This window comes from Bubalus bubalis, chromosome 21 (genome assembly GCF_019923935.1).
Source record: "Bubalus bubalis isolate 160015118507 breed Murrah chromosome 21, NDDB_SH_1, whole genome shotgun sequence".
NCBI lineage: Eukaryota > Metazoa > Chordata > Mammalia > Artiodactyla > Bovidae > Bubalus > Bubalus bubalis.
In genome coordinates this window covers 60,562,442-60,624,307 of record NC_059177.1, presented here as the reverse complement: position 1 = coordinate 60,624,307, position 61,866 = coordinate 60,562,442, and the positions used below count along the sequence as shown (strand labels likewise).

Genomic DNA, 61,866 nt, shown 5'->3' with positions numbered 1-61,866 from the left:
ACATAGCATTGACATCCATGTGCCAAACAGGGAGTCCTTGTTGATTCCGAACCAAAGCCGACATTTGCTGCATCATCAGAGACTCTGTCAGAATCCTTCCCAGAGGTTAGGGAGGAGTTTCCTGGAAAACACTCAGCCCACCCCCTGTTGCCAGAGGAAGAGTATTTATATACGGGTGTTAGTTTTGGGAGAATTGCTGAACTGGACCAGCTCGTACAGAGATGGAAGCAGCTTGTCACCATCAACATTGTCACCGTCCCCCAGTAGGTTCAGCCTCCCCCGAATGCGCCCTGAGTCCTGACCACTCTCTCAGCCCCCAGCGCCTCCTCCAGCAGGGCTGGGGCCCGCAGGAGCCAGACGGACTGACCACTCATCCCCTCCTCCCCCTACTCATAGGCCTGCATGAGCCAGCTTCCTGCTCTGGCTGAAGGAGGAAGAAGACCCAGCAGCAGCCCCAGAAGAAGCGCAGAGGTAACCCTCCATTCCCAGGAGTGCGGGCTCATCGTGCAGGGCCGAGGGGACACGAGGGTGGGAGAAGCCTCAGCGCTGGACACTGGGGGAGCTTGTCTGCTGAACAGACTCAGGGACTGTCTGTTGGCCATGGGATCTGAGGAACAGGAGAGATTTGGATGGACTGGGGCTAGCTGGGAGGGTTTGCCATGGTCTAAAGCACAGGCTGTGTCTCTCTGGGCTGAAAATATTAACCACTGAGCACTAGCTCCCACCAAAAGAGGGTATTGGTTAGAGGTGTCCTGAGATGTAAGAGCTTCTTAGGGAGACAAGAGGAGATACTAGGAGGATGTGAAATGCCTTGTAGAGCCTGAACCACATGCCCAGCCTTCTGACCCCAGTTTTGGGAGGTAGCAGTTTCTTATGCATGTCCCTGGTGGCTCAGATGGTAAAGAATACACCTGTAATGTAGGAGACCTGGGTTCGATCTCTGAGTCCATAAGATCCCCTGGAGAAGGAAATGACAACCCACTCCAGTATTCTTACCTGGAAAATCCCATGGACAAAGGAGCCTGGTGGGCTACAGTCCATGGGGTCAGCAGGACATGATTGAGAGACTAACACCCTTTCAGGTGAGGGCAGCTGGTTTGCTTGGGCCTGATCAGGGAGGGGCACAGGTGAGTGCTGCTTCTGAGGAGTGAAAGAGGCTTTGGGCCTAGAAAAGGAAACAGCAGTCTCAAAGGCCCTTGCTGAATCTTCTAACTTCGGGGAAAACAAAACCAAACTTCAGGTCCCACCCTGATGCTCCAGGCTGGCTGCATCTACCTGGGACTTATCACCCCTTGTCCAGAGGATTTACCACCCCCTGTCCAGCTACAAATGCCATCTCAACTAAAAATACCCCAAACATCCCGCCTGACAAACGTTTCCCTTATCGCTTCCACAAACCTCCCTTTAAATATGAAGCCTCCCTGATCCCTCTCAGGCTCAGCCTGGTCATTAGGCCGACTGCTGCCCCTCCTTGCCTGAATAAAGGTCACCTACTTCCGTTGAGGTCAGTCTCTCCTTTTCTGCCTCAGCCCAATCTATACCTTACAACCAGCACTGTCTGAGAGAAGAGGGCAAACAGGTGCCCCCCAGGAGTCAAGACCCAGGCTGCTTAGTCAGCAAGACAGCTGTGAGGGGTGGAGTGGGCACCCTGCAGGGCCTCTCCCGCTGTCCCCGGGTGCCCTGCAGTTCCAAGCTTTGGCCTGAACCGTCCATAGAGAAGGATCCTTTGTATTCTACCTATTACGAGTTAACCACTAAAGGAATGTTGCCTATAAGCTTGTACATAAAGTCCCATCTCTGGGAGCCCTGCATCCCAGGTAATGAGCACCAAGCTAAAATAATAACTTTGTTTATCTCATAGGAAACTTCCTGCCCAGACTCAACTGTGAATCACTGGCAGGGAGGCAGACATTAACACATCCCCTCTGGAGCCTGATCAGAATGAGGAAATATTTGACTTTCCTACCCCACCACCTTTGAGAATTAATATAAAGGAAGCCTGAATTCTAACTCAGGCAAGATGGGTCCTGGGATAAGAGTCCTGGGTTTCTGAATAAAGTCACCATTCCTTGCCCCAAGAACTCATCTCTCAATTTATTGGCCTGTCGTGAGGTGAGCAGGACAAGCTTGGACTCAGTTACAGAAGAGCTGACAGTCTTGCTCTTTTTGGGGAAGATTTCCATTTTCATTCATTTAGTCATTCATCATGTATTTGAGTCCTGCTCATAGCCAGGCCCTGCCGAACTCACCCTTGGAGACCCGGCTCAGACCTCACCAGGGTCCACGACACCTTTCTTGATCCCATGCTCTGCCCGCACCATTTTCTGCCTCACCCAGGACCCCTCAAGTCTTTAAGCACACTGCGATGAGCTCTCCAGCTTGTGAGCCCTGTGAGGACCTCGAACAGATGCAGAACAGGGCTCAGAAAATGTGAAGATGACCAATAATCAAATCAATGAGCTGGTCAAACACAAACCAGGCTTAGGTCACATTCACCAAAGGTCATCTTCTTCTCCCTCCTTCCAGAGCCAGAGTTTCAGGGGGACCTTTACCAGGAGCCCAAGGATCTTCTCTGACACTAACCTCATCCAAAAGTTAATAGTCTGGGTGGATTTTATTTTCAATTTTATTTCTTTTTACACTTGAAGTCAGTTCGTGACTATTCCACTGAATACTGAGTAACTTAATGATCACTTCTGTTGTGTCTGGGCCAAGAAAGCCCAATACGTGGGTAGGATACTGAGGAGGAGAAGGTCAGGGGAAGTGGGTGGGGGTGGTTGGGTGTTAAACAGAAGAGGCAGGCGGCCCCACCCCGTCCTCACTGCCCCGCCCCACCCCCTTTGTACTTAACCAACCTGACTGTGATTACCGGGGTCCAGATGTCTCCTTGCTGATGTTCTGTCCTTTAGAGCCAGCTGTAGAGGTCACAGTACAAATCTAAGTTCTGGGGCCCCTGAGTGATCCAGGAGCAGTCATCTGTGCCTTCAGAGGGTCAGTTTCTGACCCACAGTGATGCTCTCCCAGAGTTGGGCGTGAGTTGGTGGCCAGCCCTGCTCACCGTGAGATGCTGCAGCTCTTGCCCTGCCCTGAAACCCCTCCCTGCAGCCTGGCTGTGTTCAGGAAACACCTGGCTGGACAAAACAGGCATGAGCGAGTAGGAGAGAGTGGGCGCTTCAGGTGCAGAAGAGATACAGAGAAACTGGATTTCACTCTGGCCACTTCCAACTGGTCCCAGCCTAATGCCACTTGTCATACACCCTGAGTGGACACGATCTCCTGGGAGCTCAGAGGACTCTCCTGAGAGCTGGGATGTGGAGCTCGTGGAGGATGGGGCTGGGAAGCCCTCCACATGAGGCTGGGGCTCTGGGGCTCTGAAGCTGGCCTGGGGAGTGGAGCTGGGCCTGGCGGGTTTGCAGTGTAGACTGTCAGGTGTCTGGCTGAAGCTGCTGACATCTGTGGTCACAGCTCCCTCAGCCATCTGACCGTTTCTGGTCCCAGCAGTTGATCAGGGCTGGTCTGGCAGGCATGCAACTGAGACAGGAGCTCAGCGTGGGCGGCTCCTCCACCCGCCTCTGCTCTCCTCTCTCCTGGTCTCTCTCCTTCTCCACCTCTGCCCGCCCCCGCCCCATGTAGTTCTCTTCTTAGGCCACTGTGGGGAGGCCTGCATGGAGTCCGGGTCGGGTGGGATGGTCCAGAGGGTCCCGAGAAGGGTGTCATGGCTGGGCTGGTTGCTCTGTGCTCGCCGGTGGCTCAGGGTCAATGAGGCAAAGAGGCTCCCTGCACAAAGACGGTTCCTAGTGAAGTGGACTGAGCAACAATGGTAATTTTATCTGCTGTGAGTTTTTCACAATTAAAAAGAAAAGAACTCATGTGTGTGTGTGTGTGTGTGTGTTATAATGGCCTAGAAAGGAAAATTTTCAAGTCAGAGGAATGAATCGTGTGCTAAACCATAGATGAGTCTCAAAGACATAGCACCACGTGTAAGAAACCAGCATACGTGGCCACAGTTGTACAAATCCATGTACTTTAAATATGCAGAATAGGCAAATCATTAGGGTCAAAAAGCACACAGACAATTGCCAAAAGCTGGGGGAAGGCGGAAGGGGAAGTGCCTGTTTAGTGGGTAGTGGCTTTCTCTGTGAGGAGATGAAGTGCTCTGATTTAGATAGTGGTGATAGATGCACAGCTTTGCACACAGATGATGAATCATTTGGAGAAGGAAATGGCAATCCACTCCAGTGAGTTGCACATTTTACAGAGTAAATTTTATGATATGGGAATTAGATTCCAACTTAAAAATTGTGATTGATAGAGGATTGGTTTTTTTAAAGAATTCACACAAGAAACACATCTTATCCTGAGTTTTGTTTGGTTCTCACCCTTCTAAGGTCTGTAGGCAAACAAACATCTGGACAGGGATGAGGATTCAGGTTTCCTCCTTCAGGGACTGACTTCTCTGAGCTTCCCTTCATCACCAAACAACGAGGATCCTCAGCCTCTGCAGGAGCTGCTCTCCATGTTCCTACCCTCCCCTCTCCTTCTCCTCCCCCTGCTCTGATGGGCTTCCTCCCTCCAGCTCTGCCTCCTGAGTTCAGTCTGGGCTCCTCTCACCAGCACTCTTGCTAGGCTCCTGACTGCCCTCTGACTGCCTCTCTACCCTCCTGTTCGCTTTCTCTCTGTGATAACTGATCTGCTTTAACTGCAGTTCTGAACATGTGCGTTCTCTACTCACAGCATCTGAGTGGCTCCCACTTCCCAGGAAGGATAGTGGCATCCCAGGCCAGGCTCTAAATGCCTTTCACTCTCTCTCCCCTGCCCGCTTCCTCTGCCAGCCGTCACCCGTTGCGTCCACCCCGCAGTCCACACCGCCTTTGACATCATGCAGGAGTTGAGATGAACGCTCTGCCTTCACATCTGCCTTTCTGGGGGAACGTGGTCTCTGTTGCACCCACCACTGGCCCCGGCTCTGGATTCCTGGCTGCTGAACTGCATTCCTCCGAGGCCTTGGCTTGAAAACCATCTGCTCTGCTGATTTTCCTCTGACTCCCTCGGGCTGTGTCGTAACTCCTTGTCTTTCTTCTGGTCCTGTGTGCCTTTTCTCAGTGAGCACGTGCCACATGGTGGGGCACGTATGTCTTGTCTGACGCCCCTCTTAGGCCCAGGGCTTCCTGAGGACAGGAATCCAGGCCCCACGACCCTCCACGACTCTCTGAGGCCAGAGGTGCTCACTGCTCACCTGCATGGTGACTGAAGGCTGTGGCTCCCCCGTCAGGCTTGCAGGGCCATCTGGGTCTCATCTCAGGCACTGTCCGTGCTGTGGGGGAGCAGCTTTCACGCCAAGAAAGCCCCCCGCGCTCTTGTTGCAAAGACAGGCTCTGGGAGGCACGGGCATCAGGGGTTGTGGCTCCGGGCTCTACAGGAGCAATAGTCGTGGTGCGCGGACTTAGCTGCTCCACAGTGTGTGGGATCTTTCTCGATCGAACCTATGTCTCTTTCGTTGGCAGGCAGATTCTTTACCACTGAGTCAGCAGGGATGCCTGAGATAACACATTTCTGACTTCTGCCAATTTTGCTGAGGCCCAAGGACTGTTGAAGAATCAAGAAACACCCAAGAGCAGCCAGGCCGCTCGTCTTACACACGTGGAAGCCGACACCAGCGGAGCGCGTAGATGGTGTCCCTCGGCGCGTGGCGCAGCTCGGGCCGGGGTCCTCACTCCACGCCCAGGGTCTCTCCTGAGCCCAACGCTTCCTCCCCCAGGTCAGAGGAGAGCACCGGGACCCAAGCCAGGCCACTCAGGGTCTCTGAGCCCCGGGAAGTGTGTCTGAGGGTCTGGGGGTCAGACAGAGCCTTTATCAGAGGGGCTGAGAGGGGCGGGAGCTCGGCCGGCTCCTCTCCTGTGGCCCAGCTGTGTCTTCTGCAGCTCACTTTCTACTCCTCGCGGTGACCAAGAATGTATAGCTTCCCAAGGAGGTCCCTTCCATATTTTAACAAGTGTAGTGAAGGGTCCTTCCTGTCATTGTATATTTTATTTGCCACCAGAGCTTTGAACAAGCAGTGACACACTCCGTCAAGCCCTCATGTAATTGCAGACACTTCCAAGAAGGGTTCAAGATGAAACTTAAAAAAAAAATCTCCTAGGCAATTGAACCACTTGAGCTGTGACATAAAATCATTTCCTTTAATCTAGTTTATTCATTGTGGATAGCACTCCAAAATAATACTGTAAAAGTCATCATGGTCTTTTGGCCTTTATTTCTGAAGGTCTTTGCTGGTGGGCCCCATTTGTCTGAGGAGATCGGTATATGAACATGAAACAGCATCATTTCCAGTCTGATGAAAGTTGCCATTTTCCTCTTCTCTGCAAGGGAAACACCACCTCGGCTCACCCCGCAGCTATTTCACACTGTCAGGAATGGAGGCCAAAAAAGCCCCTGTGCTGTACTCATAAGTGTAACTGGATCCCTGAGAAACCAGCCCAGCTAATCTCCACCCTCAGGAGCTTTAACACCTTGCTACTCAACGTGCAGCCAGGGATCTGCAGGAATTGGCATTTCCTGGGAGCTTGTGAGAAATGCAGAGCCCCAGGCCTATCCCATCACTCTGTCCAAGGCCGTAAGTATCCTTTACATCACTGAGAGGAAGGGAAGACTGCAGATCCTGAGGCAAAGCTCAGTGCTTCATCTTTCTCAGCAACTGTGAGAGCGCGTATCGTCCTTCCACCATTTTCTTTTTTTTAACTGATGCATAGTTGACATATCCCAAATTCATTTTGGATGTGCAACATAATGATTCAATATTTGTATGTACTGTGAAATTATCATCATGATAAGTCCATCTCATGCCCATCATCTCACATTGTTACATCTTGTGTGTGTGTGTGGTGAGGACTTTTTAGATCCACTCTTTTAGCAACTTTCAAATATACAAAATAATTTTTTAAAATAGTATTATTAGCTATAGTTGCCATGCTACACATGATGATCCCATGAGTTACTTTTCTGTAATTGGAAGTTCGTACCTTTTGACCACCTTCACCTACTTCACAAACCCCTACAGCCCACCTTCTGCAAACACCAAGGTGTGCCCTGGATTGAGGACCTTGGTGCTTTGCTTCTTATTTTATTTATTTATTTTTTAAGATGCCACATGTAAGTGAGCTCACCCTTTTTCTGTGCACCTGTAGGACTAGTGCAGGTCTTAGTAGGTCCTGGATCTGCTACCCTCTCAACATTCCATGTGGAGTCTTGGGCTGCTGTGTGAGAATGATCATTCAGTGGATGGTAAACTCGGTAAGATGGGAATGTGATCTCCTCCCACCACCTGTCATGGGGCAGATTCTCCCAGCCCTGCTGTGTGGCTCTGGGGCACTTCCACTCCACATCAGTAAAGTGTGTGGTCATTCAGTAATCACTCTGTTTCCAACAATCGTGATAATGGACATCACCTTTGATAAACGCTTCATTAATTAGAGCAACTGCTGTTTGGAAACACAACTTGAATCCAAATCCAGACTTGAATCTCTCCCTTTGAAATAGCAAACTTCTGGCAGGAAAACTCTAAGGGGTGACTTGCTACAAGAGGGTGCAGGGAGAGCAAAAATGTGGTACAGGATGAAAATTACGTAGAATTACGGGACTTCTGGTTACACACACTACAGGTTAGTAACACTTCAAGTAAAACTAGGAGCGAATAACTCTGACGACCGGTCATGTTTCTTCTCTAGTCTTCGCTGTTTACTGTCCTTGTTCTCAGGAGAGGAAACACTTCATTTCTATTTTTGCTGCAACAACCTCATCTGTGCGTCCCCAGCCTCCAGCAGGGAGTGAAGCTGTCCTGTCCGGTACGCCCTTTCCTGCTGCGCGCTGGCGCCCATCGAGTTTTGAGCAGCAGTTACTTGCTGGGCACAGTTCCTCACCCATCAAGTCGTCAGTACCTGCTGAGGCTCCCAGAGGGACAGAAGCCGCCTTTCCAGCCCCAGCCCTGGAGCTGGAGTCCAGCCCTGAGAGTCTGACTCTCTGACGGCTGATGACCAGCCGAGGCTGGCCGTGTTCTGTGCTCCGCGCACCCACAGAGGGTCGGGCTCAGACCTGCCCTTCAGTCTCACCGCCAACAGTGCGGGTGATGGTGGCGTTTCAAATCACCAACAGGCTTATTTTGGCCGGGGAAAGAACGCCTTCTACAAAACATTTATAAAGAACCTTTCTTCCGCCCAGGGTGGGAAATCTGGGTTCTTTCACACCAGAGACATGGATCAAAGAAGCAGAGCGCGTGCAGTTGACCCCAAGTCCTAGTTTCGGGGCCGCCCCTGCGCTCCGCGGGCAGACGGCCAAGCCGCCTCGCTTGGTGTCCCCTCGCCCTCGGGCTGCAGACGGGGCGGCCGGCGGAGCCAGAAGCCGAGGCGGCCCCGTGTCCCCGTCCGACGGCGCCTCCAGCGGCCGCATCTCCCCAGCTGGGGCTGCCGCTCGGCCGGCCGCTCCGGGAAGCCGCGCCCGCGGGGCAGGCGACGCGCACGGAGGGCCCGGGGCCGGGCGGGATCTGGGGTCCCGTCCCCGCAGGAGCTCCGGGCCGCTGGCCGCCGCTGGAACCCGGGAGCCGGGTGCTCCCCGAGAAGCCGGGAGGCGGCGAGGAGAGAGCGGGGCGATCTCCGGGCCCCGGAGACGGTTCCGATACCCCGCAGGCCGGAGATGAGGAGGACCCGGGGATCCCGCCGGCGGCACAGCGGCCCCTCCGCCGGGCTAAGGGCTTCCGACCGACCGGGCTCGGCCCCGCGGGGAGAAACTGCACCCGCTCCCCGCACGCGGCCACCCACGGGGCGCGCGTCCCCGCCCGCTCGCCTCACCGGGCCCGACCCTGGGCCTCCGGCCGCTGCGGGAACCGGGAGAGGAGGACCGGGAGAAGGGGCGCGCGCGGCACACTCGAGCTCGGTCGCGGGGCCCAGGGCTCAGACGTGCGGGCGCCCGGGCCCCTCTCCAGCAGAGGACCTGAGCGGGAAGCTCCGGGGCTGGGGATCACCGACGGGGCGGGGCGGGGCGGAAGGAGTCTCCCGGGGCTCCGGGCTCAGCAGCGGTGCTGTTTCTCAAGTGCTTCTTGATCTCAGCGGTCCGAACCGCCCTCTGCAGTCCTGCCACGCTGCTGTTACCACGTTGTGCTTTTGTGTTGAATGGACGCTGTAGATCAGGACATCACGGGGTAACTAGGAGTTAAAGAGGGTGGGGCACTTGCACAAATAGGTGGTGAGAAGACGCGGCGTCTCAGGGACCCCCACACCCGCAGCCACCTCCTGCCCACCCAGCTCCCACCCTAATGTCTGGGGCTCCTCCTGCCTGAACCCTGCAGAGGTCCAGCTGTCCCTTGGGTTCTGTGCCTGTGTTCACCGGGACCTCTTCCAGCTCAGCCCTGTCTGTGCAGACCTCACCCACCCTCCCCGACCTCAGGCTTCAGGAAACGACCCCGACAGGTGTCACCCAAATACAATCTGATCGTTGTTTCTCGCTGGTGAAAAATTAGGAAAGCATTCTTCTAGGCCTGTTTATTGTGACCCACATTATGACCCAATTGTTTTATTATCTGTATATCATATTTTAGTAGGTGATTATACTCTGAGCTGTTGTGAAGGTACTTTGCAATTGTTTAAAGTAATTTTCTCTCAAGTTGTGCAGAAAGAGTAGTGTGATCAACAGTTTCCCTCCCCCAAAAGACGTCCAGGTCCTAATCCCCAGAACCTGTGACTGTTAACTCACATGGCAAAAGGGACTTGTGTGGGTGTGATTAAAGAAAGGATCTACACCCGGAGGCCCTCTGGGTTACTGGTGAGGGTGCAATGTAGTCCCAAGGGTCCTCAGAAGTCAGAGAGGGAGTCAGGAGAGTCACAGCTGGTGAAGGAGACGTGAGGACATGAGCCACAGCGGGGCTGAAGTGGCTGCTGGGCCCACAAGCGAGCAGTGCGGCGACCCCTAGAAAGAACACCCCCAGATCCTCCAGAAGGAACACAGCCCCGCGGACACCTCCATGTCCACACAGCGAGATCCACACTGGACTTCTCCAGACGGATGAGAAAGTGAACTTGTGCTCATTTGTTATACCAGCAGTAAGAAATGAATACAGGTAGGGAAATGTAGCTTTTTTAAAGATACATGGGTCACTACTGGTAGGATGAATTTCTTTGTATCAGGGAGTTAGAATGAGGAAAGGTAATTCGATAATATGTATCCTAGGAAAAGCAATTCAGAAGCCACTCTCCTGAGAAAGAGGGAAGGGAAGATGTGGGTAGATATGAAAGGCCTCCCTGGGGGCAGGAAGGGACTCAGGGCAGAGGAGCCTCAGGGAAACAGCTGGGAGGGCTGGGCTCAAGATCTTACTTAGATCTGGAGATGCTCTGGAGACAGCTGAGCTGAGAGAGGGTGATGCACAAGGGGCTCCTGGGGCCTTGCACCTGCATCTTGACCACCAGGTGAGCACCGTCCCTCAAAGATGAGCATCCAGAACTGGGGGGTGGGGGTGGGGGGGTCCCACTGGAGGGAAAGAGTAACCAGGGGAAAAAATGACCTTATATCACAACATGCCCCATGTAAACTTAGCTTTGCATCTTTCTCTTCTGACACCTAGCTGAAAGTGACAGCAACATGTTATCAAATGCTGAGGTAAGAAGCCAGTCATTCTCAGTGCACAAGCCTGAAGTAAACTGTGCTTGTGTGAGTGGGGGGAACACGAGCTGGCTGTGAGTCACACAAACATCCACATCCTATCACTACCCCTGTCTACTTGTGTGATTTTGGACAGGACACCTAGTGTCTTTAATCACCTGTTTCTTTACTTCTAGAGTAGAAATGACAATCCTATTGCATCATAGAGCTGTGTGGAAAATTACATGAGATAAGACATGTATTGGCACTTATATGAGGGTAGCTCAGTTCAGTTCAGTCACGCAGTCATGTCCAACTCTCTGTGACCCCATGGACACCAGGCCTCCCTGTCCATCACCAACTCCTGGAGCTTACTCAAACTCATGTTCATCAAGTCGGTGATGCCATCCAGCCATCTCATCCTCTGTCATCCCCTTCTCCTGGCTTTCAGTCTTTCCCAGCATCAGGGTCTTTTCCAGTGAGTCAGTTCTTCACATCTGTGAGGGTAGCTAGCAATCCCCCTAATCCCAGGGAATGACTCGTGATACTGAGCACAGGGGAATCATGCTTAGCAGCCTCTGGATTCTGGTCCTGCTTTGGATTCTTTCCATCCATCTGGCCTGTTTCTACTTCTGCATCCCCCTTGGTTCAAAAGACCTTATTACTCTCAACTTTAAAAATCTACTTTTCACTGTACAAGGTTGGAGAAGTTGGTGAGAAGCAGCCTTTCTCTGTGCCCACTCTGAGCCCTTTGAGTTCAGGAAACAAGGTTCTGAGGCCTCTGACAAAACTCAGACTTTGGTACTTTTAGAAACCCAGCCAAGATTAGAGCAAGTGAGAGTGACCACGATTCAAATGCAGATGAGTCCTGTCCCTGGGTCTCAGACCCACAGGAGGTCCACTTCCCATTCTACTCAGATAGCCTCAGCAATTGCTTTCATGTTTCTGACTTTATAGATTTCTTGGGCTTCCCTGGAGGCTCAGCTGTAATAAATCTGCCTGCAGTGCAGGAGATATGGGTTCCATCCCTGATTCAGGAAGATCCCCTGGAGAAGGAAATGGCAACCCGACTTCAGTATTCTTGCCTGGGAAATCCATGGACAGAGGAGCCTAGCAGGGCTACAGTCCATGGGTTCACAAAGAGTCAGACACAACTTAGTGATGAAACCACCACCACATTATTATCAAAGCAATCTATCACAAATTTAATTTAATTTATCACAAATGAAATTGATCACATTTTAAATGTTCATTGGATTCCATGTTTCACCTTCCATGCAATGCCTGTTAGCGTGTTTTTGACATCTACTTTAAAAAATATTTATTGGTGAAAGACCTTTACACTTGTTGCACATGTCACTTCCCACTGCCTGGCTTTTGCTCTCCTCATTTTGTGACGTCTTCTGATGAGCAGCAGTTGTTACTTGTAACATAATCCATCTTTTGTGCTTACCCATTTGTTTGGCTTTTTAAAGAAGTTCTTCATCCCCCAGACATCATAATAGCATTCTGTTAGGTATGCTCCAAAAGGTTTCATGTTTTTTGTCTTTCACACTTAATGTGCAATTTATTAACACCTTCAATTTAAGTTTTAATTTACCTGCAGTTTATATTCATGCCTTGTCTCTGAAGAAAAACAGCTTCTTTTCCAGCAAAGCCTGTGGAGAGAAGATACCACCCTACCCTCTCCCCACATCTCCCTTCACCCACAGCCCCATCCCTAGAGGCTGTCAGAGATGCAAGAAATAAGAGAGAGAGCAAGAGAGCAGGACAAGTGGAAGAGAAGGATGGAGCTGATGCCTTCCATGTGAGGTGTGGGATCTCTCCCCCAGGAGGGAGCGTTTAAGTAAAGGCCTGAAGGCAGGGGAGGAATGAGCTGTCTGTCGCTGGAAGAGAAGCGTGTTTCAGGGGAATCAGAGAGAAGGGAAATGCTCTGTAACTGGGGGGTGAGGGGGGTGGGGATTTCAAAGAACAGCCCGGGTGCCATGTGGTCCAGCACCTGAGAGGAGAAGGGGAGAATGAGGTTCATTTTCACAAACATTCCCGTTCTTCACACGAGCTGCCTCCACCTCCAGGTAAAAAAAGTCTCACTTTTAAAGACTCACATGAACCTCCTCTGCCCTATTGGACTGTCAGGGCTTCCAGGCTCCTGGGCAGAGTGAGTGGACTCTCCACTGCCCTGTGATGGGGGTTACTTTCTGTATTACCAGCAGAGAATGAGCTTCTCAAAGAGAGATTTTATTCTTTATCACTAGTGATAAAAATGTCCAGTAAATATAGGATGAATTTACAAATGAATCCAAGAAGGAATGATGCTAACATTTGCTTCCACCTTCACCTTGGCCCATTAGAATCTGGGTATAGTATGAACCCTGGGCTTCTGTTAAAAAGAATCTAGTAACGGTCAGGTCAGTCTTTAACCTTGTAGGTAGGTCCTAGGAATGAGACTCAGGCCAAAGCTTCCTGCCACCTCCCCTCACTGAGAGTTGGTGACCAGTCAGCCCTTCTCTCTGTGTTCTGCCCAGTGGGTGTCAAGGTCTGCAGGCTCCATGGGCCTATCTTCCACCTGGCTTGGCTCTCCTTGGCCATCCCAGATTCACAAGTGCCCATCTGGTACAGGGACCAAGAAGCTGATGTCATTACCTGCTGTGAGTCACAGCCCTGGAACACTGGCTGATTTGCATTTGCTTCTGGTGACAAGGGCACCCGCCTGTCCCTGAACAGAGGGGCTGGCCATGGTGCCCTGGTCAGCTTCCCGCACAGACAGCCTCCTGTCGTTTCACCTTGACCCTGCCTGTCCCTTGCCTTATTGGGGCGTCCTGCCTGTCACAGCCACTGCTGTTCCTCACCCTGAATGAGGAAGTAGGTAAGTTCTTATGACCCTGAGAATCCCCGGGTGGTAAGTTATGTGGCCAGCCCTGGCCTTAGCACCCCAGGATGATCAGCGACCTAGCCCGCACTGAATGCAGTCGATTCATTCTGCCTGAGAGAGAGGAGGAGAGGGTGGACTTGGGGTGGATCCTGAAGGTATTTACTGAGTCAGAGATGCTGAGATCAGGCCTGGTTTTCCTGATGGGGAGTCTGAATCATCATTGAAAGACGGCAGCCTTCCCCAGCAGTCTGGGGGCTCAGGAAGCCTGGCCAGCCTGCGGGTCCTCTGCTGCCCCTGAGTGAGCCCGCAGACAGCTGCTCCGGGGTCCATGGGCTGCTCTCCTCTTGGGGTTTTCTGGTGGTTTTGGTTCATTGCTCCCCTCACATCTCCTTGGACTATTCAGCACAAGTGATGTGTGCCTGTTCCCTGAGACACTGAACACACTGGAAATTCCTCCTTTTCTGTGACCTGGAGTTTTGTAAGCATCCTAAATATCTAACAGAATCAGGTACAAAATGTCAGAAGAAGAATGAAAATAAAGAGAAATGAAATGTCATTCTTTTTTTTTTTTTTTTTTTTTTTGCTGGACTCAGTCTTTTAAAAATTTAACTAATTGATTGATTTCTTTTGGCTGCACTGGGCCGTCACTGCCGCACACCCGCTGTCTGTAGTGTGACCTGCAGAGGCTCCTCTACTGCGGCGCCTGGCTTCTCACTGTGGCGGCTTCCCTTGCTGTGGAGCAGCCGCTCCAGGGTGCGCACACTTCAGTGGTCGGGGTGCACAGGCTTCGTTGCTCTGTGGCTTGTGGGATCTTCCCAGACCAGAGATCAAACCTGTGTCCCCTGCATTGGCAGGTGGATTCTTAACCACTGCACGTCCAGGGAAGTCCCCGGACTCAATCTTTCTGAAAGAACGGAATTTAGTTTCAGAAGGGACGTATAGCAGTGGCAAACGCAGTCACTGGTGGTTGGGGGATCTTTAAAGAACTGCTCTAAAGGAAGTCCTAGGATGGCTGGAAAGAGCACTCGTGATAAAATAATGAAACAAGAAGCCAGACCCGGAATTAGAGCTGCTGGGGACAGAATGGGGTGGTGCTGGGCCTCTGGGCACACTCTTCTCTTTCACATAAGCTGCTGCCCACAGACATCATTTAGGACAATAGCCCTGAGCAGGGGAGACTTGGCAGATGAGTTGGGGGGGAACTCAAGTTCTCACCACATTAGGGACAGCTTCTCATTCTCCTGGGGCGATTAGATCATCTGAGGTATTTATTTCAAAGGCTGAACTTATGGCTGTCTTATGAAGACAAGAGAGTAGGTGGGACTTGTACTCAGAGGAAGCACACCCTTCTGGGAAAATGGGAAACCTGGAGATGAGCAGGGTGAAATGAAACAAATGATTATATTTCTTTTCCTTGAAGAAGATGGAGAGTGTCAACTAAATGTCAGAATATGTTTTGAGTGAGCACACAAATTTGTTCGATGAAGAAAATAATTATTTTAATTTTCCTTCCTTAGAGACAAATACCTTCCTATACAAAAATTATGAAATGAAGAATGTTTCTGCCAATAATATTTAGCAGGACAGAAATCCATGTAGTATTTCACCATGTCTCTGAAGGTGTCAACTAGATTTCACCCCAAAGTAAACTTCCTCTGCATTTGATGAGCGTGTCTGCCCTGTGGGACTGTGACACCCACCAGGGGACCCATGATGCCCGTGCTCCTGCTTCTTTCCTGTGCACGGGGGTTTAAGAGCTTATCTGTGCAGCCAGAGTGCCTGACCTTCCACCAAGACATGACCCCTGAGGTTGTTTCACCCGCCACTGAAAAGGTTCACAGTGGCTTGGCCACATATCTGAGGCCATGACAGAACTAAGGTTAGGGCTCCAAAGCTGCCTGATTCCCACATGGGGAGGACTCAAGATGACTGAAGGCACTTGCATCCGGAGGGTCAGGGGAGGCCACAGCAGGAAGGGTGGGGACTCTAAACGACTGAGGTGGGTATCAGGGAACAAAGCCTGATGCATTTGATCAAGAATTAGTTATGGAAATGTTAGAGAGTGGTGTTTGTTCTGTGGAGTCAAGATTCCCCAAGTGATCACTGTGAGGGTTTCTTGGGATTTGATGTAAATCACAGGAATTGAATATTAATTAAATAACTCCAAACAAGTAGGTCTAATCAGAGTATAACAGTTCATGACTTTCGTTTTTTTTCTATGTAAAATGGAAATATTACTACATTGTTTATGTGGAGAGTAGCCCATAGCGCTTTGACCCCAGAGAGGAGGGTTCCCCATATCTATGCATGCCTGTGGTTTGGTAGGAGGGGTCACCTAAGTGAGTGGTTGGGGACTCATGCCCAGAGTATCTAGCAGGGCTTTAGAGGCTTGGCTCTCATGACTTCTTTCCATCTCCTGAGCTTCATCTGGTCAGTTTCAACCGTCCTGCATGAGGATGCAGAGGAGGACAGTGGTGGCTGAGTTCTTGCCTTGAAACAATGAGAGGGACTTGCTCTGGCTCCTGGTTTGATCTGTGTCTTGCCAAATTGTCTGGTTTCTCCTTTCGGCCTGGATCTTCTAACACCACCCAGGAAATACTAATGCCAGTAACATCCACCACTCTGTTAGGCATATGGCAGCTCAGGGACTGATATGGAAACAGCCTCTTTCTGTCATTCACACCCACTTGTTACAGCATCCACAAAGGTTGTGACTTTAGAGGACAGATGGGAGAGGTTTCTATTAAAAGAAAGAATAAATACAACCGTCAGGCTCACTAGAGAAAAACCCCCTGACTTACCATGTGAACGGCTACCATGGCCTCAGGTGTGCAGTGAGCATAGAGGGTATTGATGAGTGTGAAAAAAGTCTCCAACCAGGACAGCAGGCATGTCATCAGGTGAGCCGAGTGTGACAGAAGCTGGGGCAGAGGTGGTGATGGGCAAGAAGGAGTAAGAGGGATTATTTACTTTTCCTAATTTTAAAAAATATTAAGCTTTTATGGGCTATATTTGAACATTTTGGTAGCTTCAAAAAAGATAAATAAAATTTCCTCACTACCTTCTTCACATTAACTCAATTTCTGTCTGTTCTTAAACTTTGTTCAAGTTTGAAAATTGAAATCAATGTGTGTCCATTCTTATTTCTTAACGGTGACTCTGCACTGAGGAGAAAGGGTAGAGTGGACCGAATAAAGCGCAGGGCGCTGGACAGCAAACTGCAGACTAGGGCACCCCAAGCCCGCACTCCCCACGGTGAAGTCAGCAAAGTAACCAGGGTCTGCCAGCGCAGAGGACCCGAGAAGCAGCAACAGTGATCTCTTTTCTGCTCCCACCATTGCCAGCCCTAGCAGGAGTCCAGATTAGCTCCTGGGGTATGTGTGTGCCTCTATGTTTGTATGTGGGTGTGTGTGCGTGTGTGTGTCATATTTCTTCCTGCCACATAAGTGAACCTGGATGCTTCAAGTAAGCAATGGCCATGCCATGCAAACAGCACAGTGAAAAGGGTGATGTCTTTGGGAGTTGAGTGTGCACACAGAGTTTGTATAATGAGTCCAGGTGCAAGCTTCTGGTTGTTCCCATGGTTCATACCTGTTTTGTGAGGGGAATGGTCTTCCCTTGGGATACCAGCTCAAAGCTTATGGAGAGAAGGACTGCACAGGTGTATGTTAGAGCCAGCAGCTCCGGGCATGGAGGATTGGGCAAACCAAGTGAATTGCTACAGGCTCCTGATGTGAAGGAAGAGACTGTGGACATAGGGACCCCAGGCCTGCAGAGTCAGAGTTCTGATTGCCTGCAGGGACTCTGGGTGTTAGTGGAGCAGAGAGGTGCAGGGGCTGAGATGCCAGCTGCCTTCCCAAGACTAGAGCAGGAGGGAGCAGAGAAGCACGTGGTGTGGCCCATCTTTGTTTCTGGCACGTCTTTCTGTCCAGACACCAGGCCATAGGGCAGACTTGATTCTTGCTCTTTAAAACCGCTTTAGCTATTCTCACTCTTTATTTTTCCACTTCACTTTTTTTTAAAAAGTGCTAAAACTTTCTGTTTTCATTTGGCAGTTTGCCATCGACATCTTTCCAAGTCAATACCTACGGATCTAACTCATTTGAATAACAGCAATAAACCAAAAAGCAAATTGATAGTCTTGTGTTATGTGAATGCACTGAAAATTTACTTAACTGGTCCCTTGCCGTGTTTTCTAAATATTCTGTTATTACGTAATGCTGATATCAACATTCTTAATATACATGTAGTCACACAAATGTTCTCACACACCCGTTTCTTGTCACCTGGCTTTGCTTGGTAAAGAGTAAAAGACCAATTACATAGTGAAATTTTCAGTCGTTTCGTTTATGGTTTCTGAGACTTGTATATTTATGCTTTAGTAACATTTCAACTCTGAAATTACAGAATAAAATGTCTATTGTGCATTCTTTCTGTTTTACTTTCACTGTTCCAGCTCACAGTTCACACAGCCCAGCCCCCTGCAGAATCTCCCTTGCTCAGGTTGGCCTGGGCCCTGCAGTCTCGCGGGGAGGGCCTCTCCGCCGCGGCCTCCCGCTCTCCGCGCGCCCTCGTCTGCGCCTGGGCCGCTCCGCGACGCCGCGTCGCGCTGTCCCGAGCGGGGAGCCCCCTCCGAGGCAGAGGCCCCGGGCGAGCTCGGGCGTTAGGGCGGTCGGCGCCGCTGCGGCCTGCCGGCGACTCGTCCCGGGGACACTCGAACCGGTTGTCGGGCGCCCCTGGTGGCCGCTTTCAGAGCGTTCCTTACCTTCGGCGACCTTCATAAGGGCGACGATTCAGCCGGCGTACACGGCGTAGAGCTCCAGAGGCCGGCAGCACTGGCAGCGATAATCCCGGCGCTGCGGAGACCTGGGCACGCCTGCTCCTGTTGAAGATTGGATCTGGAGTTAATCTTGAGCTGGCCTAGCCTCACGGTTTTAAGAGGGAGTTTGTTGCTCGCTGTGGTTGACCAGCATCTCCCCACGTCCTTCCATCCCCGGGGCCTTGGAGCGAGGAAGGAGAGAGTCTGCCGGGCCGGAGTGCCTGTGGCTCGGCGGCCAGGCTTCTGGGTCACCTCAGGGGCGTTCATCTCCCCTCAGGGGTGCCTGCGCTCCAAGCTCTGAGGCTTGGCCAGCCCATACGAGTCCGTGCTCGGAGGGCTAGTTGGCGGGGGCTCCTGGGCCCCATCTCCGGGCCTGGACGCATCCTGCTCCCGCTGGACTTGAACGTCAGGTTTGCGTGGTGAGAACGGGCTGCCTCTAGAAGCTGGATGGCGATACGAAGGTTTCGTCCGGTCGCCTGGGGTTCGGCTGGGGGCCAGGAGAGTGATGGTGTCCCGCGCGGTGTCCTGGGGCCACATTTTCCGGTTTTCCCGCCTCGGCTGGGAGTGGCCGTGTGTCTACGTCGACGGACGGCGCAGGGGTCCCCCGGCCGTCCTTTCCCGGAGTGGGGCCTGGCCGGACGCGCGGAAAAAGGCGGCGCTTAGCTGCGCGCCCGGCCCCCCCGCAGCACCACGATCCCCGGGCTCGGATCTCCCGGCCTCATGTCCTCGCCGCCTGCAAGCCCATGTCCGCACCAGGGCCGGGAGGTGGGGGAGTTGCTCCCCGCTGGCCCCTGTAGTGTCACCAAACTCTACGATCGTCCCAGGACGGGCCGCGTCTTCGCGGGGACCACCTGTAGTCTTTTTGTTCCCCTTGCAGGCTCGGTGGTTTGTGGACCACACACGGGTCTCGAGCTGCGCGTGCCAACAGGGAATGCGGCGGGCAAACGAGGAGGTCGCACAATGCGCGGCTTTAGACCTGCCCGGGCTCGGTGTTCAGAGTCGCCAAATGTGATATTCAGAAAGTGGGCGGGGCCGTATGGTGAGGTTACCACAGAGACGCGAACCTGGCGCGTTCTGTAGTCCTGGAAGAGCCTTTGAACACGCGCTAACGGGAGAACTCTTGGAGAGAAATGCAACTTGCGGCAAACTCAGAGGAAACAAGTGCGGAGTGGTAGGTAGTGCTGTGCTTTCTCCGGCCAGCGATCCGGGTGTCTCCGCTGGCGTTCATACTGTTTGGTTGTAGTCAGGCAGTCACCGCCGACAGGTCGACCAGATGGCCAGACGGCTTTGGCATTGGTTATAATGCAGATTTTAGTGTATGAGAGATGTTAAAACCTATAATAATGAAAATTACTATCATCGTTATCACTCGCCGTTACTGTAATTACCATTGTCTGTAATTAATGATAAAGTTTACCCACAAAATAGCTAGCTGCTCAGTTGAAGATGACCAAAGAGGACTTTTCAGTATGACTATTAAAAGGAGAGAAAATTACAAACCACGAGGCCCTGCCCCATGCCCCGCAGCAACCATTATGGAAATCCACACCCCCAAACTCTGCAGCAATAGGCCTCAAGGTGCGGTCTTGGTCACTGTTTCCTCATTTATCCTTTCCAATTAGAAACAAATCGGGGGGTAATATGTTCCTCTAAGCAAGCCCGTGGTCGCCCCTGTTCCTGTCAGCCTGCCTCCAACTTCCCTACATCACAAGCTCTCAGCAGGACGTACGTGCCTTCCTGTTTTGCTACCACTCTTAAGCATTAGTCTCAGCCTAATGCAAGTGGTGCTGACTGACTCCTTGCAATGCAAATAGTAGCTGCTAAATGCACTTACTGTGATCTGTATTCTTAAATATTCATAAACTTGATCAGCTCAGTCGCTCAGTCGTGTCCGACTCCTTTCGACCCCATGAATCACAGCAAGCCAGGCCTCCCTGTCCATCACCAATTCCCGGAGTTCACTCAGACTCACATCCATCGAATCAGTGATGCCATCCAGCCATCTCCTCCTCTGTCATCCCCTTCTCCTCCTGCCCCCAATCCCTCCCAGCATCAGAGTCTTTTCCAATGAGTCCACTCTTCGCATGAGGTGGCCAAAGTACTGGAGTTTCAGCTTTAGCATCATTCCCTCCAAAGAAATCCCAGGGCTGATCTCCTTCAGAATGGACTGGCTGGATCTCCTTGCAGTCCAAGGAACTCTCAACAGTCTTCTCCAACACCACACTTCAAAAGCATTAATTCTTCGGCGCTCAGCCTTCTTCACAGTCCAACTCTCACATCCATACCTGACCACTGGAAAAACCATAGACTTGACTAGACGAACCTTTGTTGGCAAAGTAATGTCTCTGCTTTTCAATATGCTATCTAGATTGGTCATAACTTTCCTTCCAAGGAGTAAGTGTCTTTTAATTTCACGGCTGCAGTCATCATCTGCAGTGATTTTGGAGCCCAGAAAAATAAAGTCTGACACTGTTTCCACTCTTTCCCCATCTATTTCCCATGAAGTGATGGGACCGAATGCCATGATCTTCGTTTTCTGAATGTTGAGCTTTAAGCCAACTTTTTCACCCTCCACTTTCACTTTCATCAAGAGGCTTTTGAGTTCCTCTGCACTTTCTGCCATAAGGGTGGTGTCATCTGCGTATCTGAGGTTATTGATATTTCGGCCGGCAATCTAGATTCCAGCTTGTGTTTCTTCCAGTCCAGCATTTCTCATGATGTACTCTGCATATAAGTTAAATAAACAAAGTGACAATATACAGCCTTGACATACTCCCTTTCCTATTTGGAACCAGTCTGTTGTTCCATGTCCAGTTCTAACTGTTGCTTCCTGACCTGCACACAAATTTCTCAAGAGGCATAAACTTATGATTATACAGTGGAAGTGAGAAATAGATTTAAGGGCCTAGATCTGATACATAGAGTGCCTGATGAACTATGGAATGAGGTTCGTGACATTGTACAGGAGACAGGCATCAAGACCATCCCCATGGAAAAGAAATGCAAAAAAGCAAAATGGCTGTCTGGGGGAGGCCTTACAAATAGCTGTGAAAAGAAGAGAAGCAAAAAGCAAAGGAGAAAAGGAAAGATATAAACATCTGAATGCAGAGTTCCAAAGAATAGCAAGGAGAGATAAGAAAGCCTTCTTCAGCGATCAATGCAAAGAAATAGAGGAAAACAACAGAATGGGAAAGACGAGAGATCTCTTCAAGAAAATCAGATACCAAAGGAACATTTCATGCAAAGATGGCCTCGATAAAGGACAGAAATGGTATGGACCTAACAGAAGCAGAAGATATTAAGAAGAGATGGCAAGAATATACAGAAGACCTGTACAAAAAAGATCTTCACGACCCAGATAATCACGATGGTGTGATCACTGACCTAGAGCCAGACATCCTGGAATGTGAAGTCAAGTGGGCCTTAGAAAGCATCACTATGAACAAAGCGAGTGGAGGTGATGGAATTCCAGTGGAGCTCTTCCAAATCCTGAAAGATGATGCTGTGAAAGTGCTGCACTCAATATGCCAGCAAATTTGGAAAACTCAGCAGTGGCTACAGGACTAGAAAAGGTCCGTTTTCATTCCAATCCCAAAGAAAGGCAATGCCAAAGAATGCTCAAACTACCTCACAATTGCACTCATCTTACGTGCTAGTAAAGTCATGCTCAAAATTCTCCAAGCCAGGCTTCAGCAATATGTGAACCGTGAACTTCCTGCTGTTCAAGCTGGTTTTAGAAAAGGCAGAGGAGCCAGAGATCAAATTGCCACCATCTGCTGGATCATGGAAAAAGCAAGAGAGTTCCAGAAAAACATCTATTTCTGCTTTATTGACTATGCCAAAGCCTTTGACTGTGTGGATCACAATAAACTGTGGAAAATTCTGAAAATCTGATATGTCCTGGTAAAATGTTGTCAGTTATAATTCTAGTTATATTAAAGTGTCTCATATCACAGCAATGACCAGGCTACTTTGTCAATTGCAATTTAATCAGATTTTAAACATGCCTTCTATGGTCTCATTCTGATTCCTTTGCAAGAACACTGCTACTTCAAGATTTATGGAAAAGACTTCTAAGATAAACACACCGATAAACACATTTTGTTTGTTTGTTATCTGGTAAGCTGGCACCAGACTAGGATTTAGTCTACTCTCTATGTTAAGAGAACAAAGTTTTCTTAGAATGAGGCTTTCAAAAACAGATTATGAATTTCTTTGCCTTTAAGTGATTTATATTTGTTTTAAAATCTTTTGTTACTTTGGTAAAGTAAATAAGCATTCTTTAAGGTTATGGAACATGTGAAAGCTCATTCTGCTTCCACAAAAAAATAACCCCTCACTGTTAGACTTTTGCTATTCCGATGTCCTTAAAACATGGCAACAGTCTACTCCTAAAATGGGGAATTAAAAATGCATGAACAATTGCTATAAATCAAGGAGTCAGGGCTATGGGAAATCCAAGGCGGCCGCTTGGCTTTTCTCGGCTCCGTGACAAACCTCATTTTTATTTGATGGGTTAAAGCCTTCCCTGGCTTCAGGGCTAATGCCCTCACAATGACAAAAAATATATATTTCACTTAATATTAAGTTCTAGTTTTGTTAGTTAAGGTCTGTGTTTACCACGACTCACTTCTGAGATAGTTTCTTCTTGTTATGTTATATTGCTAAAAGGTTTAATTAATTATTTATAAGGACACTCTACATTTGTTTCTAAAGCTTACCTCAGTAACCAATATTTGGATAAATGTCAGATCCTCCATGATGTACAACCAGGAGATTAACACCTGGCTATAATCACTTAACTGTGTCAGATGATCTGGGTTATACTGGGCTCTACCTAATGAAAGTTCTTGACTTAAATTCTTGTTTGTGACATTTCTAATACCTGCTAGCTATTATTTTCCATATTGCTTGTTTCCGAAGATTGTTTCTTACATTACTAAATGTGTGATTGATGTGATAAAATGCGGATATGCAGTTCCTTATGCTTTTGAACTGTGATGTTGGCAAAGACTCTTGAGAGTCCCTTGGATTGCAAGGAGATCCAACCAGTCCATTCTGAAGGAGATCAGCCCTGGGATTTCTTTGGAAGGACTGATGCTAAAGCTGAAACTCCAGTACTTTGGCCACCTCATGCGAAGAGTTGACTCATTGGAAAAGACTCTGATGCTGGGAGGGATTGGGGGCAGGAGGAGAAGGGGATGACAGAGGATGAGATGGCTGGATGGCATCACCGATTCGATGGACATGAGTTTGAATGAACTCCGGGAGTTGGTGATGGACAGGGAGGGCTGGCTTGCTGCGATTCATGGGGTCGCAAAGAATCGGACACGACTGAGCGACTGAACTACACTGAACTGATGAAATCAATGAATGTAATAATGTAACTCTAGATATGGAAAGAAGCAACAAGAGGGAATATTCTCCTGGGCCAAGAGGCTAGTAAGACAGGTATGGTCCTGAGACCTTTGCTACTTGCAAGGTCTGGTCTAGTAACACACACAATGGCCTGTCAATGGAATCTTCATTAGACCTGGGACACAAGGGCCCTGAAATGCCCCCAAAGCATGGTCAAATATGTGGTTATGAAGGGGCCCTGCTGACTGGAAGTTGGCACTTACCAGCTGTCTCTACAAAGATTACATCGTGACCACTGCAAGCTGCTGACCTTGAAAGGAGTTCAGGGTGGAGATCAGAAATAAGGCACTCTGTGCTCTGGGAAAAACACAGAAGAACCAGCCTTCAGAGAGTCGGATGTTTTCAGGTAAAGGTTTTTATGAGCCCAGCTTCTCACCTCTTCTTGCACCCAGAGAAACACTAATGTCATGACCCAATGTCTGGCCCTGGTTTTCCTGGCTAGCTCCTCGGGAGCTTTTCTGCTTCTCTAAATCTGTGGGCCATGTATCTTTAACTTTCTTGTTAAGTTGGCTTCTTCTAGAATACAACAAACCTCCAAGTGATAGTTTGACAAGAATATTCCCTGGCCAACACCCAGACAACGCTGAAACAAGTTGCCTTATCGTTCCATGGGCCCTCATCTCCTTCTGTAAATGCATCCTGGCAGAGAGCAGGCAAAGGGACCCTAGAGCCCCATGACGCCCCTACAGCCTGAAGAAGCCAGAGCGGTCATCGCCCCTCTTCCCCTGAGACCGGGTTCCCAAATGCCTGAGAAGGGAAATAGGCAGATCGTTAGACGTGAGCAGCATATCAAAAGGGGCCAAAGAATTGGCCCTAAAAATAAAGAGAGGGAGGAAGGTGGAGACCCAAGGACGGAAGAGCAGAGAAAACCAAGGAGGAAGGGAAGTCAGGAACGGAGAACCAGACCCTGATCGTCCTCCCTCCCCCATGGTGTAACTACTAATGGATTTCAGGTCCTCCTGAGCAGTACAACCTGTCTCCCCTCCTACCCCATAGGGAGAAGGTCTTTGCTTTACTCTCCGCCCCACCCCACCCCCTTCTCATCCAATCAGCAATGACCCGCAAGACCCCTATCCTGCTCCCTGTACCCTGGGTATACAATTGGGCTAAGGGCCCCTGTTCAAAGACGGTTCTCTCTTGAGCTGGCCGCTGTTCTAATAGCGTCTCCCACGCTAATAAACTTTATTTCCCTCTCACTCTGTCTCATGTCAGGAAATTCTTTTCCAACCAGCGCCCAGACCACGACAATTTTCCTTACTGTTGTTACAAAATACTGATTAAATTTTCCTATCTAAAATAGGAATGTCTGATTTACTTACAGGGATGACTATAACTGACACAGGAAACCCCATGAGACTATCAGGGGATTTCTCAGAAGAAAACTACAGGCCAGGAGAGAGTAAAATGAAATATTCAGAGGGCAGAGCAATAAAAATTGCCAATCAGAAAAACTCTATTCACCAAACTTATCCTTCAAATATGAAGGGAAAATAAAGGTTTTGCTAAAGAAAAGCTGAGGGAGTTCATCACCACCAGACCTGCCTTGCAAAGAATGCTGAAGAAGTTCAAGCAGAATAAAAAAGACGCAAAGCAACACATGAACACACACAAAAGGATATAACACACTAGGTAAGGTAAAAATGTATAGTCAGATTTAGTTAATTTCAGTTACTTAGAAGAATGGTATATTAACAACTTCAAGTATAAAGGTTCAAGGAAAGGATGACTAAAAGTAACTATAGCTAATATACCTTATCACCAAACACACAGCATCAAAGAGAGAGCTGGAACATCAGAACATTGCAGAGGAAGAGTTAAATGGCGGACCCATTTTATTGGCTAAAAAAGCCAGGTTGCAATCAGCACAAGACGAACTGTTTTAGGTATAAATTTTAATGTAAGCTCCATGGTAACCACAGTAAAAATCTAGAGTAGATGCAAGAAATATAGAAAGGGGAAACAATACCCCGATGAAAAGCCACCAATTTACAAAAGTAGGCAGAAACAAAGGGAAAGGGAATCAATGGAGACAAAAAACAACCAGAAAGCAATCACTCAGATGGCAGGAGTCAGCTCTTACATATCAATACCCAGTCTAAATGCAAATAGAGTGGGTTCACCAATAAGAAGACACAGATGCTTAAAAAAAAAAAAAAAGACCCAACTATATGCTGTCTACAAGAAACTCACTTCAGCTTTAAGGATACACAAAGGCTCAAAGTGAGGGGATAAATAAGGGTATTTCACAGGAATGAAAACAGAAAGAAAGGGGGCATAGTAATTCTTATATCAGACAAAATAGACTTTAAGAAAAAACGATAACAAACATCAAAGGAGGCCATTGTATGACAAAGGGTTAATACATCAAAAAGTATACACACACATACACACACACACACACATATGCAAATATATAAAACAACATTGGATCACCTAAGTATTTTAAGCAAATAATAACAGATCTATAGAAAAAAAAAAAATAGACAACATTACAACCAGAAAAGACTCATGAATAGACATTTTAGAGAAGCCAACCCGTGCGTGATCAGATGACGAGAGTCTCAGTGGGCTCATTAGGCACTTGTAATCATTCTTTCTGTCTGAGTAGCTCTCTCTTTTTGATGCCCTGCCCCACACATATCACCTTCTGCGCCTCCCTGGCTCACCTGTGTTCTCAGATCAGGGCTTTGCTGGGCTGCATCTGGCTTCCCCTCCCTGTACCTGCAGCATGGAAATTGCCTGAAGGCAGACAGCCGGAGTCTTCAGATGGATTTGTGAATCCATCTTCACTCTAGGAACTTAGTCCTGCATGGCCTGCTGTCCAGGACCTGAAAACAGTTGTTTCGAGTATCTTGTTCAGCTTTCTAATTTCCACTGCCAGGTGAGGACATTCAGATACTGTTCCTCTTAAAGCTGGAAGTGGAAGTCACATTTTATTTTTACAGACACTCTTTGAATCAGTAATTCTAAATCAGGTAACCATATATGTTTGAAAGTATATGTTTGAAAGTACCTTTTGCTTCATTTTCTGTGTTTTGCTCTTGCAAATGTAAAAACAAAACCAAATATCAAGAGACACACTAAAACAGGTTTTGTTTTCTGTTTTTCCTGGTTGAACTTTATGCCAACAAATCCTAGGTAAGGACTTAGGAAGCTGCAACTCCAGGGTGGCAAGAATAAAGCAGCAGCATGCACCTCCTGCAGCGCGGCAAAAAAGGCTCTCTGGTACCATTAAGATCCCTGTTGATTGCAGATCCTGTGATCTTGCTGGTGCCTTGACTTACTGTATATTGTCACCCTGCTTATTTAACTTATATGCAGAGTACATCGTGAGAAATGCTGGGCTGTAGGAACCAGAGATCAAATTGCCAACATCTGCTGGATCATCAAAAAAGCAAGAGAGTTCCAGAAAAACATCTATTTCTGCTTTATTGACTATGCCAAAGCCTTTGACTGTGTGGATCACAAGAAACTGTGGAAAATTCTGAAAGAGATGGGAATACCAGGCCACCTGACCTGCCTCTTGAGAAACCTGTAGGAAGAAACAGTTAAAACTGGACATGGAACAACAATACATGGTTCCAAATAGGAAAAGGAGTACATCAAGGCTGGTGGTTTGGATGTTTTTATTTTAACTTTGGTAAGAAACAAAGAAAAAGCTACTCCCACCTTTGACTCACAGCTGCCAGGTAGACAATGAGACCCCAGCCAGCACCCTGTGGAGCACTCACCCAGCTCACGCCGCCTCCCTACCAGACCAGGGCCCTGTGGTGCAGGCTGGGCGGTCGCTTCTGGTTGTGTTCCCAGCCCCTGGTGAGGCTTCTGGTGCCCAGGAGGGGCTCAGGGCACGTCAGCAGAGAGAACAGGGGCAGGCTGAAGGCCATGCGGGTCGGTGTCCAAGGAGAGTCAACAGTGGCTGTGGCAGGGCCACCTCTGCAGACCTTTGTCCCCACCCAGTGACCACGGCGGGTGTTTACTGAGTTGAGGAAGGGGAACGATCTGCAGCCAAAGCAGACAGTCTTGGCCGCCGGGCACCATGTCCGCCCCCACTACAACCATCTCTGTCTCAAGCACTCGGCCCGGGCCCGGCACTGCCCGACGGTCAGCAGAACATACCAACACCCTAGGTAGTTCGTCCTTTTCTTTTTTCCTCCTTTCGGATACTTTATATACTTTGTGGGTTTGGGCACTATTTTCATGACTTTTATTTGCAAGAAAGAGGATAAAGCTATGCTAGTTTGCTAGGGTTGCCAGAATAAAATACCACAGACTGAGGCTTAAATAACAGAATTTCATCAGGTTATCCCATCTCACAGCGCTCAGCTGCTCAGAGCTCTCCCTTACTGTGCTATTTTCTCATATCAGCAGTTATGTTTCCTCTTTGTTGCTGATTTTAGTTGTCTTTTTTCTTAGTCAGTATATCTAAAGATTTGTTACTTTTGTTGACCTGTTTGAAGTAACTTTTGTTTAAAATTGAATCTTGTCAGGTTATAGTGTATGGTTAATGTTACTAATATAGATATCCTAGAAATTATGTGACAACATTTTACCAGGACATATCAGATTTTCATGAATTTCACATTTCCTGGTTGAACTTTATGCCAACAAATCCTAGGTATGGACTTAGGAAGCTGCAGTAATGTATTGGATTCTGGAAAAACATCACCAACAATGAAATGTAAAGCTGTTAATGCATACATTAAAAAGAAAGCTCAAATAAGCAACCTATCTTTACCTAGGCAGAAAGGGGAGCGCAGACCAAACTCAAAGCTAGAAGAAGGAATGAAAATAGTTAAGATTAGATCTCAGATAAATATACAGAAGAGGAAAACCAAAGAAATCATTTGACGTCTAGCTAACTTTGGGGTGCTTCAGAGGGCCCCTGAGACATCCCAAAGAGAGATATTAAACTACCTGAGTTCACTGGACATGTTAAATTACATGGGACGTGTTGTCAGAAAGAGTGATGACTCTTCTCAAGTTATATTGTGTGGTTGACGATACTAATATAGATATCCTAGAAATTCTGTGACATTCATGAAAGTCTGATATGTTCGGTAGAATGCTGTCGGTTAGAGTGCTCGTTATTGTATCCAGTGTTTCAGGTCACAGCAGTGGCCAGATCACTTTGCCAGTTTCAATTCAATCAGGTTTAAGCACGCCTTCTATGGCTTCACACGGTGCCTTTGCAAAAGTACTGCTCCTTCAAGATATATGGAAAGGACTTTTCTAAGTTTACCCATAAACAATTTTTTTGTTTGTTTGTTATCTGGTAAGCTGGTCAGACTGGAATTTAGTCTACTCTCTAGGTTAAGAGAACACAGTTTGCTTAGAATGAAGCTTTCAATCACAGATTATGAATTTCTTTACCTTTCAGTGATTTATATTTGTTTTTATAATTTTTTTTACTTCAGTAAAGTAAATAAGCATTATTTAAGATTATGGTACATGTAGGATGGACCAAGCTTTCCCCACTCCTGCAAATTCCCTTAACCCCTCAGATTCTTCTGATGGGACTAAGGTCTCACTTCCCTCCAGAGGGACAATCCAAGCTTTTTATCAGCTGATCTGCTCCTGATATCAGAGTCAATTTGAGCATTATTTGGTCTATAATTTAGGCATGAAACTATGAGTACATAAAGGAAACATGACTTTTTGATGCAGGATGGCCATGATATTCCTTGGATTTCAGAGAAAATTGGTTAAAATGAAACTTTTTTTTTTTCCCCTTGGAAACTGCAAAGCTGGTTCTTTTAGCATTTGCAATTGAAAACCTCTAAGTTGTAAGGCCAGTTTTCATTCCAGTCCCAAAAAAAGGCAATGACAAAGAATGTTCAAACTGCCTCACAGTTGCACTAATCTCACATGCTAGTAAAGTAATGCTCAAAATTCTCCAAGCCAGGCTTCAACAATACATGAACCGTGAACTTCCAGATGTTCAAGCTGGATTTAGAAAAGGCAGAGGAACCACAGATCAAATTGCCAACATCCACTGGATCAAGGAAATAGCAAGAGAGTTGCAGAGAAACATCTATTTCTGCTTTATTGACTATGCCAAAGCCTTTGACTGTGTGGATCACATAAAGTGGGGAAAATTCTTTAAGAGATGGGAATATCACACCACCTGACCTGCCTCTTGAGAAATCTGTATGCACGTCAGGAAGAAACAGTTAGAACTGGACATGGAACAACAGACTGGTTCCAAATAGGAAAAGGAATATGTCAAGGCTGTATATTGTCACCCTGCTTATTTAACTTATATGCAGAGTACATTGTGAGAAACGCTGGGTTGGATGAAGCACAAGCTGGAATCAAGATTGCTGGAAGAAATATCAATAACCTCAGATATACAGATGACACCACCCTTATGGCAGAAAGGGAAGAACTAAAGAGCCTCTTGATGAAAGTGAAAAAGGAGAGTGTAAGAGCTACCTTAAAGCTCAACATTCAGAAAACTAAGATCATGGCATCTGGCCTCATCACTTCATGGCAAATAGATGGGGAAACAGTGGAAACAGCAGCAGACTTTATTTTGGGGGCTCCAGAATCACTGCAGATGGTGACTGCAGCCATGAAATTAAAAGACACTTACCCTTTGGAAGGAAAGTTATTACCAACCTAGACAGCATATTAAAAAGCAGAGACATTACTATTCCAGCAAAGGTCCATCTAGTCAAGGCTATCATTTTTCCAGTAGTTATGTATGGATGTAAGAGTTGGACTATAAAGAAAGCTGAGCGCTAAAGAATTGTTGCTTTTTAACTGTGCTGTTGGAAAAGACTCTTGAGAGTCCCTTGGACAGAAAGGAGATCCAACCAGTCCATCCTAAAGGAAATCAATCCTGAATATTCATTGGAAGGGCTAATGTCGAAGCTGAAACTCCAATACTTTGGCCACCTGATGTGAAGAACTGACTCATTTGAAAAGACCCTGATGCTGGGAAAGATTGAAGGTGGGAGGAGAAGGGGATGACAGAGGATGAAATTGTTGGATGGCATCACCAACTCAGTGGACATGAGTTTGAGTAAACTCCAGGAATTGGTGATGAACACGGAGGCCGGACATGCTGCAGTCCATGGGTTGCGAAGTGTCAGCCATGACTGAATGACTGAACTGAACTGAGTAGAATTTACTGGTAAAAACATGGGCTATGGAGTCCACTTGTGGAATTCCCATTCTGGCTCTAACAATTTTGATCCATGCACTCTGGACAATATTTCTTAATAGTTCTGGGCTTCATCATTTTGTGTGTGTGTGTGTCAAAATGGATTCCTTATATGGGTAGGTTTATTTTGAGGATTATGCAACAGAAAATATGCACTATGGAACATAGTGTTCTCCATACATGTCTGTGTGTGTTTGTGTGCATGCTCAGTCGTTTCTGACACTTTGTACATCCATGGACTGGGTAGTCATCAATAAATGGTAGCTATTAGTCATTAAGTAAAGAATCATAGAGAATGGCATTCAATATATTCCTTGCTATGCTAAGTTGCTTCAGTCGTGTCTGACTCTGTGCGACCCCGTAGACGGCAGCCACCAGGCTCCCCCCGTCCCTGGGATTCTCCGGGCAAGAGCACTGGAGTGGGTTGCCATTTCCTTCTCCAGTGCATGAAAGTGAAAAGTGAAAGTGAAGTCGCTCTGTTGTGCCTGACTCCTAGCGACCCCATGGACTGCAGCCTTCCAGGCTCTTCCGTCCATGGGATTTTCCAGGCAAGAGTACTGGAGTGGGGTGCCATTGCCTTCTCCGAATATATTCCTTATCATCCACCTAAATGACTCAATGAATGATATAAGTAATAGTACCTAAAATAGTAAATATCCACACTTTTCTGGCCATTGGTATTTCCTTTTTCTTTCTTGTCATTTATGAATCATGTCTAGTTTTGGCACATGATTGCCCAAATAAGAAAGCAGAGTTTTGATGGTTATAAATAAATGTATAATACAGAAGTCTACATACCTTTGAAGGAAGAGCCATTTTAGAAAGAGCATCAATGTCATGGCTCTTCTGCTGAATAATGCAGGCAGGATTTATATTATTTGTAGATTGATGCCATTTCCTTAAGAGATTATACATATAGGTGAGTATTAAGTGATTGCTTTGTTAGATAGTATTTTGCACTAAATGAGTTCTCTGGAGAAATAACAATTGGGTACAATGCAGATTTGCCATGGGGCCCAACTGGTTTCTAGTGCTTTTCTTTTTTAGATTCCATGTCAATATTTTCCTTCATACATTGGGAAGTCTACATCATAATATTGATGTCTTCCATCGATACTCATGCCATATTCTGTTACCCGTAATATTAGTTTAATCCAATTTAACACAATTTATTCCACACAATTATCATAACTTTGTGCCACCACCTATTACCATCTCACTTTGGGTTATGAGTTGAAAAGTTTAAATATCCATATATCAAAATCTTGACTCCCAGTACTTCTGAATATGACTGAATTTGTAGATATAGTTTTTAAAGAAGAAATTAAATTGTAATTGGTTCAAATAGTGCATCCTAACGCAAGATGTGGAGAAGCCAATGGCAACCCACTCCAGTATTCTTGCCTGGAAAATCCCATGGATGGAGGGGCCTGGTGGGCTGCAGTCCATGGGGTCACTAGGAGTCGGACACAACTGAGCGACTTCCCTTTATTTTTTCACTTTCATGCATTGGAGAAGGAAATGGCAACCCACTCCAGTGTTCTTTCCTGGAGAATCCCAGAGACGGGGGAGCCTGGTGGGCTGCCGTCTATAGGGTCACACAGAGTCGGACATGACTGAAGTGACTTAGCAGCAGCAGCAACGCAAGATGACTGTTATCTTTTTAAGAAAGGAGATTAGAACATACACACAGGAAAGATTGTGAGAGACACAGGAAGTGATGGCTGTCTATAAGCCAGACAGAAGCTTCAGAATGAAACCAACCCTACTAACATTTTGATCTTGAATTACTTACTATCCTCCAAACTGGAAGGAAATCAGTCTCTTTTGTTTAAGCCACCCCAGTCTGTGGTACTTAGTTATAGCTGCTGCTGCTGCTAAGTTGCTTCAGTCGTGTCCGACTCTGTGTGACCCCATAGACGGCAGCCCACCAGGCTCCCCCGTCCCTGGGATTCTCCAGGCAAGAACACTGGAGTGGGTTGCCATTTCCTTCTCCAATGCATGAAAGTGAAAAGTGAAAGTGAAGTCACTCAGTTGTGTCTGACTCTAGTGACCTCATGGACTGCAGCCTACCAGGTTCCTCCGTCCGTGGGATTTTCCAGGCAAAAGTACTGGAGTGGGTGCCATTGCCTCCTGCATTAGTTATAGCAGCCCTTGCAAACTAATATGTTCTGCCTTCAGTAGACAAAGAGACTGCTTTCATATTCAAAGGAAGTTTTGCTTCTTTGAAGAGTAGTATCATTTTTAATATATTTCAAACGTTTACAGTACACATTCAAAATGTGCACAAAACATAAGTTTACAATTTATTGAATTTTTTCAAAGTAAAAATGCCTTTATGACCAAACTTCTAAACTGAATAGAAGACCAACACTACATCAGACAAACTTCTCATCTTCTTTCTGAGTCAGTATTCCTCAAGTTGGATGAATGTTTACTTTTAGCACTCTACATAGTTTGTGTCTTTTTCTGAATTTTACACACGTGAAATCAAACAGAACACATTCTTTGATGTATAGTCTTCTGGTGAAAACTGTTGATATCTGAACATTATGTTAATGATTGCTTTAGCTTGTTTGGACTGCTATAGTAATTATAACATAAGCATTTATTTATCACTGTTCTGAAAGCTGGAAGTCTAAGATTGGATTGGGTTCTGGTGAAAGCATTCTTCCTGGTTTGTAGATGGCTGTCTTTTTGCTGTGCCCACACATCACATGGGGCAAGGGAGTGCCCTGGGCTCTTTTATGAGGGCACTAATCCAGTTCATGGGCTTCCCTGGTAACTCAGAAAGTAAAGAATATTCCTGCAATGCAGGAGTCCTGAGTTTGATCCTTGTGTAGGGAATGTTCCCTGGATCAGGAAATGGCAACCCACTCCAGTATGTGCAGAACCACATGGACAGAGGAGCCTGGTGGGTTACAGTCCATGGGGTCACAGAGTCCATGGGGACACGACTAAGCATGAGCAGGCACCAATTCAGTTCATGAGGGCAAAGCAAAGCCTTCATGACCTAATGACTTCCCTAAAGCCCCTGCTTCTAAATAGCAACAGTTCTTTTATAACTGTAAGTGTAGAGATCAAGTTGACAACATTCATTGAATTATGGAGAAGGCAAAGGTGTTCCAAAAAAACATCTACTTGTGGATTGTACTCCAACTATACCAAAAAATCTGGAACAAACAACCTCATTTAAAATGTATAAATCTGAACACCTGGCCAAAGAAAATATACAGATAGTAAACCAGCATATCAAAAATACTCAAAATCATATATCATAAGGAAATTACAAACTAAAACAACAGTGAAGTAGCACTGCACACCTATTAGATCCAGGAAACTCAAAAAAGGGGGGCGGGGGTCGGGGCTTCTCTGGTGGCTCAGTGGTAAAGAGTCTGTCTGACGATGCAAAACACTCAAGTTCGATCCCTTACCCAGGAAGATCCCACATGCCACAGAGAAACTTAGCTGGATTTTTCCTCAGCTAAACAAGGCTCACCTGTGACCTGAACACTACATGTCTAGTACTTAGTAAACAGCTTTGAAAAAGTGTCCAGACAAAAATTATCACACAATTATACACAGGAGCTCTACTTCTAATAGCTAAAAACTTTCAAATATCAGGATGTCTTCAGTAGATGACTGTGTAAACAAATTGGGATACATCCAAAGTGGAGGGGAGCAAATGCCACCCCAAAATATACCCCTTCAGCATGAGAATTAGTTGGACTCAATTAACTTTTTTATTTTAAGAGGACACATGATCATCTCTGAAGCCCAAGTTCAAGGCGGCTCTTCTGAGTCACATTTACAAGAGAAATCTCATTTCAAAGGAATTCTCTGTATATATCAGATAGAAGGATGGTGCTCTTGTGAAACTCTTTTTTATCAATAGGGAAAGCTAAGACGTAAATCTGTACAACAACCATACCCTTCCTCTCCTTTAGTTTTATTTTTTAATATTTATTTGTTTTTTTTATTTGGCTGCGCCAGGTCGACCTTCACTGAGGCCAGCCAGATATTCAGCTGCAGCATGCAACAGCTGCATTGTGGCATGGGAGATCTAGTTCTCAGATCAGGGATGGAGCCTGGGCCTCCTTCTTAAGGAGTGTCCAGTCTTAGCCACTGGACCACCAGGAAGCCCCTGTTTTATTTGTAGATGAAGATGGTATCTAAGGTGATATCTTGGGCCATTTCAGTCACTGACTCAGTTTCCCGAGTTTCTCCAAAGCACGCACAAGGTGCACATTATTAAACTGGTTTGCAAAACAAGGAAAGGTAATTCATACTACAACACTGTATGCTTATAAATATGTAAATGGTAAATGGCATGTTATTTATTTTTAATTACTATGGGGAAAAAGAATGTAGTATTGGTACCTGTTACAAAATGAATAAACATTAAAAACATCTTTAGTGAAAAAATCCACATAGAAAAGGCCACCCAGATCCCATATTCACCATGTCTGCTTTACATCTACCACGTTCGTCCAAATGTCTGAAAAGCTCAGTAACAGTCAAAAAATATTGGATAAGGATGGGAAAAAGATATTTTCATACAATTGGACAATTGCTGAAAGTGGAAGTGGGGCTGTGGATTACATTATAATGTAGAAACTATATGATTTCCTGATTTTGGAGATTATGTGCTGGTTCCACAGGAGAATGCGCCCATTTTGGATAAAACGCATGGAGTGTTTTAGGTGATGTGGCAGATGTGAGTATTTTTTTACCATTATTAAGAGTTTCCTGCACATTTTAAGTTACTGAAAAGTAAATTATTTTTCGAAACAACCATGTCAATACCACAAAAGAAAATCAGATCAGACAGGCTTGAAACTTTCTTATAGAGGCCAGGAGTTCAAGGGAAGCTGTGATGCTCATTGCCCTTGAAGGAGTCCACATGGAATTTACAAATAAAATTTCCCACATAACTTCACAAAAAGTTGTTAGAATACATTCAGTAAAGTTGAAAAATTTGGGAATCAATTTACAATCATATAAAATACCACAATTTACAATCTAAATCAATATACGAAAATCAGTCGTGTTTCTATACACTAGTAACAATCAGAAACAAAAATTAAGAAAAAACTTAACCAAGGACATAAAAGACCAGTAGTTAGAAAACTAGAAAGCACTGATAAAGAAACCAAAGAAAATACAAATAAACAGAAAAATAGTCCATGCTCGTGCACTGGAAAAATGAGTTATTAAAATGTCCATTCTAACCAAAGCCATCAGCAAATGCACTGTACTCATAATATCCAATGGTATTTTTCATAGAAATATAAATATTCCTAATAATATTCTGCAACAACTAAGGACCCTGAACAGCCCAAAAGACTCTGAGAAAGAAGAATGAACCTGGAAGCATCTTCCTCTCTGACTTCAAACCACATCACAGAGCTGTAGTAACCACAACAGTGAGGAACTGGCACAAACACAGGCACAGGGACTCGAGGAAAGAATAGAGAGCCCGGGAATAAAGCCACATGTATGTGGACAGTTCATGAAAATCAAGCCAGGAACGTGCAAAGAGGAAAGGACAGTCCTTTCAAGAAACAGTGACAGAAAACTGGCCACCTACACCAAAGAACATCACTGGGCATCCTCTAGATCATCTAACAGAAATCTAACTAAAAACTCGCCATTTTGCACATGGAGCTCTCCCCTACCCCCCACCCCCCGAGTGCTCTGAGATGGACCTCCGGTCAGCGCTCAGCTGGACACAGGAAACGTCTACTTCATCCTCATTTTTCCCTCTTGCAGTGACTCCTTGCTGGTGGGCATTGAGGCAACCCCCCGTCCTCTGAGCCTGGATGCAGCCCCGTTATCCAGGAGCCCAAGCCCTGATGGTGCTGAGGAGACAAAGCTCCCACCAGCTGGTCACCGAGCTGAGTCTGAAGGCAAACGTCCTGTCCCCACAGGTCAGAGGAGGGGTTGGCGCCCCAAGCAGGCCACCAGAGAAGAGCAGGCAGCCCCGCGCTCATAGACCCCAGAGGGCTCACCCAGAACCAGCTTTGCTGCGAGCACTCAGACTGGAAACCCAAACTGAAATGGAGCCAAAAATCTCCATGACCCTGCTCAACACACGGCTGGGGAACAATTGATTAAAATTGATTAAAAACCATACAGAATGAAAGGAACATAAACACAAACTTTGCAACTGACACCACATTTCAATTAAAAACTATAAACATTTTAGAAAACAACAAAAGATCTACATGACCTCGAGTGTGGTGATGAGTTCTAAAACACAACAAAAAAGCCAATATACAAAATGTTTTAAATAAATTAATTAAAACACTGACTTTTAAAAATGTATACATTCACTCTGTAAAGGGCCTTACTCAAGAAAACGAAAGGACAAAGTGTTAGGGGAACCACTAACCAAAACCACCTGCCCGTCCTTGCCAGGCACCAGAGAAACCACTTGCAGGAGTCATCTTACAACAGGAGGTCCTGGGTAAGAACAAGGAACTAACAAGCTACCACCAACCAGAATTCAGGAAAGGTCAAAGGAGATAGGAAACTTCAATCCGCAGGTCTTACCAACCTCCCAGGATCCTCCTTACTAGAATCCACCTTGGATGAGTGATGCATATGCCACCAGGAAGGACCCCAATTCAGAATGACTGGCCAGAGACAAACTAGAAACTAACCCAATGCCCGTAAAACCTGAGACTGTGAGCCACATGGCAGAGCAGTTCTCTCAGCTTCCCTCACCCTCCTGCCCTCCACTCAGGCAGCCCTTCCCAATAAAATCTCTTGCTTTGACAGCACATGTCTCCTCAGACAATTCATTTCCAAGTGTCAGACAAGAGCCCACTCTCAGGCCATGGAAGGGGTCCCCCCTTCCTGCATTAAAACAACAAACCAGGAGAAAATATCTTCCAAATGTGTATCTGTACAGAAGGAAATGGCACCCACTCCAGTATTCTTGTCTGGGAAATCCCATGGACAGAGGGGCCTGGCGGGCTACAGTCCAACAGCAGGGCATTTTTGAAGAGAGGAAACAGTCCCAGGAAAGTTGAGGAGCTCACCAAAGGCCCCAAAGCTTTCAATGGCACAGCCAGAACTGTGGCTGAGCACCCCCAGCTCCCAGGCCTCTTGATACTGGCCTCTCTCACCAGATACAGCTGTGACAAACTAGAATCTAAAACACGGCTGAGGGCTTCCCTGGTGCTGAGTATTAAAGAATCTTCATGCCAATGCAGGAGACGTAGGTTGGATCCCTGTCCATGCTGCGGAGCAGCTAAGCCCACGCACTGCAACCACTGAGCCTGTGTTCTAGATCCTGGAAGCTGTAGCTACTGAGCCCATGAGCCCCGGAGCCTGTGTCCCACAACAACAGGAGCCACAGTGAGACGCCCACACACCACAACCAGCATAGCCCCTGCTCGCCAGAACTAGACAAAAGCCCACACGACGAAGACCCAGCACAGCCAAACATTAATATTTTTAAAAAATGCATATCTGATAAAGAATGTAAACTCAAGTTATACCAAGAACTCTAGAGAAAACAAACACATAAATAATTGGTAAAGACTGAAACAGACACCTGGACACAAAGGGTACATAGACAATAAACAACCATAGGAAACACCTGGCCACAGAGGGCACACTGACAGTAAACAACCATAAAAAACCTACTCAGGATCCTGGTGGGATGCATGCACAGCCACCTTTGGAAGACAGTCTGACAGTTTTTTCCAAAGCTAAACAGACTCATCTAGGATGCAACACTACACCTCTTGTATTTAGACAACAGCTTTGAAAAACTGTTCAAACAAAAACTAGCAGAAAATAATGCACAGTAGCTCTATTCTGGGTTAAAAATTGGTTAAAAACTGAAAGACATCAGAACGTTCTTCTGTAAATGAATTCATAAGCAAATTAGGGCACATACACATCAAGGGGAGCAGAATATGCCACCCCAGCTTGTGTCTTTTGGACACCAGGATCATTATGGACTGACATTTAAAAAAACAGCAGATCCAGGAGAATGTTTGAAAATTCCCTTTTAGGAATTAAATTTATATTTATTAGGGAAATCTCTACTTGTAAGGCTGTCTCCACCTGTGTACCAGAAATGGAAGGATAACTAAGTCTTCAGAGAAGCTAGTCCATGGAGATGGCCTGGATGTAAATCTGCATACTATCCACACCCTTGATTACTGTGCTTTGCCTCCAAACCTCCCAAATCATTCCACCGCTACCCCCCACCCCACCCCCTAATATCTTTCTTTTGTTCTTAGCTAAAGATAGCACATGAGTTACAGGCTTGGGCCATTTCAGGTTTTCCTAGGTACCTTACAAGCATATAGGGGGTATGCATGGTACTAAGCTTCTGTTTTCCTCCAGTTCATCTGCCTTTCATTGTGAGGGAAAGTCTCAATGAGGAAAACAGAAATATAAAGGGAACATTATTTTTCCTCCAATACACATGCAATGGAATAGTATTCGGAAATATAATGGAATGAACCATCAAACCAAGCAAAATCCATGGATGACTCTTACATGTATATTGCTAAGTGAAAGAATCCAGTCTACACACTAATGACCCCATTTATATGACATTCTGAAAAAGGCTAAACAGACTTAGAAGAAGATTATGAGGTAGGAGGTTCAATATTCCATCTAATACATTACAGATGAGATGGTTGGATGGCATCACCGACTCGATGGACATGAGTTTGAGTAAGCTCCGGGAGTTGGTGATGGACAGGGAAGCTTGGCGGGCTGCAGTCCATGGGGTCGCAAAGAGTCAGACACGACTGAGCGACTGAACTGAACTGACATTACAGATGAATATCTACCACTGTGCATTTGTATAAACACATAGACCTTTAGACCTCAGTTAGTAAATCATAATCTATTCAAATTTAGTTATTTAGGACATGGAGTGTCTAAATGACTTAGAAATGCATGGAAAAAACTCACTCTTTGTTGGTGGCAGGGCCGGCATAGGCTGACGGAAGCTGAAGCACCAGCAGGTCCTGAGGATCTTAGCGCAAAGAAAGCCAGAACTGGGGGCACAGCAGGCCCCCACCCCATCCCAGTCCTCCTGCTTCCCAGCCCACTCTCTGGGCCTGGAGGAGGGTCCTCTCCCACCAGTCCGGTGTGGACACACGGGCAGTGTCACTGCGTGGTGACAGCCGGGCACACGGGGTCCCTGGGCCACATGCAGCCGCCCAGGGCTTCCAGGAGCCCATGTGCAGGCGCCGGGACAGACATCTGACACACAGACTCACCGCCTAAAGTGGAAACACCTGGTTCCTGGGAATCTGGAATTTAGCTTTTTTAAGGCCCTTCCCTCGGTCCTCGCCCTTCTGGGCTTCTGTCTCCTCCTGACTCCTCCCCCTGAGACCTGTGGCTCACAGGAGCCTCCCCAGGACCTGAGCTGCTCAGCAGCTCCCACTGTGGTCCAGCCTCTCAGAGGGGCTGCTCCACCGTCCGTTGTGAACAGGGGAACTCGCCGTGGAAAGGCCCCTGCGCGACGGTCAGGAGACAGCTGCGCAGGGACGGCCAGGCCCACGCCGCTGGGGATGCCGGGTTCACGGCCTCTGTTCTCCTAGTAAGGGCCTAGGAGATCCCCTCGGTCCTTCTGGAAGTGTTCTGGAACGCGAGTACAGGAAGCTAGCGCACACTTTCCGTATTCCAGTCCTGCAATGCGGCTCAAGCCTTTTCCCTTCACGACCGCACTGGCAGTGTCGGGAGTCATTTGGATCGTTCTTCCGTTTAGTTGCTCTGATTAACTCCAAAGACCACATGCCTACACGCGTCTCTAACTGGAGCATGCACGGCCCCAGTTCCAGGCACGGGGGACGCAAAACAGAGTGTGATACAGCTTCCTGGGGCATCATGTTTATTCCCGGTGCTTTAGAAGGACACCCATTCAGCCTGAACTAACCCCACAATGTTCCAAAGCCGAAACACCAATGGTCCTGAGGAGACCCATCTCCTGCCAGCTTGAAGTGAACCCCACAGTGTCCCAAGGCCAAAGCCTGAGCAGGTCCTGAGGAGACCAGACTCCCGTCAGCAGCCACACGTAGCCAGATGCTCAGGCAGAGCTGGAATTCCGCTGGGGGTCGGGGTGGGTCGGGGAGGCGGGCTCCTCGCTCCGGGCCAGCCAATGGGAACTGCAGCTCAAGCCTCCCTCAGCTAAGTGGAGACTCCGCCCCTCGGGGCAGTTCTGCTAGGTCCATTAAACTCTGGAAATTCAGACTGAAATATTGCCAATATCCAAAACTTCTCCAAAATAGTTAAGCAATGATGAACTTGAAACTGTAAAGAATGAAATGTAGTCACCAAATTCACTCAAATTTATTAACAGACACTTAAATTTTGAAACTATCAAAATTGTGGAGATAAACATAGAAAATCTACATGACCCTGGGTTTGGCCTGTATATCATGAGCTTTGAGTTTTAACACACAAGCTGTCAGTCCACAAAAGAAAAATATTGTGGGCTTTATAGAAATAAAGATGTCTATTCTGAAAGACCTCATTCAGAAAATCAAAATACAAGCCACAAACTGGGAGAAACTATTTGCAAAATTCATATCTGATACAGGATTTGGACACAAAATAGACAAAGACCTCTTGAACAACCGTATAAACAATAAGTAAAGATCTGAACAGACACCCAGCCAAATGTTACACAGATAGTACAAAACAGAAACAGGCTCAACATCATACACCATTAGGGAATTACAAATTAAAGTCACAAGCTATCACACTACACATATTAGGCTGCTAAACTCTGAATATATGACAATACCAATCGCTGGAGGCTGAGGAAGAGCAGGAACGCTCCCTCACTGCTGGTGGGATGCATGCACAGCCACCTTGTAACACAGTTGGGCAGTTTTCTCCAAAGCTAAACACACCTCACCTTGGGATCCAACAATCATACTTCCAGTATTTAGGAAACTGCTTTGAAAAATCCATGCCCAAATGCAAACGAAGATGAACTTAGGCACAGCAGCACTATCCATAATAGTTAAAAGCTTGAAGTAATCATGGTATCCTTCAACAGATGAATGCATAATCAAATTGGGGTATATCCATGTCAAAGCAAGTAGAACATGCCACCCCAAAATACGCCTCTCTGCTGTGAGGATTGCTTAAGTCAACTTCCATGGGGGGTGGGGGGGGGGATGCGGAAGAGGACTCTCAGTAAACTAAGTAGCAATTGCCATTTTGTGATGGACATTTACAACAGAGAAATCTCTGCATTTAAGGCTTGTCCCTGTTTGCACCAGAAATAAAAGGACAGTTAAAACTCAAGTAACTTATCAATGGAGAGATCCTGACTTAAATCTATAAACAATCATACCCTTCTTTACTGTGTTTTGTGTAACTACCTTCCATAATGGGCTTCTCCCATTCCTCAGGGTCTTGTTTTTAGCTGAAGATGGGATTTAAAGTGATGACTTTGGACATTTCAGGGAGTGACTCCGGTTTCTTTGGTAGCTCCCCTGTATACAGAAGCCATTTGTTGTTTTAGTCACTAAGTCATGTTCGCCTCTTTGTGACCCCACGGACTGTAGCCCGCCATGCTCCTCTGTCCATGGGATTCCCCAGGCAAGAATACTGGAGTGGGTTGCCATTTCCTTCTCCAGGGGATCTTCCCAACTCAGGGGTCAAACCCAAGTCTCCTGTATTACAGGCAGATTCTTTACCACAAAGCTACCAGGGAAGCATAGGGGAGGTAGGCTTCTGTTTTTCCTCCTGGTGATTTGTCTTGTATTATGGAAGGGCAGAGTGAAAATTGTTTTTCCTCCCATACACATGCAATGGTGTATTACTCATCAGTAGTAAGGAATGAACCACCAAACCTTGAAAAGCATGGTTAACTCTCATGTGCTATCACTCAGTGAAAGAATACAGTCTGGAGTATGACTTCATTTATGACATTCTAGGAAAAGCAAAGCTACATAGATGATAAGCAGATCATCTGCTGAAGAGGGCTGAAGTATTCCCTGTGATGCTTTAGGATGGACCCTGTCACTATGCGTTTGTCTACACTCGTCGATTTGTATAGCCCAAGGGATCAAACAATCTACTCAAGTATAGTTATTCAGGGTGTAGGAGAGTCACAGAACAGAACACACAATGCAACAAAACCTAACCACATTAGAAATGCACTGAAAAGATCTCTCACTGTAGGAGATGGGGAAAATGTGTTGACTTTGGAAATGAATGAATAGATACACAAAAGGCAAAACGGCCTGCACGTAAACACTGGGCTTCATTTTACAGAGATCTTTCCAGAGTGCTGCTGCTACTGCTAAGTCACTTCGGTCGTGTCTGACTCTGTGCGATTCCATAGACGGCCCACCAGGCTCCCCAGCCCCTGGGACTCTCCAGGCAAGAACACTGGAGCGGGTCCCAGAGTGCAGTAGCTAGCGATTCTGAGACCACTGTACACGTAATCTGAAGAGGAGAAAAGAGCTGACAAATGCAAATGCTGGGGGCCAGGCTCCTCGCTGCAGGAGTGGGAAGTTACAGATAAACAAAGAACAAGAGGACAAAGCTGAGCCCCTGACCACCACTCCTTATGGCTCTGAGTTGTGTCCAACAGAACCACCATCACCTGCACGTAGGTGCTATAACTCACCTGCCCCCTCCTGGCCTTTCCCCTTCCTCCCTGCTATGATTCCAGTGACATTTCCAGCCTGCACCCCTCTCCCAGGCCAGGTGAATCTGTCCATCCACGGCCTCCCCATCTCATCCTGGGGACTAATAGGCCGCTTGAGGACTGCGATCCTGCTGCTCCCCATGCCCAGGAGGCAGCCCCAACTTCTCCAGCTGCGGAGCCCAGACACCTGGTGTAACTGAGCAGGAGCCTATGGGGCCCTACCAGAACAGACCCCATCCCATATCCTCTGCTGTAACACCTCTCTGAAGTATGGAGATAATTGTATCTGAGGCACATTCAGGGAGTTGTTTTACAGCTGCTAAAAGCCCCACTGAGTGGAAGAAGTTAACTACTTGATGAGCATGAACACGTCACCCCCAGAGTGTCCAGTGCCAGAGGATTTGTGAGGTTAGCTGCCTGTTACCTCACCAACCAGAGAACCGTGCACTAGTGAATCACATACTCTGTGACCCCCCCCTCCCCCACCGTGTGGCCCGTAAAACTGCTTTCCTGAAGCCCTCAGGGATTTCAGGGTTTAGGACACGAGTTACCTGTCTCCACGTATTGGTGCCTTTACAATTAATGCTGCACTCTCCTTCACTGCACCTGGCGTCAGGCAACTGGCTTTACTGCACTCAGGTGTGTGGACTCAAGTTTGGTTCAGTAACACGGAGGCCTCCCAGGTTCCCAGTTCCCTGTGCCCCAGGGACTGTCAGCTCCTTCTCCAGGGCATATGGCCAACCCCCACACTAATTCCCCTCTACACCCTCAGCCTTGCTGCTGCTGCTAAGTCGCATCAGTCGTGTCCGACTCTGTGCGACCCCATAGATGGCAGCCCACCAGGCTCCCCCATCCCTGGGATTCTCCAGGCAAGAACACTGGAGTGGGTTGCCATTTTCTTCTCCAATGCGTGAAAGTGAAAAGTGAAAGTGAAGTCGCTCAGTCGTGTCCGACTCCTAGCGACCCCATGGACTGCAGCCTTCCAGGCTCCTCCATCCATGGGATTTTCCAGGCAAGAGTACTGGAGTGGGGTGCCATTGCCTTCTCCAGTCCTCAGCCTTGGCCCAAGCCTAATCCCTCCATCAGGCCCTACAAAGCTCCCTGCCCTCACGGTGTGTCTCACATCCCACCCAACATAGTCTTTTTGAAGCCTGAACAAGACCATGCCCCGCTCCTCCCTGTGATTCCCCTCACCTGATGAAGCCAGGCCTTGATCCGCTCCAGGTGACTCCAGGATCCTCATTCTCTCCAGATCCCACCTGTGTGGCTGCTGTCTGTGCCCATCTATATTGGCCTGTGGTGATCTCCTAAAATGAGAATTATTTTATATACAGATAATGGGGTGAATGGTGGCCCCAAAAGATGGGCCCCCCCCCAGAACATGAGAACAGGGCCATATCTGGGAAAAGAGTCTTTGTAGATGTAGTTAAGGATCTCAAGGTAAGGTCATCTAGGGTTAGGGTGACCTTCAATCCAGCTGACAGAGTCCTTAAAAGAGATGAAAGAGGACACAGACGAGAAGGCTCGTGAAGATGGAGGCAGAGATGGGACAGAGGGGGCCACAAGCCCCAGGACCCCTGGAGCCCCAAAGCTGGAGAAGGCAGGAAGGACCCTATCCTGGAGCCTCTGGAGGGACCTCAGCCCTGCACCACCTTGATCTCAGGTGTCTGGTCTCCAGGATGAGGAGAGGATGAACTCCTCTTGCTATAAATCACCCAACATGTGGTCGTCTGTTAGAGAAGCCACAGAGAACTCACACAGGCCCTGCTCTGTAGGATCCTAGAAGTGTGGGTCTCACTAAAGGCAGATGGAGGATGGATTATAGAACCCTTAGAGTCAGCACTGGGCCCTGAGAAATGCTAAAGCAGTGGCTGGACCCCAAAATGTTGAGGGATCAAGTCTGAACCCTGTTCCTAGGGGTACTGGCTGCACATGCCTCCCCAGGTTCTTACACCTGGTCACGTGGTGTAGTAAGTATCTAGTCCTGACTGAGGACATTTAATGTCACTGTTCACATTGCTCATTAAGAACCCACCAGTTACACAGGTGAAAACCCAGTTAGGATGCTTGCTACACCAATGAGCAATTCTGAAGATGGTGGGGGTGGGGACTTACATGCAGACAACAGCCCTTCCACTCTCCCACCCTCCTCCACACTCCCGCCCCCACCCCCACTCCCACAAGGAGGCTCCTCAGTGGGAAGCTGGGGGACCACACAGAGGCATCTTGAAGTAAATGCTGCCTGATCCCTAGGCTAGCTGCTCCTGAACATTCTCCACCCATCCCAGTTAAAATACTCGAACGTGTGCAAAAAAATTAGAGATACCAAGGGAACATTTCAGGCAAAGATGGGCTCAATGAAGGACAGAAATGGTATGGACCTAATGGAAGCAGAAGATATTAAGAATTAAGATAAGCAGAATACACAGAACTATACAAAAAAGATCTTAATGACCCAGATAACCATGATGATTTGATCAGTCATCTAGAGACAGACATCTTAGAGTGTGAAGTCAACTGGGCCTTAGGAAGCATCGCTATGAACCAAGCTAGTGAAGGTGATGGAATTCCAGCTGAGCTATTTGAAATCCTAAAGATGATGCTGTGAAAGTGCTGCACTCAATATGCCTGGTAATTTGGAAAACTCAGCAGTGGCCACAGGACTGGAAAAGGTCAGCTTTCCCGGCCTTGACCCCAGGTATGTGAACTGGACCCGGGACGATGAGGAGCAGAACCTGGTGGCCTTGCAGTATCACGGGCAGATCTTCTATGGAACCTGCCAAGTGGTCAGGCCGAGTTGTGAGCTGCTGGTCTGGTACGGGGACGAGTATGGCTGGGACCTCAGCATCAAGCGGGACAGCAGCGGGAAGAGCGAGCTCGCGGCCGGGAGAGGTGAGCGCCACCCCTCTTCCAGCGCCCCACCCCATCCTGGGGAGCCTCCCTGGTCTGATTCCGAAGCAGAGTACAATCCAGTCCAAAGTCAGTCGAATAGCAATTAAAATGCCTCAGAATATGATTCATTTCCTATGACTATTAGGAAAGATTTTGATATTAAAAATGCTAGTTCTAATTTTCAATATTTTATGCAAAAAAAAATATGTAACATCACATTCTGCTGAAAGGCTTAGAAGCAAAAAGCAAGTTTTCTGGCACTTACCAGCTCTCTCCCCTTACCTGTTTCTTCCTCATTTCCCCCCATTTCTAAGCGACACATGTGCAGTGATTGTATTCAGTTCTGTTTCAGTTTGTTGTCATGTGAGTTCATGCTCTGTGCCAGACAGGGCTCCACGCACCGAAACAGACAGAACCACTGCCCTGGGGCAGCATGGGCTTCATACCAGACGGGGCTGGTGCGCCGAGGAAAACCAGTGCAGGAAAAGCGCCTCCAATCAGCGTGAGCAGAGGGTGGGGTGTGGTGCAGGATGGTGGGCAGGGTCTCTGCAGAGATAACACCTGTGGGAAAGGATTCCAGGCAGGGGAGCAGCCCGTGCCACAGCCCCAGGGCCGGGAAGAGAGGCCATGCCAGTGGTCGCAGGAGGAAGCACAGAGGGAGAGGAAGGAGGCTGGACGGGACAGGAAAGCCTCAGGGCCCGTGTCCATGTGCAGGCCCCAGGGGTCTTCCTGGGCGACACAGAACAACCGTGAGGCTTTCAGCTGCAACTGGCATGTTCTCTGTGCTAAGATGATGCTTTGGTTCATTTTTGGGAAGAGACAGCAGCGGGGAGTCCCCTCACAGGTCAGTTCATTGCCAGACATGAGGGGAGAGTGCGCTGGCTGAAGATGCTTGGGAGTGAGGGTGTGAGGAGTCTGGCTGGAGATGTATTTTTAAACAGGACTTCCTAGTGCATATTAAATGGGCTAAGACTGAGTGAAATAAATGATGTGTGAATACTGGTGAGGCTGGAGAAAGGACATGCCTTTACTTTCTGATTTATGGAAAACTGAGAGAGGAGCACTTTGTGAACCAGTTGGGGCAGCAGGAGCCAGAGACCTGTAGTCAGTGGGACCTGGGCCGCTCGGTCTTACCCAGTCTGAAACCCACTTCCTACAGAGATCGACACAAAGGCTGCTCTTTGAACCAGGAGCCGCAAAGTCAGCTTTACTCACACCTGCTCTAACCACCCACTGTGCTGCCTCCCACATGCAGAGAGCTCCAGGCCAGGCGCCCCTAACTTAATAGACCCTTTCCCCTCCCAGGGAGCCGCTCAGGGGGATTCCCCCTAAGTCATCAAGTCTTATCTCTCAGTGTCACATGGCCACTGTGACATGACTTTTCAGATACGTACACGCAGGGAAAGGTCCCTGCAGATCCTCCTCTGCCTCTGATGCTGCTGGAAGGTCCCCAGTCTGGGTGATAAGTAGAAAAGGCCCTTGACACATGCTTCCTGGATTTCTGTAGACATGGAGAATAAGAATGGATGGAGAAGTGGACTGTAAAGACACACTTGATGGGAGACAAATCGCACACCATCAACACTTAGATGATCAGTGGGGTGGCCTTACCGTGGCAAACCAGCTACCTGACCAAAAGCTTCCTCTTTCAGCAGAACCGAAGCCCAAGATCCACCCACGTGCCTCCTGCCCTCTGGCCTTCTCCAGTCAGAAGTTCCTCAGCCAACATGTCCAACGCAATCACCCCTCTCAGACCCTCCTGAGGCCATCTATAGGAGACCAACTCCAACCAGAGGATCCCTGCCCAGACAATCAAAATCAGCAGCAGCGATATTCCAATCCACACAGCCCAAGTGACAAACCTGAGGGTCGCGAGGCCAAGGATAGGCCCCAACCTTTGCTGAAAAGCATAAGGCTGAAGAGGATTTCAAGGGCCTCCTCCTACTCACCCAGAGGACAAGTGGGGGGTTCTGGGGTGCATGAGCGAATCACAGAAGAGCCCAGCACAAGCCAGAAACTGAATCCAAAGGACACAGGAAAATTATTCATGGGGGCAGGGGTCTCAGGGATTATAAAAGTCAAGTACGGAGAGTGTGGGCAAGGATCCAAGGATAGGTCAAGTCTCATCACACACCAGAGGACACACACAGGGGAGAAGCCCTATGTTTGCAGGGTGTGTGGGCAAAGCTTCAGTCAGAAGTCCCATCTCAACAGACACCAGAGGACACACACAGGGGAGAAGCCCTATGTTTGCAGGGGGTGTGGGCAAAGCTTCAGTCGGAAGTCCCATCTCAACAGACACCAGAAGACACACACAGGGGAGTAGCCCTGTGTTTGCAGGGAGTGTGAGTGAGTCATGACCAACAAACCACATCTTAGCCACAGGAGAATTACTGCAGCCACCCCATGCTTCAGCTCTAAGGGGGCCTCAGAGGAGGTCTATGGCCCGTTACTGTCCCCAAGGGTATGAGGAGAGACTTCCCAGGTGGTCCAGGGGCCAAGACTCCAATGCAGAGACCCATGTTCAACGCCTGATTGGGGAACTAGCTCCCACATGCTGCAACAAAGACACAGAGCAGCTGAATAAATAAACACATAAATAAATATTTTAAAGAAAGAGTGTGATAAGCACAGAATTAATTGATTAAATAGACAGTCCATTTTCATGACAGGAGAGGAGGTAGATAAACAGCAGAGGGTTTCTTAAGTGTTCTGGAGATATTCATGCCAACTGCCTTCGTGGTTTTTTGTACTCCTAATAAATTTTGTCTCCAAACAAATCTGAAGCCCAGACTATGTACTCGTTTCCCCCTTATTACTGACAGCTGTGGGGTCCACTGGTAGCTGAACCCCTGGGAAGGCATAATTCTGGAGCCAACTCAGGTCACTGGACAGTCAGTTCCTGGGTCCAGGGAGAGGAATCTAAGGTTTGAGACAGACTCACCAGGGAAGAGAATTCCCAGCCTCCTGGGAAGTGTGGCCTCTCCTCCTTATAGACCTTGACTCTCATTTGGCCTCTCCTGGCTGCCCTCTGGTTTCCTCTGACTTCTGTAGCCTCAAAGCAAAGGCCTCATGCACGTAAGTGTGTGTGCGTGTGTGTGCCTGGCTCAGCGTGGGCCATCTGGTCTTTGCCACTCCCTCAGGGTCATCACAGCATCTGGACTCCAGATTCGACCACAGGGGTCCAGTTCTCAGCCCTGCCCTCAGCAGCTCTATGACCTGGGGCAAGATGCTCAGCCTATCTGTGTCTCTATTCTCATCTGTGATACAGGGTGGGAGCACCAGCATTTTGATCAGTTGCATAAGCACAGGAGGAATCTGGCAGAGGCTGGCTGAGAATGCAAGCCCTGCCTCTGCTGTTCTGTGTGTTTTTTTCTTTAATCTTATTTTTTTAATTGAAGGATAATTGCTTTACAGAATTTTCTTTTCTGCATGTCCTTCAGCCCCCACACCTTCCAGGTCTTCAGAGCTAGACGGGGAAGGGGCCGTTTAGGCACTCGGCTGCTCTGATGAGGGGGTGTGAGGTCAGGGGTGCTAAGGGAGGGCGACCTCCCTTCCCACCACTGCCGTTCCTGCTGAGCTGGGCAGCCCCAGAGCCCCTCCACAGATAGGCAGGGCCGACAGTCGTCCACCCTCCTGAGAACAGAGCCTGGAGCCGTGTGTGCAGGAAATCCCTGTCCAGCCCCCATCCCACCCCCACATGGAAGGTCCTTGAAGCCCACATCGCGGCTTCTCTATGCACGGGCCTCGTACCTGTGTCCACGTGCTCTGGTCAATGCTGTGACGACCTTGAAATTCTTAACTATGGAATAATTCATCCTACACTTCCCTTTCCTGAGTGAAGTCTGATGGACCCCAGGGTGTGCTGTGAGCAGAGAAGATGCGCAGAGCACGGGTCCCGGGGTGACCAGGCTGCACGCGGGGACAAGGTGGACACAAAGTCCTCCCCCGGTGAGTCAAGGTGGGGACCGCACCAGGAAGCCACGCTTGCTTAGACCCAGAACTGAGCCCCGACACGGTGGAGGCAGTGGCGTTCTTAAGAGTCGACCACACCCTCCCCTCTGTGAATGACCTCTGCCCTGTCCTGATCCTTCCAGAAGGGGTTCAGGAGGCTGAAGTCCGCCTGCTCACCAGAAGACACCAAGGGGAGAGTGGGCCACAGGGTGGTGGGGGAGGGTGCAAACTCCAGGGCTGGGGGCAACGGCCCTCAGTCCCCTCCCTGTGCCAGGCTTCCGAAGCATCTCTACATGAACCGTGTCAGTCATAACCACCCACTGTTATTTTCTCGTTTCTTTCATGCTTTCTTAAAGAAACACGTTTGTCTGTGGCTTGGTTTCCCTACAGGAAGAGAAGCCGTACAGACTCCCCATCTTCTGTGGCTTTAGGCAGGGGCCACAGGAGATAGAGTTAGAGGTGGTGCAGGCAGAGGGGCTTCAACTGAAAAATCGTGGGGACCCAGAAGAAACTTGCAGGGCTTCTCACCTGCACCTCCCACCAGAGCTGGGCCTGGAATCCCCTGGAAGGCTGAGCAGGTCAAAGCTTCTCCCTCCCCTCCCTCCCCTCTTCCCCTCAAAAAGCTGACTCCTGGGCCATTCCACAACATCCCCAAATCCCTCATCACCCACAGCCCAGCACAGGCCCTCCCTTGCAGAAGTGAGATGACCTGCACGGTGGCAGGGATGGTGTGTGACCCCAGAGCTTGGGGTCTCAGCTGACCTTGAGCAAGGGGGCTGGTGCTTAAAAGCCTCCCAGCCCAGGGGGCTGCCAGCAGCCACAAGCCACGATCTGAAGCAGCGTTCGGGGTGGGAGATGTGAGCTGTCTGAGGTCCCGTCCTGTCCCCACGACGGCAGCCAGGCCTCACCTGACACCGTGACTGCCCTGCTAGGGGACACAGGGCAGCAGCAGTCACTGGGACGGACAGCCAGCTGCCTGTGCCGCATGCTCCACTCTGACCACAGCGGCCCCACAACTGTGCCAGCCCCACCTGCGTGCAGCTCTGCTTGGCTGCCAGGACTAAGCAGAGCTTGGTCTGGACCCTGAGTGAGTCGGTAAGGGCAGAGCTCCAGAGGCCAAGCCTGTCTTCAGCCGCCAGACCCGCCCTGGTTGCCAGACTCATGAGCCCGACCAGTATCTGAAGCCTTTGGGAGAATGACGCCACAGACACTGGCCTCAGAGCTCAGACTCCTGGAAACTTACTAAACAGGTGATTTTTAGTCTTTTTTTAAAGTAGGAGGTTGGCAGGAAACAGGAAAGGGAATGACTTCCTTGGTGGTGCAGTGGTTAAGAATCCGCCTGCCAATGCAGGAGACACATGTTCAATCCCTGATCTAGGAAGATCCCACATGCCGTGGAGCAGCTAAGCCTGTGCACAATGACTGCAGCCATGAAATTAGAAGACGCTTGCTCCTTGGAAGGAAAGTTATGACCAACCTAGGCAGCATATTAAAAAGCAGAGACATTACTTTGCCAACAAAGGTCCATCTAGTCAAGGCTATGGTTTTTCCAGTAGTCATGTATGGATGTGAGAGTTGGACTATAAAGAAAGCTGAGCGCCATGAAATTGATGCTTTTGAACCATGGTGTTGGAGAAGACTCTTAAGACTCCCTTGATCTTCAAGGAGATCAAACCAGTCCACCCTAAAGGAAATCAGTCCTGAATATTAATTGGAAGGATTGATGTTGAAGCTGAAACTCCAATCCTTTGGCCACTTTATGCAAAGAGCTGACTCATTTGAAAAGACCCTGATGTTCGGAAAGATTGAGGGCAGGAGGAGAAGGGGATGACAGAGGATGAGATGGTCAGATGGCATCACTCACTCAATGGACATGAGTTTGGGTAAACTCTGGGGGTTGGTGATGGACAGGGAGGCCTGGTGTGCTGCAGTCCATGGGGTCACAAAGAATCGGACATGACTGAGAGACTGAACTGAACTGATTCTTAAAGATCTTATTCAGAAAATCAAAAGACAAGCCACAATCTGGGAGAGAAGTATTTGCAAAACTCATATCTGATAAAGGATTTGGACTCAAAAATAGACAAAGACCTCTTGAACAATCCCATAAAAAATGAGTAAAGATCTGAACAGACACTCAGCCAAAAAAAGATATACGGATAGTCAAAAACAAAACCATGCTCAACATCATACACCATTAGGGAATTACAAATTAAAATCATGAGATATCACATCACACATATTATTAGGACTGCTGAACTCTAAATAGGACTGCTGAACTCTAAATATATGACAATACCAATTACTGGAGGCTGAGGAACAGCAGGAATGCCCCTCACTGCTGGTGGACACATGCACAGCCACTGTGTAACACAGTTGGGCAGTTTTCTCTGAAGCTAAACAAACCTCACCTTGGGATCTGACAATCATTATTTCCAGTATTTAAGAAAATGCTTTGAAAAATCCATGCCCAAATGCAAACAAAGATGGACTTAGGCACAGCAGCACTATCCATAATAGTGAAAAACTTGAAGGCAAGTAGAGTAGGCCACTCCAAAATATGCCTCTCTTGTGTGAGGATTACTTAAGTTAGCTTCGGGGAGGCCGGGGGGAGCGGGGAGAGGACTCTCAGTAAACAAAGTAGCAGTTGCCTTTTGTGAAGGACATTTACAACAGAGAAATCTCTGCATTTAAGGGTTGCCTCTGCACCAGAAATAGAAGGATAATCAACTCAAGTAACTTATCGATGGAGAGGTCCTGTCTTAAGTCTACCAACAATCGTACCCTTCTTTACTGTGTCTTGCGTGATGACCTTCCGTAACTGGCTTCTCCCATTCCCCAGGGTCTTACTTCTGTCTTCAGCTGAAGATGGTATTTAAGGTGGTGGCTTAGGATATTTCAGGGAGTGACTCAGTTTTCTGTGGTAGCTCCCCTGTATACAGTAGGCATTTGTTGTTTTAGTCACTAAGTCATGTTCAACTCTGGGATCCCATGGACTGTAGCCCCCCAGGCTCCTCTGTCTATGGGATTCCCCAGGAAAGAATACTGGAGTGGGTTGCCAACTCCTTTTCCAGGGGATCTTCACAACCCAGGGGTCAAACCCATCTGTCCTGTTTTGCAGGCAGATTCTTTACCACTAAGCCACCAGGGAAGCATAGAGGAGGTATGTTTCTGTTTTTTCTCCTGGTGATTTGTCTTGTATTATGGAAGGGCAGAGTGAAAATTGTTTTTCCTCCCATACATATGTAATGGAGTATTATTCAGCAGTACAAAGGAATGAACTACCAACCCTCAAAAGGCATGGTTAAATCACCCGTGTATATTACTCAGTGAAAGAACACAGTCTGAAGAGACAGTGTGAAGTATGACCTCATTTATGAGGGGTGGGCTCAGTTTGTGGGTCCTCCTGTTTCCTGGATCTCAGAGGGAGCAGGCTCCAGGGGGCCGTGGAGCAGATATGTGGAGTTCTGCTGCAGATAAGAAATTCAAAGTGAAATAGAGACGAATATCTTATGATTTCTCCAAAACATTTACAGAACAATCAACTGGAAACCATATGAAATGAAATGACTGCAAACACAAACTGTAAAACTCACACCAAATTCACTCAGATTCATTAACAGACATTTAAAATGCAAAACAATCAAAATTACATGTATATATAAGAAAATATACATGACCTTGGCTTTGGTCTGAAGATCATGAGCTTTGAGTTTTAACACAGATAAAGCCAATATACAAAAGAAAAAAAAATATTGTGGACTTTATAAAATTAAAGAGTTCTCCCCTGAAAGACCTTATTCAGAAAGTCTAAAGACAAGCCACAAACTGTGAGAAAAATATTTGCAAACACATATCTAATAAAGGATTCGGACCTAAAATAGACAAAGACCTCTAAAACAGCCCCAGTTTAAAAAAAAAAAATAAATGGGTACGGAGCTAAACAGAAGCACCTGGCCAAAGGAGATATGCAGATGCTAAATATCATACAAAAAGTATACAAAAGTATCATACTACTAGGGCATGACAATTAAAATCATGAGATAGCACACTGCACCTTTCGCGCTGCTGCGCTCCAAATACATGACAGTAGCGACTGCTGGAGGCTGAGGAACAACAGAAACTCTCCTTCGTTGCTGGTGGTTGCAGGAAGGGGGACCCCTTCCAGGGCCCGAAACTGGGCTCTCGTCTAACACGAGAAATGAATTGTCCGAGGAGACAAATGTGCTGACAAAGAAAGAGATTTTACTGGGAAAGGGTGCCCAGGCAGAGAGCAGTAGGGGAAGGGAATCCAGAACAGCTCTGCCACATGGCTCGCAGTCTCCGGTTTTATGGTGATGGGGTTAGTTTCCGGGTTGTCTTTAGCCAATCATTCTGACTCAGAGCCGTTCCTGGTGATGCTGAAGGAGGAAAGTAGGCTGAATGGGTTCCATCTTGAAAATCAGTCTCCATCTTGAAACCACCGTGAACTTTGGACTATATGCCTGGGTGCTCACCCGATGGACACTAAATTATGTGCTCAGTATCCATGGAGATGACATACCAATCAGAAAACCGACCCCCGGATAAAAGGCCTTCAGGACTCGTGCGCAGACATCCCATCACCAAGGGAGTGTACTAATTCACCCCAAAGCAAAACAAATTATCTGTACAATGCCTATTGATATATGTTACCCTGTTTATCCAACTAAGACTTACTGCATATAAACCATAGCTAGCCTTGATTGTATCTCTCTGTGGGCTTCGGCACATGCACTTACGGTATATAAGTTTGTCACAAAGGCTGGTCGGGGTCCTTGGCTAAGAGGAGACTCTGCCTTGGGCCGGCCAGTGTAATAAGTTGCACTCCACTATTTGCGTTGTCCTTCTGAGTGAGTTTGCTTCCTGGAGAGCGTGGCTACAACAGTGCACACCCTGTTCAGCCAAGACGGATGCCAGCGAGGGTTCTGGGAGGTGGTCGGACATGTGGTGTCTCCTTTCGACCTTTCCTGAACTCTTCCGGTTGGCGGTGGCTTATGAGTTCCGTGTTCCTTACCAGGAATTTCTGTCACAAAACAACTCATGGTGCCTGGCAGGGTGGGCGGTTTCAGTCAGTGCGCTTCCCCAACAGTGGGATGCACATACAGCCACTTTGTAAGATAGCTGGGCAGTTTTCTCCAAAGCTAAAGAAGTCTCACATTGGGATGCTCAGTATTAGTCAACTGCTTTGAAAATCTATCTCCAAATTCAAACAAGGATGAAATTATGCACAGCAGCACTATTCATAATAGGTAAAAACTTGAACAAATCAGGATATCCTTCAATAGATGAATGCACAAGCAAAGTGGGATACATCCATGTCAGGGCAAATAGAATATACCACCCCAAAATATGCCTTTCTGGCATAAGGGATATTTCAGTCTCATTAAAAAAAAAAAAAAAAAAACAGGAATCTCAGAAAACTGTATGGAGATTCCTCAGTTGTGAAGGACATTTACAACAGAGAAATCTCCATATTTAAGGGCTGCCCCTCTTTGCACCAGAAATAGGATGATTAAACCTCAAGCAGCTCTTTTCAATGGAGGCTGCTGCTGCTGCTAAGTCGCTTCAGTCGTGTCCGACTCTGTGCGACCCCAGAGACGGCAGCCCACCAGGCTCCCCCATCCCTGGGATTCTCCAGGCAAGAACACTGGAGTGGGGAGCCCTGACTTAAATCTACAAACAATCATACCCTTCTTTACTGTGTTTTGCGTGATAACCTGCCAAAACTGGCTTCCCCTCCCCCAAGGGCTTTCTACTATTGTTTTTATCTGAAGATAGTATTTTAAATTATGGCCTTGAACGTTAAAGGGAGTACCTCACTTTCTCTGGGTAGCTCTTGTATATACAGGAGGCATGTGCTTAGTCGCTCAGTCATGTCCGACTCTTCGCGACCCATGGACTATACCCCGCCAGGCTCCTCTGTCCATGGGATTCTCCAGACAAGAATACTGGAGTGCATTGCCATTCCCTCCTCCAGGTGATCTTCCCAACCCAGGAATCAAACCCAGGTCTCCTGCATTGCAGGTGGATTCTTTACCATCAGAGCCACCAGGAAAATCCATACAGGAGGTATCAGTTCAGTTCAGTTGCTCAGTCCTGTCCGATTCTTTGCAACCCCATGAATCGCAGCACACCAGGCCTCCCTGTCCATCACCAACTCCCGGAGTTCACTCAGACTCACGTCCATCGAATCAGTGATGCCATCCAGCCATCTCATCCTCTGTCATCCCCTTCTCCTCCTGCCCCCAATTCCTCCCAGCATCAGACTCTTTTCCAGTGAGTCAACTCTTCACATGAGGTGGCCAAAGTACTGGAGTTTCAGCTTCAGCATCATTCCCTCCAAAGAAATCCCAGGACTGATCTCCTTCAGAATGGACTGGTTGGATCTTCTTGCAGTCCAAGGGACTCTCAAGAGTCTTCTCCAACACCACAGTTCACAGGAGGTATACAGGTTATTAAATTTCAGTTTTTCTCCTGGTAATCTGTTTTTTATTTTTTACAGGGGAAGTCTATACCAAGAATCTGGAAGGGCAGAAGGAAAATTGTTTTTCTTTACAAGCATATACAATGGAACACTGCTCAGCAATAGAAAGGAATGAACCATCAGCCCATATATTGTTAAGTGAAAGAATCCAGTCTAAAGAAGCTGCACATGCTATTGATCTCAACGAGGCGGCAGTTATAACCAGGAAGGGTTAATCTTTAATTTACACTGGATCTGCTTCTGTGACTTTAACCCTTTTTTGTTATTATAAATATACATAATGGCCTGCCTCTGGGAGACAACCTGAGCCTCCCGCCTGTGAAGGATGGACTGTAAGGAAGTGAGACTAACACATCCCCCTGCCTGAGGCTTGCCATTCTAGGAGACATCTGCAAGGACTGAAAAGTCTTTTTGCTTTGTTTCCTCACCTGCTCCCATTTCTGATCCATAAGAGCCTGGCCACCAGGTCCTGACAAGATGGATGTTTTGAGGCACCAGCCTGCATCTTCTCAGTCAGCTGGCTCCCCAATTAAAGTCTCTTCCTTGCTGCAACACCTTGTCTCTCGGATTCATTGGCCTGTTGTGCCACGAGCAGAGCGAGCTTGGACTCGGTAACACAGTGAGCAGGGGCAGGAAGTGGGATCTTAATTCCCTGCCCAGGAAGTGAACCTGGCCAGCCTGGATGAAAACCAGGAATCCTAGACACCAGACCAGCAAGAGCTAGGAGCTAGAAGCTATTTTCCCTTGACTCTTTGTCCCAGGGAAAAATGCATTTATCACGGAGGCAGAAACTGTAAACGCAAGTATACAATTCGTTATTATAGAAAGAGCATAACAACAAGTGGGAGAGCACATAGAGAAATAATTTGTTCAGTTGAGACAGAAGCAAGGGAGAGAAAGCGTGTGGGCAACCCCCTGGGGAGGAGGAGCAGAGTAAAGAGGCAGTTAAGTCATTCATACAGGTCAGTTCCTCCTTGTCTTTGTCTTCCTTCAGCCAGTTATCTGGTTTCTTTTTCAACCTGATCTACACTGGGACCCTCCTGTTGATGTGCACACACCCCTCAGCCAAGATGGATCTCAAAGTGAAGATTTTTGGGAGAAGCAACTCATTATGGCCCGGCATTGTCCCCAGATCTTTAACCCACAAAAAGCCTTCCTGTGCACGTGTAGTGTCTCCTTTGTCCCAAAAGAGGGGGAGCAGCAATCCCTGAAGCCTTTTCTCACGTAGGGCTTTGCCCCTCTTTGTCCTTGCCTTGAATATTACCTTGACTATTGCCATGACTGTTACTTTAAGATGTTTACAAGAGACAAACCCTGGCTATTTACCCTGTTTCTGTTGTTATTTCCATTTCATAGGGCAAAACGGAGGCTGACTGCAAATGCCTTAACCGGAGTCCAGCTATCTCTTGTCTCAAGAAATGCTCAGAGTTGTGAGTATCCAGCTGAAGCCCACTTCTTTATGCCCCGTGAAATGCAAACAGGAGGCCAGTTGCTAGTGTCTAACCTGGAGCCCAGCTATCTCCTACATCATTATGGCCCCATTAATGACATCCTGGATGAGGCAAAGCTACACAGATAATAAGCAGATCATGGGGTGGTGGTTAAAGGAGTCCATGTGATCCTTTAGAATGGATACCTGTCACTATGCATCTGTCTAAGCCCACAGATCTGTATAGCCCAAGGGTCAATTATAATCTATTTGATTTTAGTTGTTTTGGGTGTAGGAGTGGAACACACAATGTGACATCGCATCTAACTGTAACAAATACATAGAAAAACCTCACTGTACCAGACGAGGCAAAAGGTGCTGACAACTTGGAAATGAGCAGAATCTGTAGACTAAAGGCAAAATGGAGCTTTCATAGACAGTGGGCTCTATTTTACAGAGGTCTTTCCAGGGTGTGGTAGCTAAGAACACTCAAACCTCTGAACACGTCATCTGGAAAGGAGCAACACGGAGAGAAACGGCAGATAATGGGCACCAAGCTCCTCACTGTGGGACTGAGAATTACAGATAAATGGAAAGAGAGCCTCTGCCCTGGTGACCTGGATCCGGACTTCCTGGGAAGATGACGTGGGGAGCTGACTGGCTGGGGGAAACGCACAGACGTCTGCAGTGGGAAGGCCCTGCACACGTAGGAACCTCACACCCCATCTTTCCCCCCCATACCTGCTGGAAACACTCCATGATCTGTGAGGTGCAGATTTTAAGACATTCTTGACCCCAGGCAGGTACAGGAGTGTGAGGGTCTTGCTTTCCCCTAAGCTGTCCCAGAACCCAGGCCCTGGAGGTTGGAGCCAGGATGGGGGTGCCTGGGCCTCTAGCCAGCAGCTGGTGGGAAGAAAGGAGACCAGTCCTGAGGGCAGGAGCTCCCTGACAGCTGTGAGCCTCAGTGCCCTGATATGATTCATCTTGAGTTGGGACATGAACGGGGCTTGTAGTAATTTCTTTTTCCACCAGGGATCCTTTGATGAAAAGGCTTCCCCAGCGGCTCAGTGGTAAAGAACCCACCTGCCAATGCAGGAGACGGAGGAGAAGGGGATTTGATCCCTGGGCTGGGAAGATTCTCTAGAGGAGGAAATGGAAGCCCACTCCAGTATTCTTGTCTCAAAGATTCCAAGAGCAGTGGAGCCTGGCGGGCTACAGTCCACAGGGTCAGACATGACTGAGCATGGCCACACACCCTTTGATGAAACCACGCAACACTGGGCTCAGAAGTCTCCTAATAGGGTTTCAGGCTCTGACATGGAGTTTTATAGCAACAGAGAGAGAAGCTGAGCTCCTGACAGCCAGCCCTTTCTGGCTCTGAGTTGATTCCTCCAGGACGGCACCACAGCCACCGCGTGGAGTCTGCTGTGATCCACATGCCTCCGCCTGGCCTCTCCTCTTCTTGCAACGATTCCAGTGACATTTCCAGCCTGGACCCTCTCCCAGACCAGGTGCATCTATCCAGCCACCGCATCCCCATCTCACCTGCAGGGTCAAGAGGCCTCTCAGAGGACTGTGATCCTGCTGCTTCCACACCCAGGAGAAGCCCAGCCTCCCCTGGTTGCTGAGCCCAGACACCCAGGGCCTCCCAGTTTCCCACTTCCTTGTGCCCCAGTGACTGCCAGTTCCCCCTCCAGAGCCTATGGCCAGTCACCACACTGACTTCCCTCTACGGCCACAACCTTTGCTCAAGCCTGCTCCCTCCATCAGGCCTTAGCAAAGCTCCCTGCCCCCACGGTGCATCTCACACCCCATCCCAATGTGGTCTTTCTGAAGCGTAAACTGTGGAACCACACGCTAGGGTCATAGGGCAATATTTCCAGAATTAGTTAAGCTCCAAGGCAACCACTTTCAAGGGCCATTCCATTTGCCGTGAGTCGTTCTGTCCCTTGGACTTCCCTGGTGGCTCAGACGGTAAAGCATCTGCCTACAATGCAGGAGACCCAAGTTCAGTCCTTGGGTCAGGAAGATCTCCTGGAGAAGGAAATAGCAACCCACTCCAGTATTCTTGCCTGGAGAATCCCATGGACAGAGGAGCCTGGTGGGCTGCAGCCCATGGGGTCGTGAAGAGTCGGACACGCCTGAGTGACTTCACTTGACTTTTCATTTCATATTCTGTCCCTAAATAGCAAGTTCCAATCTCCATATTAGGCAAGAATATGGGCAATCAAAAGACCCCTAGCCAATGATAACACCATCCCATCTCATAGGAACGTTCTTTGTCCTGAGACCATAACAATTGGCTGCAAGCCCATGAAAGGGGTCAGCTCTTCCTGGTTGTTGGGAAGCGCAGCACAAAATAGCCATGTAGGAGAAGGTCCTTGGGAAAATGGCGGAAGCCCAGAAGTACCCCGGCTTTGCGTGCTGCTGGCTGAAAAACATCTCCTGCCTTTAGCTATGCTAGGCGCCAAGATTTAATAATAAACACTAAAGATGTTGCTTGAGAAAATGGGTTATGGGCTAAACACATGGGTCACTTAGAATGTGCTGCGCTTGAAATATTGTTTACTGATTATGTCTTCACCCCGTACGTGCTCTGCTGGCCATATACTCTAAGCTCTTTGTTCCTGCTTCTATAAAAAGGCTTAACTGCAGAAAGAAACTTGTCAGTCCTTGCAAGAGACTGTCCAAGTGTCATTCTTTCAGGTTCGTAATTTCCAAGTCCCGGGGAGAAAATCCCCACACTGGTCAGTCAGGAAGTCTGCTCGCTGTCTCATCAGTGGCCCTCCCTACCTCAGTCCTCTGTTCTCAGCAAATTCTCTCTTCTAAAATACTGCCTGCTCTTTCTGTGTGTCTCTCTGTCTCTCTCCCTGCCATGTAAGGACACAGTGTTACACATATTATCCTTTGCTTACCCTTACAACACTCCCTTCCCCTTGGAGTTACATATCAGAAGGCCACAGAGTCACTGAACTGCTAGACTCAATTACTGGGCTACTGACACCAGCCAAGGACTGTTTTTGACAAGATCCTAACACCTCTGTTCCTCATCACTAAGTCCTGACTGCAAGCCCTTGTCTTATATAAGCCCCTGGACTCCTCAAAGGAGGGGGCACAGCTCTCAAGGCATGACCCTATGGGGTTCCCCTCTCCACTAGCTGGAAATTTCTATTAGGAAGTTCTGTTCTGTAACTTCAGACTTAAATTATTATGCCTTCAAAGTTTGTATAAGGCATTCAGCACAGACCTTTTTCGATGTATAAATCTAGCCAAAGCAAAATTCCTATTTTTAAATAAGAGGTTTTGGGATCACCAGAGTCAGGTAGAGCTGAGGAAGTCAGGCCCTTTTTGCCTCAGTTCAGTTCAGTTTAGTCACTCAGTCGTGTCCGATTCGTTGCGACCCCATGGACTGCAGCACACCAGGCCTCCCTGTCCATCACCAACTCCCAGAGTTTATTCAAACTCATGTACATTGAGTCAGTGATGCCATCCAACCATCTCATCCTCTGTCGTCCGCTTCTCCTCCTGCCTTCAATCTTT

The 61,866-nt window shown here is 47.8% G+C and overlaps 1 protein-coding gene and 2 long non-coding RNA genes across 9 annotated transcripts; 2 read left to right on the top strand and 1 right to left on the bottom strand.

Annotated features, from left to right (window-relative positions):
* The first annotated feature begins 6 nt into the window (after positions 1–6).
* LOC112581131 lies at positions 7–8,246 on the top strand. Of its 2 annotated transcripts, XR_006640406.1 has the most exons (4): positions 7–263; positions 397–471; positions 5,505–5,758; positions 6,263–8,246. It is a non-coding gene; the product is annotated as an uncharacterized LOC112581131 (long non-coding RNA). The 2 variants fall into 2 exon arrangements; XR_006640405.1 differs by having other exon boundaries at positions 7–471.
* Positions 8,247–15,671: 7,425 nt separating this feature from the next.
* LOC123330955 lies at positions 15,672–47,276 on the bottom strand. 5 transcript variants are annotated; one of them, XR_006547312.2, is made up of 4 exons: positions 46,721–47,276; positions 44,741–44,853; positions 31,696–31,795; positions 19,479–19,649 (listed from the first exon to the last, which is right to left on the bottom strand). It is a non-coding gene; the product is annotated as an uncharacterized LOC123330955 (long non-coding RNA). The 5 variants fall into 5 exon arrangements; XR_006547308.2 differs by lacking the exons at positions 19,479–19,649; positions 31,696–31,795 and adding exons at positions 40,752–41,187; positions 42,270–42,383; XR_006547309.2 differs by lacking the exons at positions 19,479–19,649; positions 31,696–31,795 and adding an exon at positions 15,672–16,235.
* Positions 45,311–49,218, top strand: LOC123330954 (histone-lysine N-methyltransferase PRDM9-like). 2 transcript variants are annotated; one of them, XM_044933698.2, is made up of 2 exons: positions 45,311–46,438; positions 48,091–49,218. In XM_044933698.2, the coding sequence occupies exons 1-2, from the start codon at positions 46,171–46,173 to the stop codon at positions 48,762–48,764; spliced, it is 942 nt and encodes a 313-aa protein (XP_044789633.2). In that variant the 5' UTR covers positions 45,311–46,170; the 3' UTR covers positions 48,765–49,218. The 2 variants fall into 2 exon arrangements, with proteins under 2 accessions (XP_044789633.2, XP_044789634.2); XM_044933699.2 differs by having other exon boundaries at positions 45,312–46,438; positions 48,094–49,218.
* Positions 49,219–61,866: the final 12,648 nt, after the last annotated feature.

Excerpts from the sequence above, each read along its gene's own strand:
- LOC123330954 (XM_044933698.2), top strand. The coding sequence starts at position 46,171 with ATGCCTGGTAATTTGGAAAACTCAGCAGTGGCCACAGGACTGGAAAAG. Across the intron at positions 46,439-48,090 it reads CGAGCTCGCGGCCGGGAGAG|CAGAACCGAAGCCCAAGATC; the intron begins GTGAGCGCCACC and ends TTCCTCTTTCAG.